Source organism: Nyctereutes procyonoides, unplaced genomic scaffold (genome assembly GCF_905146905.1).
Source record: "Nyctereutes procyonoides isolate TBG_1078 unplaced genomic scaffold, NYPRO_anot_genome, whole genome shotgun sequence".
NCBI lineage: Eukaryota > Metazoa > Chordata > Mammalia > Carnivora > Canidae > Nyctereutes > Nyctereutes procyonoides.
In genome coordinates this window covers 69,438,073-69,510,161 of record NW_026575135.1, presented here as the reverse complement: position 1 = coordinate 69,510,161, position 72,089 = coordinate 69,438,073, and the positions used below count along the sequence as shown (strand labels likewise).

General features: G+C 41.6%; 1 pseudogene; it reads right to left on the bottom strand.

The window, feature by feature from the left end:
- Window positions 1–50,139: 50,139 nt before the first annotated feature.
- LOC129494644 (probable ATP-dependent RNA helicase DDX43) lies at window positions 50,140–52,007 on the bottom strand (annotated as a pseudogene).
- Window positions 52,008–72,089: the final 20,082 nt, after the last annotated feature.

The window sequence follows — 72,089 nt, the reverse complement described above, 5'->3', positions numbered from 1 at the left end:
CCTTTCCATGACTGCACTTGGTGTACCTGCTCTCAAACTGATATGGGTTCTTTTCAGCACGATCTCTACTATCTCTTATTACATTTGGGCAGTTATAGAAATCAGCATAGCTAGGAGGCTTAAATAGAAGGACTGCTCAGAGCAGAGATAGCCTATAGATAAAAAATGTGTAAGACCTCAGCATTCCCTATCAACAGGAGGAGCCTAGAGAGAAATTGGGGGTAAATTCTAAGGCAGTTTGAACAAAGAGATGAAAGATAAGGCTCAAATGGGCCAAATACCCATTGTTATGGCTATACCCCTGAAGAGTCAGGATTTGATGTGCTGATCCAAGCAGTTTCCAACTGGGATATTTTTATCATCTGCTGGGTTGATAAATCTAAGCATATACTCAATGATGGCCTTGGTTTTCAAAAGTTAAGAAAGAGAAATTTTCCCCAGGATTCCATAGAGATGTGAGTCTGAAGCATATTTATAAATTTATTTTTTATTGGTGTTCAACTTGCCAACATATAGGATAATACCCAGTGCTCATCCCAACAAGTGCCCCCCTCAGTGCCCGTCACCCAGTCACCCCCACCCCCCGCCCACCTCCCCTTCCACCACCCCTAGCTCATTTCCCAGTTAGGAGTCTCTCATGTTCTGTGTCCCTTTCTGATATTTCCCACTCATTTTTCTGGGGAAATGGAAATGGAAATCTTGAAATGATCTATTATCTGCAACCTACTAAGCCACTCTGTAGCTGTACTCCCTGGGAGAGCCTAGGGCATGCTCTTTTCACCAAGAGATTAATATGTGCATTGGTCTTTGACAATGAAGGGAAGTTTTTAGTTTTTAAGTAATATTTTATAACTGTAAAACTTCCTTCCTGAGTCCTCTTGTAAAATTTTCAAATGGCTTTTGTTAGAACATTTGTCAAAACAAACTGTGGTAATAATAATTTTATAATGTATTTAGAATACCAGACACAACAGGATTTAAAATTTATGGTCATAAATTATGATATAAGCCAATGGCTTTATGTAAAAATGTCATTATTACAACGCTCTCCTCAAGAATAGATCCTCAGTAATGTTTTTTGATGGGTTGAACTTAAGCAATACACATTGCAAAAGCCACCTTTATTTAGATTTGACCACTATCAATCAAGATGCTATGAATGCTCTATTCTTTTCTTTTTATTCATTATAATAATGCTCAACAATTGCAAGTCAGTTTACTTTCCAAAATATTTTGATATAATCTTATGTTTTAATATATTAAAATTATTCATATGTTATATCACAACTTTGTTTTCAAATGCATAAGCTTGTGGTAATAATTTAAGGAATACTCATAAAGGAAATTTTACATAACCCTCATCCTGGCCAAAGAATAGTACACTGCCAACTTTCCAAGGCTCCCCGTTAGCACCTGATTCCAATTGTGAAATCACTCTCTCCCCAGAGTTAACTACCGTATCCTACATTTACTTGCTTTTCTTTGAAGCTTGGATACTTAGGTATGTAATTTTAGACAGTTTAATTGAATTTTGCCTGATTGTGCCTCTTTTCCCCCAACTTTTCATTTAAAAAAAGCGTCAAGCCAAGAGAAAAGTAGCACGTGTCATAAGTTCAATAAAAGGAACATTTCTTGCACCACTAAAGAAATTTAAATATGGACCAAGTATGAAATGATATTAAAGAATTCTAATTTGCTAAGTACAGTGAAGTTCATTTGGCTAAGTAGAAAACATTTTCAATTTTAGAGATGCAGGCTAAGATATTTGGGGTTGTGATATCAAGATGCATTGATTTACTTTAAAATATTTAAGAATAAACAAATAAAATGAGTTTTAAGAATATGTATTGTACAAACCACAGGAGGAGAATAGAAGGTTTTAGGGGAAGTTCTGTCATCTTTCACCAACCAACGACTTTATGTATTTAAAACAAAGCAAAACAAAACAGAAAAACCACAACAGCTCCTGGCTGGCTCCTGGATCCTGATGGAGACTGAACAAATGGCTCTGGGTCTCCAAGTTGAGTACGTGATCTCCACTGCCAGTCATGAATTGTGTTATCTAATTCACTGAGACATAAAATTGGACATGTCCAGCCACACTCTGTTATAAAATGGAAGTGCAATATGGGGAACTGGGTCTGAGCAGGTCCAAAAGGCAAGAGTTGGCTGCAGGGTCAGGTGGCTCAGATCCTGTGGTACCTGGTTCTAATGCTTCACTGCCTCTCCTCAATCCACACCTATGACTTCATAACTGGTTCCCTCTGATTGGTTAAAGGAAGAGGGCAAAGCGTGGTCCTGGTTACAGGTGTATTTGCCCCATGTGCTAAGGAGAAACCACTATTATACGGTGCTCTGACTGGAGTTGCTGGGGGTGGGGTGGACACTATAAAGGGAGATTCTCCCAATGGGCAGAACTTAAGGTGGTACATCTCTTGTCCACTTGGTGTCAAGTTAGACAGCCTAAGGTACAAATCTTCACTGACTTGGGGACAGGAGCTAGCATACTGACCTGCTGCTCAGGTATTAGGAACAAATCAGCAAATTATGGAGAAAGACTTCTAGAAGCAAGAGATGTGGATATTCCTCTTGTAATGGCACAGAGTATAAAGATATTCATGTCCCAGGTGTATGTGTTCCAACTACTGTGAAGGAGACCCTCAGAAATCAGGTGGGCTGGGTGTGACTCATTATGTAGATGTCAGCTTCTTTTCCCAGCTACCTTGGGACCAACCTAATGGATCCATGTACCACATGGCCATAGCAGCTGGGATAGAGGCTACTCATAGGCTTTCTTTACCTCAAGTGATCTGGCTACTGCTATGCTGAAAGTCCAACCTTCTAAAAATCCAAGACTGATGCTGAGCCTGGTAGGTACCATTTATCCAGCCAAGCTGGCTACCTTGTGGTAGATTAATTCTACTTCACCACTCCCATTATGCAGAGTACATCACTTTGCCCTAATAGGCATACTTCACAAGGGATTTGCCTTCTCTACTTGCAGGGTTTCCAATAGCACTACCATTTGTGGACTAGCAGAATGCCTGCTTTATTCATTGCCAACGTATTCCATGCAATATCACCTCTGGCCAGGTGACAGGTTTCATGGCAAAGAAAGTGAGGCTCATCCTCATGATGGTCTTACCCTGCCACCCTATAGTATTTGGCTTAAGAGAATAGCAGAATGCTAAGTAAAGACTCAGTCATGGGGCCAGCTGGAACACAGCATCCTGATGGATTGATATCTGCTGTCCTGAAGGATGAAATTCTTATCTTAAACTAATAGCCAGTATATGGTACTTTCCCCATAAAATGCATCAAAGCAAGGGAGAAAGTGGGAGTAGCTTCTCTTGCTATTATCCCTAAACATTCCCCTGTACTGTTTTTGTTCACTTGTTCTGTTTTGTTTTTGCTTCCATTCCTCATGGCTGATAAGTTTGGAAATCCCAGTGCCTAAGAGAGGGATGCTTCCACAAGGAAATATAGTCATAGTTCTGATGAATTGAAAAATGAGACCACCCCCTGGCCATTTTGGGCTTTTCATGCTGCCAAACAGACAAAGAAACCGGTCACTGTATGAACTGGGGTAGGTGGTCTTAATGTCCAAGAGGGATTGTGTTTCTGGGGCAAAGGAGATTGTATTTGGAACCCATGAGAATGATTGGAGTACACCTTTCTTGCCCAGCAGTATCGGTTAATGGAAAACTTTGGCAGTCAATAATATGACCAGTAAGTATACCGATTTTTACAGGAATGAAGTTTTTGGTTGCTTCTCTATATAGAGAACTGCATCCAGCCAAGGTGCTAATGGAATTTGAGGGAAACATGGAATGAATGATAGAAAAGGCAATAGTAGTACCCCTGTAGTTTTTGGCACCAACTGCTTGAGGAAGGGACTGTAATCACTTAATTATTTTTCCTTATTCCCATTCTCTTGCCTTCTACAAAAAACACTGCGAATACTAACATTTTAGATTTCAGATCGGAGTATGAGCACACTTACATCACTTTGTGCTAATATGGGAATTAAACGTGTGTCCCTTCTACTGGGGACAGATGCTTTCCACCCATTTGAAAAATAAGAATGGTCTTGGAAGGGTGAAGGGACAGAGTCTGCTCTCTATCTGCCATTTGCCACGGTAAAGGCATCTCTAGCCTTCTCCACTCTTTTCTATTGTAGTAGGAAGGAGGACAGAGTATATGAGTTGAAGAGCAGGTGGCTTGCTGGATTTGTTGTTACACAGGGTATAAAAGCTGGGTTGCTTCTGTTTTCTCAGTGAGAAATTCATAAATGTAAGCTTATTAGCAAAGACTTCTTAAACAGAACTTAAAAAGCATAATCATAACAGAAAAATGATCACTTGGACATTATTAAAATTAAGAATATCTGTTGATCAAAAACTACCAAATTAGAGAGTGAAAAGATACGGTTTAGCCTGGGAAGAGACATTTAAAAAATACACACATATCCAAGGCTACATATCTAGGATGTTCAAAGAACTGCAAATTGATAGAAAAAGGACAAATGACCTAATGAAAAAAAATGGATGGGATACTTGACATAAAATGATATCTCAGTGGCTGAACACATGTGGGTGGATGCCCAACATCATTATTTTTGAAGAGATGCAAATTAAAATCACAATGAAATACAGTGAGTTGAGTGTCACAGAGGCAAGGGGATTGAGCATATGGACCAAGAAGTGATTGCAGCAATGGCATAGAGCCTAAGCAAGGGAGGTGGGAAATAAGCATAAGAGAATTGTGATGGATGGTGAAAAGCTCTGTGGTGGGACCTCATGTGCCCAAATAATTTTGTTTTTATTTTTTTTAAGTAATCTCTACACCCAATATGGGGCTCCCAGATCCCAACCCCGAGATCAAGAGCCCCACCATCAACTGAGCCAGCCAGGCACACCCCCCTCCCCTCCCCAGGGTCTTAACTTATTGCTTATACTTATTAAGTCTCAGGATGTATAGGAGGAGAGATGCACATTCTTGCCCTTGTGGATATTTTTGATCCTGTTGAGTAGATGCTTGGCTTTACAATGTCTGTCATTCAGTATAAACACAGTTTTAATCTTATTGTGGGATCTTATGGTTATGTAAGTGAAGGTATTGGGTCCCCAGGAATACAGCCAGGCAGTAACTTTAGGGTGAAAGTGTGAGAGACTGATGAGAGGTGACTTTCTGAATGGCAGAACTATCTTCAGTACTCATTCCATATAAATGTAAACATTCACCTGGTGTTAAAAAATGATTAATTTACATAATAAAGAAAGAGCTACTTTAATTATTGTTCTGCAGAGAGTCTCATGGTTGTTAGACAAGCTGCCAGGCCAACATATTGGCTTTTAAATTATTTCAACCATTCAGCCAAGAAAATGGTTTCATGCAGGGTTTTTTCCTTCCCTGAATACAATAAAGGATGAAAGATAGCCGGCCTGGCTCATGAATACATAATGAACAGTGGCTAGAAGAGATGAGTCTGGTAGCACCTCAAAGAGTAAATCAACCATAAACTCGCCCCTCATTAATTTTCTGCTCAGTAAGGTGCCATTGTTGTGAATTTGAGGCAACATGTAAAGACTCTCACTCTCTGGGAAGGCTTGATGCCCCCGTGACCTCAGGGCAGATGCAAATGGCGTTCTCATCAGGTATTACCTGTGGAGGGTAGGCACCTTGGCTACAGCGTTTTTCTTCTTTTCTGTTTTCTTGGATTATTTTGCTCTATCTTTCTAAAAAAAGGTGTTTTTATTTCTTTAGCAGTGTAGCTGAAGTCCATTTTCTGTAAGGTCTGCTTAAACAAATTCCATACCATTAATGGAATAATTACTTAATAACTTATGCTTCTTAATATCTTATGCTTTATCATGCTTATTAATTTATTATAACTGTTAATCTGTTATACACTTGTTTTATTTCTAGGTTTCAAACTTATACCATTTGATTCCCTGATTACATTATGATTAATGAGAATCAGGGCTTTCTCTGGGTATAGTAGTCCCCACTTATCCGTGGTTTCAGTTACTCAAGATCAAATGCGGTCCAGAAGCAGATGACCCTCTTTCTGACATATTGTCAGAAGACCAGCAATAGCCTATCACTATGTCACAAAGTCTGTGTCATTCACCTCATTTCATCTCATCACATAAGCATTTTATCACCTCACATCAAGAAGGGTAGATACAGCACACAATATATTTTGAGAGAGAGAGAGCACATTCACATTAACTTTTTAAAAATAGTATATTATTATAATTAATTAGTAGTTATTTTGAATCTTTTACCGTGCCTAATTTAGAAATTAAACCTTATCATAGGTATGTGCATATAGCAAAAAACATGGTGTATATATATACTGATATATATATATATATATATATATATATATATATATATATATATCACGTTCAGTACTATCCATGGTTTCAGGCATCCATTGAGTATCTTGGAATGTATCTCCCACAAATAAGGGAGGACCATAGTACTTCCTTCACTGTGTATATCACAGTGCCTTGCCTTCAATATCTTTATTTAATAGCTGAGTGGAAAGATGGATGATGGGTGGATAGATGGATGGGTGGTGGATGGATGAGTGAATCTGCGATGTCTATATATCTGATTTGGTAAGAAAAGAGAACAAAATATTGGTGCATCATACTATATTGTTTGTTTGTTTTTGAAAAGATTTTGTTTATTTATTCTTGAGAGAGGCAGAGACACAGGCAGAGAGAGAAGCAGGCTCCATGCAGGGAGCCCGATGTGAGACTCGATCTCGGAACTCCAGGATCACACCCTGAGCTGAAGGCAGATGCTCAACCACTGAGCCACCCAGTCATCCCCTTTTTGTTTGTTTTTGATTTTATGTATTGTAGTAACCTAGCTAATTTTGCAGTGAATTAAGTATTTTGTTTAAAGTTTTTTTTTTTAAAGTAATCTCTACAACTAACATGGGCTCGAACTCACAACCCCTAGATCAAGAGTCATTTGTTCTATGGACTGAGCTGTTCTATGGAATTAAGTATCTTGAATCTAAGTAATAAGACCTGTGCATCAGGAAAGGCTGTATTTACCAAACACTAAATATATTTTTTAAAGATTTTATTTATTTATTTGAGAGAAAGAGAGAGAGAGAGAGAGAGCAAGAGAGAGCATGAGCAGGGGGGAGGGGCAGAGGGAGATGGAGAAGCAGACTCCCCACTGAGCATGGTACCCAATTACACAGGGCTGGATCACAAGACTCTAGGATCATGACTTAAGCTGAAGGTATATGCGTAACAGACTGAGCTATCCAGGCACCCCCAAACACTAATATTTTAATAATAAAAGCAAGGCAGTTACCTATATATTTTCAAATGCTTTGGTCATTGATGTTTCCAAATACTTTGATTTTTTTGATTTTGCAATCAGAACAACTAAGTCAGTGAAACTCTCATAATACCAAATAGCAATCCGATAAAAAATAAGGGCTCTTAGGGGGTCCCTGGGGGGCTCAGTTAGTTGAGCATCCCACTCTTCATCTTGGCTCAGGTTTTGATCTCATGGTTGTGAGTTTAAGTTCTACATTGGGCTCTGTAGTGGGTAGGGAGCCTATTTAAAAAAAAACAAAACCCAAACCCCCAGCAAAACAAGGGTTCTCAGGAGCCTCAAAGTATTCCTCTCCTACAGTTCAGGAAGAATTAGGGCAGTAACAGCCATAATACTTTATAAAAGATGGCTTTTTTATTGTTAAAAAATTATTCTCCTGAAATAAATTTTAGACAATATAAAAAAATTACAGGAAGTAGTTGTGATCTGTAACTACAACACTAAAACGTAATTGCCATAAATATACAGTTAACCCTTGAACAACACAACTTTGAGCTGTGTGGGTCCACTTATATGCAGATTTTTTTATAGTACAGCACTGTAAATGTATGTTCTCTTTCACATGATTTTCTTTTTTTTTAAAAAAAGATTTTATTTATTTATTCATGAGTCACACACAGAGAAAGACAGAGACAGGCAGAGGGAGAAGCAGGCTCCCTGAGGGACTGAATCCCAGGATCCTATGATCATGACCTGAGCCAAAGGCAGACGCTCAACTACTGAGCCGCTCAAGTGCTCCTCTTATGATTTTCTTAATAACAGTTTTCTCCCTGCTTAATTTATTGTAAGAAGACAGTATATAATACATGTAAGTGCAAAGTATGTACTAAACAACTGTTTATGTTGTTGGTAAGGTTTTTGGTCAATAGTAGCCCATTAGTAATTAAGTTTTTGGGGAGTCAAAGTTTTATTCAGATTTTTTAAAAGATTATTTATTTATTCATGAGAGACAGAGAGAGGCAGAGACACGGCAGAGGGAGTAGCAGGCTCCCTGCGGGGAGCCCAATGTGGGACTCGATCCCAGGACCGCAAGATCACCACCCAGCTAAAGGCAGACGCTCAAGCACTGAGCCACCCAGGTGCCCCTATATTCAGACTTTTGACTGCACTAGGGGGTTGGTGCCCCAATCTCCATTTTGTTCAAGGGTTAACTGTATTGCCCCATCTCTGAAAACATTTGCTCTGTGTGTGTGTGTGTGTGTGTGTGTGTATATACACGTGGGTGTGTGTGCATGCTAGTTTGAAAGAGAGATTGGATGTGGAGGGGCTGGGCTCTGTGTCACTCTGAGCAGAATAAGGCATCAGACACAAGGGAGGTTTGCTCTTTTTTTTTTTTTTTTTTTTTTTTTTGTGAGGTTTGCTCTTCTTGATGCCTGCAGCAAAGATTGTTCTCAGATAGTCATTTACTGTCATCCGCTTGCTTAAAGAGACGTCTTTTCCCTCAGGGAGTCTTAAAACTTGTGTTTGAACCTCAAAATTATGAGTGTAGCAAACTTTCCCCTCTACTGCTAATCTTTGCTTTTTCCCAGAGCCTGGAAGATTGCAGCTTCATCTTTCCTAAATGCATAGCTAGAGAGTCAAAAGTGGGAAGTTTTTAGGGTCAGGCCCCTGGGCTGCTATTTTTCCTAGAAACCTGGCTTGGGATCTTGCTAGAATGTTTTCTCTGTTTACTATCAGGTAGGCTAAAACAAAATATATCAGTAATGTATTTATTAATATATTTTTACCTGATTGTGCTAATTTAAGCTAAAACACCAAAGCTGTGCTAGATCCTAGTATGTTTTTTTCTAGAAACTCTTGGATTTGACTCAACTTGGGACAAAGACAATAAATTTGACAGTGCCCTGAAGGCCCACAGGCAGAGAAATGACATTGCTCCTCGTTGAGAGGAGCTCCCTTAGTGAGGTCTTAGAAGGGGCCTCCTGATCCTTCTTTGGGGCTAGGGGGCAGGCTGTGTAATGAGTAAAACTGCTTCCCTTTTCTGTGGTTCAGAGAGTACTGCTTCTGTGAGATATGAAGAATGGAAAGAGTCTCTTGGTACCTCAAAAAAAAAAAAAAAAAGGAAAGAAAAGAAAAAAGAAAAAGAAAGTAAAAAGAAAAAAAGGTAAGAGGTTTTCATTTTACATTCCTGTCTTTACAAGTGTGGAAAATGCTATGCCTGCAGATTTGCCACATTTGGGAGACCCCAACTGCGTGACCTGCGCAAGTGTGGATGCAAGACAGGACCATGAGCAGGTGAAGAAAATTTATGACCCATTCAAGGGGACTGTGCAACATGGAAGAGCAGGACCTGGCTGATCAGAACAGATGGCTCCAAATGAACTAGAGCTAATGGAAGGGAATGCAAATAAAAACCCTTGGGAACACTCAAAGAGATAAAACTGAAGCATTAAAAGTTCTTAGGGAACAAGATACCATCCTTTCTGCCTTTGAAAATTGGATAGATGAACTTAAAAGGAGGATGATTTCTCCAGAACACAGAATTAGTACTTTGAAAAAAATCTCACAAGAGACAGCTAAAATACAGAGACAGATAATCATGTAAGGAGTTTGGAGGGATAGCTCTAGGAGATTTCTGCCAAGTATCCTCAATTCAAAGGCTCCAGAGAAATTCTTAATAGATTCCAGCAGGGGGGAAAAAAGGTTTATATATGAAAAAAGCATCCCAGTAGCTTATCAGCAACACTAGAGAGTAGATAGTGGAATAAATTGTGTGGGTCATTGAGAGGGAAGAACTGTGACCCAATAACTCAACTTCTGGTTGATGTATCATTTATCATTCATCTGTGAGGAGAGTCTAATAGGCAGGACTATAAAGATAAGCCCCTAACAGTGCACTCTCCTCATTAGTCAAACACTCATCCAATTACTAATCTAGATACTGCTGGGAAGGGATTTTGCAGATGTAATCAAAGACCCAAGTCAGTTGACCTTAACTTGGAGATTATGAGTCTGACCTAATCAGGTGAGCTCTGTAGAAGCAGAGTGTTCTCTGACCAGTAGCAGAAGACTGAGTCAGAGATTCACACCCTGCTGGCTTTGAGGATGAGGGGGACCACATCCTGAGGAATGTGGCCAGCTTTTGGGAGCTCTGAGTGGCCCTGTCTGACAGTCAACAAGAAAGTGAGGACCCACGTTCCACAACTACAAGGAAACAAATTTAGTCACCACTTTAAATGAGATGAGAAGTGGATTCTTATCTAGAAGTTCCAGATAGGAACCCATCTTGATCTTGATTTCAGCCTCATGAAAGCTTAAGCAGAGACGCTAGCCTGTATTTGCCTGGATTTCTGACCATAATTGTATGAGATAATAAATGGGTGTTGTTTTATATTGTAATATTTTCCCCCAGTTTTATTGAGAAATAATGGACATACATCCCTGTATAAGTTTAGGGCATATCACATGATGTTTTGATTTACATATATTGTGAGATGATTATCACGGTAGGTTCAGCTAACATTTGTTATCTCGTATACTATAGATATGATAAAAAGAAAGAAAAATTTTTTCCTTGTAATGAGAGCTCTTAGGATTTATTCTCTTAAGTTTCCTGTATGTCATACATCAGTGTTAGCTATAGTCATCATGTACATTGCATTCCTAGTACTTGTTTATCTCGTAACCAGAAGTTTATACCTTTTAATGATCTTCCTCCAATCCTTCTACCCCATCCTCCGCCTTTGGTAATCACAAGTCTGATCTCTCTCTCTCTCTCTCTCAAAAAAAAAAAAAAAAATCCACATAGAATGTGAGATCACACAGTATTTGCCTTTTCCTGACTTATTTCACTTAGCATTACACCCTCAAAGGCCCATCAATATTGTCACAAATGGTAGGACATCCTCAAATTTTATGGCTTAAGAATATTCCATTGTGTATATATGCCACATTTTCTTTATCCATTCATCCACTGGTTAATAGTTAGGCTGTCTCCATTTCTCAGCTGTAGTAAATGCTACAGGGAACATGGGTACAGCATTTATGATAGCTAAGACACGGAGAAAGGTATCTTTTCAAATTAGTATTTTCATTTCCTTTGAATATATTCCCAGAATTGGAATTGCTGAATTATATGGTATTTCTATTTTTAACTTTTTGATGATCCTTCAAAGCGGCTGACCCAGTTTACATTCCCACTAACAGTGCAGGAGGGTCCTCTTTTCTCCATGTCCTCACCTGGCATTTATCTCTTGTCTTTTTGATGATGGCCATTCTAACAGATGTGAGGTTATATCACACTGTGGTTTTATGAATTGTGAGATTTGTGTTCATTTGATGTGTAGCAATAGAAAATGAAGACAAAGATATTTTGAAACATAAATGTGGTCAGAGAGCATTCTATCCATGCCTTATTTTTTTTTTAAGTTCTATTTATTTTTAAATAATCTCTACCCTCAATGTGGGACTCAAACTCATGATCCTGAAATCAATAGTTGCATGCTCTTCAGACAGAACCAGCAGGCTCAACCCCCCCTACCCCAACCCCTGTGCCTATTTTGAAGCAAATGCTCTCATTTTTTTTTTTTTTTTTGCAGATGCTCTCATTGATTCAAAACAGAAATCTGAAGATTGAGGAGAGGAAACAGAACAGCAAGGAGCCCTTCATTCTTAGTGATTAAATGTGCATGAAAAGAATTGAAGTTTGTGAGATGAAGGGTCAGGTAAATGTTAATGAGTTAGCCAGGTACTTACAATTCTAAAGGATCTGAGTAAAACCCAGGAGTGACAGGTAAAGCATAAGCACCTCTCTCTAAATATTTTATCTGGTCAGCTAGGACAGAGACCAGAAGGAAAAGGAAGACTTCCGTTGAGGAGGGGAGGTAGAATGGAGAGAGTGTTCATTCATTCAGTCAAAGTATGGAGAGGATGAAAAAAAAAAAAAGAGGAGACAAGAAGAAACTACAGAGTTTATTAAATAGCGAAAATAAAGATGGAAGAAATAAAGCCATGTATATTGTTTATGGCAATATAACGGAAGTGCTGAATTCCCATTTGAAATCTCCTATCAAAAGACAGAGACTGGCAGATTGAGTCACAAATCCTATACTTGGGGCACCTGGGTGACTCAGTGGCAGAGCCGGGGTCCTGGGATCAGTCCTGCACCGGGCTCCCTGCAGGGGAGTAGAGCAGGGAGCCTGCTTCTCTCTGCCTATGTCTCTCATGAATTAAAAAACAAAAATCCTGTACTCATATTATGTGTAAGAGATACATTTGAAACAAAAGGAGAAGGAAATGTCAAAAATAAAAGATGCAGCAAAGATACACAAGGCAAGCCAGAAAACCCGGAACATATCTGATGTGATAAAAAAAGGACGTTCAAAGCATTTGATGAGATGAGGAGGGATGTTAGGTGATATAAAAGTTACAATCCACCCAGAAGGTAAGTCGACCACAAACTTTGATCGCCAAGTAAGAATTGCTGAGTGTATGAAGCATAAAGCCCTCAGAAAACAAAGAGATCATTAAGGAGGGCACATGATGAGATGAACTATACTATATGTTGGGAAATTGTTTTAAATAAAATGTAAAAAGAAGAAAAAACAAAACAAAGAGATCAAATAAATCGATGCCTCTTAATGTATTTCTTTCTGAATTTAATGGATTAAATAATACAACCAACATAAATATATATCTAGAGTCTTACAGCTATTTGGAGAGATAGAAAGATGGTATAGATACAGAACTGTACAGCACCATAAAATACACTGTTTTTTTTCATGCTCGTGGAACTGTTTGTTTTTTGCTGTTTTTCTTAAACCAGTCATATACCTGAACAATAATAAATTATAAAATGTAGAAATTTTACAGGCTGAATTCTCTAATCCTAATCTAGTAAAACCAACAATCAGAATTTTAACTATGTGAAAAGTGAGAATTCACTGCTAAAAATGTGTGTATTTAAGAGGAAATAAAAATGGAAGTTGAGTATTATATTTCAAAAAATGAGAAAAAATGGGGGTGGGGCAAGATGACAGAGGAGTAGGGTCTTCACGTCACCTGTCCCCACTAACTTACTTAGATAACTTTCAAACCATGCTGAAAACCTATGAATTAGACTTGAGATTTAAAGAGAGAACAACCCAGATGCTATAGAGAGAAGAGTTTTCACTTCTTACAAAGTAGGAAGGCTGGGGGAAAAAAAAAAAAAAAGAATCCAGTCGGGGAGGGCCCCTGCGAGGAGCCAGGCTAAGGGCAGCAGCGAAAGCCCTCAGGACAGGGAAGCCCAGTCCCAGAGAAGAAGACCTTTAAAAACCCGCACCGGATTCTTCCTGGACAAAAAGATGCTCAGCAGGGAACTTGGGTAGAGCTGCAGGACCGGCAGTGGAACCTCTAGTTTCCCGGAGTCACTAATAGAGGTAGTGCGCCCCGGGGGAGAGCGCCCCAGACTGTGGGCTGATTTCGGTAAAGGGCTGGAGCCCCCGGGTGGGGGCCTCGGGGAGAAGCCGGGCGGTCAGGCGGGGTCTCTGGGTGGAGGGGGCTGCGCCCTGCTGCCTTCGGGAGTGGTGGCCCCGGGATCTCGATTCCAGCAGCACAGGCCCCAGATCCCAGGGCGCTGGGGGCACAGCCCAGGATCCTGCACTCCCCCCCACGCCCTGACAGGTGGAGGCAGGGAGGGCCCAGGACAGTGAGGACTCTCCTGCTGCCACCTGGCGCTCCCAGGCTGTGCAAATCAGCGCCCCCCCGCCCCGGGAGCATCCAGGCCAGCGCGAACTGGAAGACTGCGGTAGTTACTGCGGGAGCTGACTCCAGGGCTGGAGAGCTGGCCGCTGTCAGTGTGGTTGTTCCTCCGGTGTCACCCTGTGCCTGGGAGGGGCGGGCACCAGGGAACAGCGGCCTCCAGGGGTCAACTGCTCCTACTGGGCCCAACACCCACAGGGGGCGGGGCAGCTCCCCCAGGCACACACACCTGAGAATCAGCACAGCAGGCTCCTCCCCCAGAAGACCAGCTGGAAGGACAGGGGAAGAGCAAGTTCTTGACCAAGCAGCGCTGGAAAGCTCTAGGGGAAGTCGAGGGATTTACAATATATAAAACCAGAGGGTTGCCCTCCTATTTTTTTTTCTTCATTTTCCCATACAACTCCAGTTTTTATATCAGACTGTAAATTTCCAATTTTTTCTCTTTTCCCACCTTAACTACAATATTTTACCACCTCTTCATTTTTAAGTTTCTTCCTTTTTGACTTTCATATTTCTACAATTACAGGTCCTAGATATATTTTCCACTTCTAGATTACCTTCAACATACTCAGTCTTCAACATACTCAATATAGTTTTGGGAGATATACAAGATTTTTTTTTGTGTGTGTGTGTGTTGTTTTCTCTGCCTCATTTTGTTCTAGGAGATGGTGGAAGTTAATACCTTCTAAAACATGACCAGCATGCACCCAGAACCAAGTGGTATACCGTGCTGGTACATTCTGTGAGATTCCTCATTCCCATTCTGCCCCCCTGTTTTATCTCATTTATGTTTTGGTGGTCAATGTTGGGGCCTTCTACAAGTATTTCTGGTTTATATAAGTTTGGGACTGAGCATCTTCTAACATACAGAACCTAATATACTCAGAAACAAGAGGATCACCATCTAGAACTCCTCAGGTAGACTACATTCTCCTTCCACGACAACTTTGTCACCACCAGCATCTCCCAGTCCCCCCCCCCTTTTTTTTCTTTTTTCTTTTTCTTCTCTTCTTCTTTGGGATTCTTGGCCTTTTATTTTTTACTACTTTGTTTTAAAATTTGTTTTTCACTTTAGTGGTCCTTTTGTTTTATTTTGTTCTGATCTTTGTTTTCAATTTCTGATCTCTGACCTTGGCAGAATCATCTAGGATGAAATTTACTTAGGTCGTGGTTGATATTCTTGACTCACCCCACTCATACAGCTACTCTGCACTGAGCAAAATGACTAGAAGGAAGAACTCATCACAAAAGAAAGAATTAGAAACAGTACTCTTTGCCACAGAGTTCCAGAATTTGGATTACAATTCTGCGTCAGAAACCCAATTCAGAAGCACAATTATAAAGTTACTGGTGGCTCTGGAAAAAAAGCATAAAGGAATCAAGAGACTTCATGAATGCACAATTTAGATCTCATCAGGCCAAAATTAAAAATCAGCTAAATGAGCTGCAATCCAAACTGGAGGTCCTAACCACAATGGTTAATGAGGTGGAAGAATGAGTGAGTGACATAGAAGACAAGTGGATGACAAGGAAGGAAGCTGAAGAAAAAAAGAGAAAAACAAAAGACCATGAGGAAAGGTTAAGGGAAATAAGTGATAGCCTCAGAAGGAAAAATCTAAGTATAATTCAGCTTCCAGAGAGTGCTAAGGGGGCCAGAGGGCCAGAAACCATATTTGAAAAAATCATAGCTGAGAACTTCCCTAATTTGAGGAGGAAAACAGGCATTCGGATCCAGGAGATAAAGAGGTCCCTGCCCCAAAAATCAATAAAATCTGTTTAACACCTTCACATTTAATAGTGAAACTTGCAAATTCCAAAGATAAAGAGAAAATCCTTAAAGCATCAAGAGACAAGAGATTCCTAACTTATATGGAGAGAAATATTAGATTAACAGCAGACCTCTCCACAGAGACCTGGCAGGCCAGAAAGGGCTGGCAGGATATATTCAGGATCCTAAATGAGAAGAACCTGCACCCAAGAATACTTTGTCCAGCAAGGCTCTCATTCAGAATAGAAGGAGAGATAAAGAGCTTCCAAAATAGGCAGAAACTGAAAGAATACGTGACCACTAAACAAGCTCTGCAAGAAATATTAAGGGGGACCCTGTAAAAGAAAGAGGAAGCCCAAAGAAATAATCCACAAAAACAGGGACTGAATAGGTATTATGATGACACTAAATTCATATCTTTCAATAGTAACTCTGAATGTGACCCCATCAAAAGATGCAGGGTTTCAGAGTGGATAAAAAAGAGAGACCCATCTGTTTGCTGTCTACAAGAGACTCATTTTAGACCTAAGGACACTTACAGCCTGAGAATGAAAGGTTGGAGAACCATTTACCATTCAAATGGTCCTCAAAAGAAAGCTGGGGTAGCAATCCTCATATCAGATGAATTAAAGTTTATCCCAAAGACTGTAGTAAGAAATGAAGAGGAACACTATATCATATTTAAAGGATTTATCCAACAAGAGAACCTAACAATCATGAATATTTATACCCCTAATGTGGTAGCTACCAAGTATATCAATCAATTAATAACCAAAGTAAAGACATACTTAGACAATAATACACCAATAGTAGGATACTTCAACATTGCACTTTCAGCAAATGACAGACCTTCTAAGCAGAACATCACCAAAGAAACAAGGGCTTTAAATGATACACTGGACCGGATGGATTTCACAGATACACACAGAACTTTGCATCTGAACACAACTGAATACACATTCTTCTCAAGAACACATGGAACTTTCTCCAGAATGGACCACATACTGGGTCACAAATAAGGTCTCAACTGATACCAAAAGATAGGGATTGTCCCCTGCATATTTTCAGACCACAATGCTTTGAAACTAGAACTCAATCACGAAATGAATTTTGGAAGAAATCCAAACACATAGAAGTTAAAGAGCATCCTGTTAAAAGATGAATGGGTCAACCAAGAAATTAGAGAAGAATTAAAAAGATTCATAGCAACTAATGAAAATGAACATACAACCACTCAAAATCTTTGGGATACAGAAAAAGCAGTCCTAAGAGGGAATACATCGCAATACAAGCCTCCCTCAAAAAATTGGAAAAAAAATCAAATACACAAGCTAACCTCACACCTAAAGGAATTAGAGAAAGAACAACAAGTATAGCCTACACCAAGCAGACCAAGCAGAAAAAGAGAGATAATAAAGATTCAAGCAGAACTCAATGAAATAGAGACCAAAAGAACTGTGGAACAGAACAACAAAACCAGGAATTGGTTCTTTGAAACAATAAGATAGATAAACCATTAGCCAGCCTTATTAAAAAGAAAAAAGACTCAAATTAATAAAATCATGAATGAAAAAGGAGAGACCACCACCTATACCAAGGAAATACAAATGATTTTAAAAACTTATTATGAGCAGCTATATGCTAATAAATTAGGCAATCTAGAAGAAATGGACGCATTCTGGAAAACCACAAACCACCAAAAGTGGAACAGGAAGAAATAGAAAACCTAAACAGGCCAATAACCAGAGAGGAAATTGAATCAGTCATCAAAAACCTCCCAAGACAGAAAAGTCCAAGGCCAGATGGCTTCCCAGGGGAATTCTATCACACACTTAAAGAAGAAACCATACCTATTCTACTAAAGCTGTTCTGAAAGATAGAAAGGGACGGAATACTTTCAAACTGGTTTTATGAGGCCAGCATCACCTTATTTCCAAAACCAGACAAAGACCCCACCAAAAAGGAGAATTATAGACCAAGATCCCTGATGAATACAGATGCAAAAATTCTCAACAAGATACTAGCCAATAGGATCCAACAGTATATTAAGAAGATTATTCACCATGACCAAGTGGGATTTATCCTTGGGATGCAAGACTGGTTCAACACTGGTAAAGCAATCAGTATGATAGATCACATCTACAAGAGAAAAAACAAGAACCATATGATTCTCTCAATAGATGCAGAGAAAGCATTTGACAAAATACAGCATCCATTCTTGATCACAACTCTTCAAAGTGTAGGGATAGAAGGAACATTCCTCAGCATCTTAAAAGCCATCTATGAAAAACCCACAGCAAATATCATTCTCAATGAGGAAACACTGAGAGCCTTTCCCCTAAGATCAGGAATACGACAGGGATGTCCACTCTCAGCACTGGTATCCAACATAGTACTAGAAGTCCTAGCCTCAGCAATCAGTCAAAAAAAGAAATAATAGGCATTCAAATTGCAAAGAAGAAATCAAACTCTCCCTCTTCTCAGATGACATGATACTGTACGTAGAAAACTCAAAAGACTCCACCCCAAGATTGCTAGAACTCATACAGAAATTCAGCAATGTGGCAGGATACAAAATGAATGCCCAGAAGTCAGTGGCATTTCTATCCACTGACAATGAGACTGAAGAAAGAGAAATTAAGGAGTCAATCCCATTTACAATTACACCCAAAAGCATAAGATACCTAGGGATAAACCTAACCAAAAAGGTAAAGGATCTATAACCTAAAAACTATAGAACACTTCTGAAAGAAACTGAGGAAGATCATAGAGATGAAAAAATATTCCTTGCTCATGTACTGGCAGAATTAATATTGTGAAAATATCAATGTTACCCAGGGCAATTTACACATTTAATGCAATCACTATCAAAATACCATGAACTTTCTTCAGAGACTTGGAACAAATCATCTTAAGATTTGTGTGGAATCAGAAAAGCCCCCTAATAGCCAGGGGAATATTGAAAAAGAAAACCAGAGCTGGGGGCATCACAATGCTGGATTTCAGGTTGTACTACAAAGCTGTGGTCATCAAGACAGTGTGGTACTGGCACAAAAACAGACACAGAGATCAATGGAACAGAATAGAGAACCCAGAAATGGGCCCTCAACTCTATGGTCAACTAATATTCAACAAAGTAGGAAAGACTCTCCACTGGAAAAAGGACAGTCTCTTCAATAAATGGTGCTGGGAAAATTGTACAGCCACGTGCAGAAGAATGAAACTAGACCATTTTCTTACACCAGACACAAAGATAAACTGAAAATGGATGAAAGATCTAAACGTGAGACAAGAATCCATCAGAATTCTCCTAGAGGAGAACACAGGCAACACCCTTTTTGAACTTGGCCACAGCTACTTCTTGCAAGAGACATCTATGAAGGCAAAAGGAAACAAAAGCAAAAATGAACTATTGGGACTTCATCAGGATAAAAAGCTTCTGCACAGCAAAAGAAACAGTCAACAAAACTCAAAGAAAACCTACAGAATGGGAGAAGATATTTGCAAATGACCTATCAGATAGAGGGCTAGTATTCAAGATCTATAGAGAACTTATTAAACTCAACAGCAAAGAAACAAACAATCCAATCATGAAGTGGGCAGAAGACATGAACAGAAATTTCACCAAAGAAGACATAGACATGGCCAACAAGCACATGAGAAAATGCTCCGCATCACTGGCCATCAGGGAAATACAAATCAAAACCACAATGAGATAACACGTCACACCAGTGAGAATGGCGAAAATTAACAAGACAGGAAACAACAAATGTTGGAGAGGTTGTGGAGAAAGGGGAACCCTCTTGCACTGTTGGTGGGAATATGAACTGGTGCAGCCTCTCTGGAAAACAGTGGAGGTTCCTCAAGAAGTTAAAAATAGAGCTACCCTTTGACCCAGCAATTGCACTGCTGGGGATTTACCCCAAAGATACAGATGCAATGAAACGCCGGGACACCTGCACCCCGATGTTTATAGCAGCAATGTCCACAATAGCCAAACTGTGGAAGGAGCCTCGGTGTCCATCGAAAGATGAATGGATAAAGAAGATGTGGTTTATGTATACAATGGAATATTCCTCAGCCATTAAAAACGACAAATACCCACCATTTGCTTCGAGGTGGATGGACCTGGAGGGTATTATGCTGAGTGAAGTAAGTCAATCGGAAAAGGACAAACATTATATGGTCTCATTCGTTTGGGGAATATAAAAATTAGTGAAAGGGAATAAAGGGGAAAGGAGAAAAAAATAAGTGGGAAATATCAGAAAGGGAGACGACAGAACATGAGAGACTCCTAACTCTGGGAAATGAACTAGGGGTGGTGGAAGGTAAGGTGGGCGGGGGTGGGGGTGACTGGGTGACAGGCACTGAGGTGGGCGTTTGATGGGATGAGCACTAAGTGTTGTATGTTGGCAAATTGAACTCCAATAAAAAAACTAAAAAAAAAAGTGAAAAAAATGGGAAAAAATTTCAACGGAGAGCATAACTAAAGCTTCACAGAAAGGAAATTTTATGTCTTTTGGATATTTATATTAATGAAAAAGAAACAGAATTAGTTATGTTAATTATATAAATTAAGTATAAAGACATTTTGCGTTAGAGGCTGAGTCGACTTAAGTGACTAACTCTTGATCTAAGCACAGTTCTTGATCTCAGGGTCATGGGTTCAAGTCTCGGTTGAGCTCCATGCTGGGCATGGTGCCTACTTAAAAAAATTCTAATGTCTGGGGAGGGGCAAGATGGCGGAAGAGCAGGTCCCCAAATCACCTGTCCCACCAAATTACCTAGATAACCTTCAAACCATCCTAAAATTTACAATTCGCCTGAGATGTAAAGAGAGACCAGCTGGAAGCTACAGTGAGAAAAGTTCGCCGGCTCTATCAAGGTAGGAAGACGGGAAAAAGAAATAAAGAACAAAAGGCCTCCGAGGGGAGGGGCCCCGCGAGGAGCCGGGCTGAGGCCGGGCGAGTGTCCCAGACAGAGAGCCCCGTTCCGGAGAGCAGGAGCGCACCAACCTTTTCCCCGTCGGAACGCCCGGAATGGGCTCGCAGGGAGGTGAGGCAGGACCCAGGAGGCGGGATGCCCTCGGGCTCATCCCGGGGACACTGACAGAACCTGCGAGCGCAGTAGATGACCGAGCTCCCTAGGCTGCAAGACGCGCACGGAGGGAACCGACCGGACAGCTCGGAGGTGCTCGGAGCGGCTCCAGGAGGGGGCTGCGGGGCGGAGCGCGAATCCAACTACACAGCCCCGGAGCAACAGGGCCCGGACTACAGCCCAGGATCCGGCCCTCCCCCCGGACAGGCAGAGGCCGGAGGGCCCAGGACGAGCAAGGACGCTTCCTGCCCCGAGCCTGACAATCAGCGCCCCGCCCCGGAGCCATCCAGGCCCTGCGGACGAGAGCCGAAGAGCCCCGAGCCCCGTAGTTTCCTGCGGAGCTGAATCCAGCTTCCAGAGTTGCATACACAACTGCAACTGTTCCCTCCTAGACCTCACGGGGTAAACAACCCCCCACTGATCCTGCAGCAGGCAGGGCAGAGACAGCTCCCCCAAGTGCGAACTACCTGATAATCAGCACAGGCATCCCCTCCCACAAAGATCAGCTAAGGGAACAGTGATTCTCCCCGGTTCCTATACAACTTGTTTTAGGCCACTCTGCACTGTCAAAATGACTAGAAAAAACCCTCATCCTCAAAAGAAAGAAGCAAGAACACCTCTCTCCCACAGAGTTACAAAATCTGATTACACTTCAATGTCAGGAAAGCCAATTCAGAAGCACTATCTACAGCACTGTGGCTCCTAGAAAAAAGCATTAAGCCTTCACGAGACTTCATGAACTGCAGAATTTAGTTCCCATCAGCAGAAATTAAAATCAATGAATGAGATGCAAGCCAAACTAGAATTCCTAACGACGAGGGTTAACGAGGTGGAAGAACGAGTAGAGACATAGAAGACAAGTTAATGGCAAAGAGGGAAATTGAGAAAAAAAGAGATAAACAATTAAAGAACCATCGAAAGACAGATTAAGGCAAATAAATGACACGCTAAGGAAGAAAAACCTATACGTAAATTGGGGTACCCGAGGCGGCCAAAAGGACAGAGGCCAGAATATGTAATTTGACAAATCCTAGCCGAAAACTTGCCCAATCCTGGAAGGAAACACATTCAGAGTCCAGAAATAGAGAATCCCCCCTAAAATCAATAAAACCGTCAACCACCTCGACATTTAATAGTTGAAAACTTGCAAATTTCAAAGATAAAGGAAAATCCTTAAAGCAGCAAGAGACAAAAGTCCGACTTTCATGGGAAATATAGGTAACACAGACCTCTCCACAAGACTGGCAGGCCAAAAGGGCTGGAAGAATAATTCAGGTCTAAATGAAAGAACATCAACCAAGACTTTATCCACCAGGCTCTCATACTCAAGAATGGAAAGAGAGATAAAGAGCTTCCAAACAGGATAACTGAAAGAATATGTGACCTCCAAACCAGCTTCTGCAAGAATTTTAAAGGACTCCGTAAAACGCCCCCTTTAAGAAAATGTCAAGTATCTCTGAACGGAATGGGCTTAAGACCCCATCAAAGGCGCAGAGTTCAGACTGGATAAAAAACAGGACCATCTATTGCTTCTACAAGAGACTCATTTTTGACAGAAGGACACCACAACCTGAATAATAAAAGGTTGGAGAACCATTTACCATCAAATGGTTCTCAAAATATACCCTAAAAACACAGAACTCGTCTGAAAGAATGAGGAAGACACAAAGAGATGAAAAAATATTCCATGCTTCTGGCTGCAGAATTAATATTGTGAAAATGTCATGTTACCCAGGCAATTACACGTTTAATGGCAATCCCTATCAAAATACCCACATGACTTCTCAGAGACTGTAGAACAAATTATTTTAAGATTTGTGTGGAATCAGAAAAGACCCTCAAACAGCCTGGAATTTTTAAAAAAAGAATAACCATATCTGGGGCATCACAATCCAGATTTCAATTTCAGGTGGTACTACAAAGCTGTTTCATCAGACAGTGTGGACTGGCACAAAAACAGACATATAGATCAATGGAACAGAACAGAGAACCCAGAAGATGAGACCCTGAAACTTTTAGGCTCAACTAATATACGATACAAGAGAAAGACGATCCTAGAAGAAAACATCTCTTCATAAATGGTGCTGGAAAATTGGACAGCCCCACATGCAGAAAATGAAACTGACCACTCTTCTTGCCACCTACACAAAGATTAACTCAAAATAGATAAAGATCTAAAGTAGACAAGATTCCATCAAAATCCCAGAAAGAACTCAGCAATACCCTTTGAACTGGCCACAGGTAACCGGCGAAGGAACAAACATGTATGTTCTCATTCAATTGGGGAATTGAATAATAGCGAAAGGGAATATAAGAGGAAGGAAGAAGAAATGTGTGAGAAATATCATAAGAAGTGAGACAGAACATAGAGACTCCAACTCAGGGGAAATGAACTGGGGTTTGAGGGGTAAGAGGGTGGGGTGGGGGTGAATGGGTGACGCACTAGGGTACTACTGACGGGATGAGCACTGGGTGGTTAGTCTGTAAATGTTGGTAAATTGAACACCAATCAAATTAATTTATAAAAAAAAAAAAAAATTCTATTCTTGTTATACTTAACTAATAAACTAGGAGATTATCTAATGATTGATCACTTTTCCATTTCTGGAATGGTACAACTTCATCGCAATATCTGTTTTTTATATTGCTCCTTTAGTTTACTAATATTTTGTTTAGAATATTTGTGTATATATTATTATTAAAAACAGCCAATAATTTGTATTTTTAGAATATCTGTCACATTTCCGTGTTAGATTATCTTTGTCTCCTAAAATGAGTTGGGTTGTATTTCTTCTTTTTTCCCCTCAGTTTGTTTAATCTTGTAGTTAGTATTACTGTTATTATTATTATTATCACTACCTTTATAACCATTTGTATTAAATACAATATTTTGTAGCACTTGCCTAAAAATTGGTCTAGGCTTGATGCTGTCCTCATGAGTAAGAATATTCACCACTCATTTAGTTTCTCACTTTATTTTTTATTTCCTTTTAAATCGGTTTGGTCTTTTATGTTTTTCTAGAAATATGTGCAATCATCTAAGTTTTCATATATTATAAAATATGTATTACCATATAAAGTTCATAATATGCTCTTGTCTTTTTTAATCTATGCTCTGTCTATAGTTCTGTTTCCCTTTGTATTTCTAATATTATTTATTTATGCCTACATTCTTCTCCTGGATTCATTTTGGCCAACATTTTTTAAAGGGTTTTTCCAAAGTACCAGCTTGGATTTTGTTGATCATTTTTATTATATGTTTGTATTTTATTTTATTTATTTCTGATCTTAATATATCATTCCTTTTACTTCATTTACATTTTTTCTGTTTCTTTGTCTAACTTCTGTCATTTATTTTTCTTCAAATGTAAGTAATTATGGGTATAATTTTCTCTGTGAGCATCACAGTAGCTGTGGCTGCAGCTGTAAACCATAGTATTTTTTTTGAAACATTTGCTCTATTTGCCCTCTCTCATTCTCTCCTTCTCTCTCTCTCTCTCTCACTGTCACAGACACACCCCTACATACAACCAGCAGTTCCTTATGGTTCAACCATAAAATGTACAAATGTATTATATCATTACAGAAAAATTTCTTAAGTTTGTACTGATATTAATCAAACTATTGAGTGCATCCAAAAGCCTTTTTAAGTTGGGGGTTAGGGCATATATCCTTCATATAGGCCCATGTTCTTTTTTTTTTTTTTTAAAGCTTTACACATCTTAATGGGTTTATTTATTTATTTATTTATTTATTTATTTATTTATTTATGGTAATGTCTACCAAACATGGGGCTTGAACTCATGACCCTGAGATCAAGAATCGCATGATCTGGGATGCCTGGGTGGGTCAGCAGTTGAGCACCTGCCTTCAGCCCAGGGCGTGATCCCAAAGTCCCAGGATTGAGTCCCACACTGGGCTCCCTGCATGGAGCCTGCTTTTCTCTCTGCCTATGTCTCTGCCTCTCTCTGTGTTTCTCATGAATAAATAAAATCTTAAAAAAAAAATCACAAGCTCTAATGACTGAGCCACGTAGGCACCTGAAGCCCATGTCCTTTTACAATGATTTGATAGTGATAAAAATATTTCGTCTGCTTGATCTGGTTTTAATTTTACTCTTGAAATTAATATATTGTTGTACTAATTTGGATTTTAGGTCAGCTTCTGATTTTATGAAAGAATATTCCATCATAGCATTCAATATTTACATCTTCTCGCTTTGCATTTCCTCTATGGGTAGCCTAGAGTGAAGAGTCAAACCATAGAAAAACCAGCAACAATTACTGGGCAGTCTCAATAAAAAGTAACATTCTAATCTCCTAGCAAGACCACAGAACCTCACAGAATCACATATCAACATTGCCAATATAAGAACTTATTTGGCTACCAAAACTTGTTATTTTTTAAAATGCCACTCAAAGGATTTGCAGGGAGTGTACTACATGTATATATTTCTTAATGTTATTTGCAAGAGTGACTTGGTGGCAGCAGACAGGGCACACTTACAACAGGGTGGCAGCTTTCTGCCAGACTGATGAGATCATGATGATGACTTCTGTCCCCGCTCCAGGCACCTGCTAGCGTTTCCTGCTTGCTTGTTTTCTACCCGATGTTGGTAAATTTCTTTGCACCAGTAGCATCGCTGTATTGATTAAACTTTAAGCCTCACAGCAGAATTATGCTTTTCTCAATTTTCTCAGTGTCTCAACTGATTTTCTTGGGATTTGAGATTTGGAAGAACATGCACATCTCCCTGGAAACACGACAGAGTTATTCCCACAAGGACACACTACTCTTATGTTTACCCTTCTGTGCATTCTCTCTCTTCTATACCTTTGACCTTCCTTCTGGGATCATCAGCTTTTTGTCCTGGGACAATTTTTCCAGGTTTCTCTAGAGACAAGCTACAGGCCATGAAAATGGCTTTATTCATCCTCATTCTTGAAATATCACATTGGTTAGTATTCAATTCTAATTTGATAACTACTCTTTGTCAGCATTTTAAGGTGGATTACTGGGCCATCTTTGAACTTGCCCTGCTGTTGTTGGGAAATCAACTCCTCCTGTGTTGACGTCTCTGGCTGGAGAGTAACCTGCCCTGCCTTAGACAGAGTGAGGGGCTCGACACAGCTGTAGCCAAATTACTGTTAACCTTGGTTCAGGCCTCAGGAAAATGAGGAAAAATTCCTTGTATCCAGTAGCATTTCAGTGTAAGGAGCTAATTGTAGGAGTCCAAAAGTTTGAATTCACTATTACATGCAGAATTCAAAGACTGTCATTACTTCAAGAAATGGAAGTAGTAAGCTTTAGATTCAGATGCTTATAAGAAATTCTATTATTATATTACTGTTTTTTAAAAAAATTTTCTTAGAGAGAGCATGTGTGCTTGCAGCGCGGAGGAACAGAGGGAGAAGGAGAGAGAGAATCTTAAGCAGGCTCCACACTCATTCCAGACCCTGATGGTGGACTCTGTCTCATGACCCTGAGATTGTAACCTGAGCCAAAATTAAGAGTCCATTGCTTAATGGACTGAGCCACCCACTCCCACCTTTTTTTTAAGTGGAGCCTAACATGGGGCTTGTTCTCACAACCCTGAGATCAAGACTCCAGCTGAGACCAAGAGTCACTTGGGGCACCTGGGTGGCTCAGTCAGTTAAGTGTCTCTCTTTAGCTCAGGTCATGATCTCAGAGTCCTGGGATCAAGCCCCACACTGGGCTTTCTGCTCAGCAGGGAGTCAGCTTCTCCCTCTCCCTCTGATCCTCCTTCTGCTTATGCTGCCTAGCTCTCTCTCTCATGAATAAATAAAATCTCTTTTAAAAAAAAGTTGCATAACTGACTGAGCCACCCAGTTGCCCTCATATTACTGTTTTTAATGATTATAGACACACATTTACCTATGTTAAAGTTTTATTTGTCTTCATTGCAGACTCCTATGTTCTTTATTTCTTCAGTCAGAGCACATAAAAGAAAAACTAGAATAAGATTTCTTTCAAAATCAGAGACAATACATAGCAGATGTTCTTAAATTTTTTGGTAAGTTATCATATTGTGTAAAATGTTCATTCAAAGTGTATTTGGTCCACTATGATACTGTGGCATAATAGATCTCAAAAAAGCTCCAACACTTGAATTCAATTATTAAAATACAAGTTGACCAACAAGCTAATAAAACTTAACCTTTTCAAAGCAATTGCTCTAAGTATAAAGTAAATACCTACTATCTCACTACTTTAACCAATTAGCAAAGACTACATTTTAGATAAAGTATTCATTAAATCATAAGTTGGTAACATTTCCTCCATTGGTTCAGCACATGTTGATTTTACTGTAACCCCACTACATTTCAAAATAAATCACTGCTTTCCAGGGAGTACATTTTGTATGTGTTAACATTTGATATTCTGCAAAATGTCCACTTACTCAATACCGTGTTTTTCACAATCACTAGAAAACAGTATTTGTCCCTCTTGGTAAGGGTGAAAAAATTTGTTTTCTTTCATTGTCTATTCATTTTTGAGGAGGAAAATTAAATTTTGTGTCTGTGGCAAGTTTAGTATTTATTTGCAGGATTGGCCCAGTATTGAAAATACTGGTATAAGTCTTCTGTCTTTTGAAGATATGAATGATTTTGAGCTATATAAGTGGTAATAATCTTTATTGCTTATAGGACTATGGAAACAGAATCAAGTTATTGCTCTGAGATTATGAAATGGAATTTAATAGCATTAAATTGTTATTAACTAAAACCACATAGGGGGGCAGCCCTGCCCCGGTGGCGCAGCGGTTTAGCGCTGCCTGCAGCCCAGGGCGAGATCCTGGAGACCCTGGATCGAGTCCCATGTCGGGCTCTCTGCATGGAGCCTGCTTCTCCCTCTGCCTGTGTCTCTGCCTCTCATTCTCTCTCTGTGTCTCTATGAATAAAGAAAATCTTTTAAAAAAATAATAAAACCACATAGGGATCCCCACAGGGAGCCTACTTTACCTAGGTCTCTGCCTCTCTCTGTGTCTCTCATGAATAAATAGATAAAATCTTAAAAAAAAATAATGTTACCTTATCTTAGGTACTTCCCTAGGTCCTGGGGCATAGAGCAGTAGATAAAACAGACAATCCCTACCCTCATGAAATTTGTGGTCTGTCAAGGAAGGCAGGTAATGAACAAGTATTTTTTAATTAATTAATTTATTTATTTATTTGAGAGACTGTGAGTAGTGAGAGTGAGAGAGAGAGCACCAGTGGGGGGAGTGGCAGAGGGAGAGGAAGAAGCAGGCTCCCTGCTTAGCAGAGAGCTGGATGTGGGGCTCTATCCCAGGACCCCAGGATCATGACCTGAGCCAAAGACAGACACCTAACCAACTGAGCCATTTAGGTGCTCCTGAATTTGAATTTCTTGCTTAAGCTAGATATACAATTTGGTTGGCCAAGGGCATCTGTTCTACATTGTCTGATGGAGGCAACACTATCTTGTAATACTGCCCTTTCAACTGGGGTTATTTAAAATCCAACTTACTAGAGGAGGAAAGAGCTAGAAATCTTGAAATGGAATGAAATACTTCTGCCCCAAAGAGACATATGGCATTTTCACTCGTATTTCACATAGAGATCCTAATTTCAGTGGGCTGGAAAAGTGTAGTCATCCAGTTAGCCAGAAGTAAAAGAAGAGAATATTGGCAAGCACTGGGAATGCTTCCCACAGACCACAAATCTGATGACCAAATATTCAGTTCATTCTTACCACCATGTTATACACTCAACCTTTCCCAAGGGAGAGGATCTCCAATTCTCATTTAATCATGGCATGAGGATCAAAGTCCAGGATCTCTGAGTGGTGCAAAGTGTTCTTATCAAAGCATACTGTGTGGTGGTTATAGATTCAGATGTGGTCACTGTTTATCCAAAGAACTCTGAAATTAAAACATAATTTATCTCCTTCCATCCTATGGCCCTTACCCAATATACACGGGTAGGATGAAGATATGATAACAGCAATCAATAACCCCATTTATGGTGAGAAAAAATGGAAAGCACACAGGCATCACTGTACATTTCATCTCAGAAATGTTTATTTCAGAAATTTACAGTGACTCCTGGCAGATATAGTGAGGGCCATGTAATCTGGGAGTGAGGATTGCTTCTTAATTAGACCCAGAGAATACTTTTAGAAGGAAATCTTTTGCTCAGTGTACTCCATGGCCCTTAGCTCTGTGCTCTTGGAGGGTCTTCTTTTTCTATTTTACTGCTTGGCCAAATCTGAAATGAACATTGTGGAATGTTCTGTTATTTTGATCAGATCATTTTCTGTGTGGGGGCATCCAGGTGACCAAGGGTCATTTTAGGTCTGAAATAGTAATAGGTTTCTGGTTCTTTTATTAGGACAGCTCTCTCAAAATATAATAGGGATCTTGTCTTTTTGATTCTATCAATCTCTATCAGTTGGGAACTATACTCTTCCTTGTTTTTAGGACAAGGTTCCCCAAGCACATCCGTCTCTGTCTGCTTTGACTTAATGGAAGCCACTTCAAGTCTGTTGGCATTGGTACAAGAGCCAGATCTTGCACACTTAGTCTTGAGCCTTTTTCTCAAGTGAAAAAGTTGCAAATGAGGACTTTCACTTCTGGCCATGATGGAGAAACCCGGGCCAGATTTCACCTCCTGCTTTATACAACTAGAAAACTGGGGACTACTGTTTTTAGACATTGAGTATGAAGTACACAGGATCATGATCCCTGACAAAAAACAAATGAGCCTAGCTCTACGACGGCCTAGCTTTCTACCTGGAGGCACATTTGGAACTATGAAGTAGATAAGGATGCCAAAAAGAACTACAGTTGTCTCAATGAGTTGAGAAGGCAGATTTAAGAATTCAGGGTGTTCAAGTGGCTAGAAATTGTGGAAAAGAGATCCAGAGAGGAAAAATGCCACAGAAAGAAGCTCCAGAAATCTGACTATGAGTTCCCTGGGCTATTTAGCTGACCAACAATCTGCTTGTGCATGGGATGAAATTCTGGAAGTTCAACTGAGGACAATTGGGAAGCCATGAACAGAAAAGTTCCCAGAACCCACTGAGGGCCATGGTGAAGAGTTTCCATTAACCACTCAGTAGAGACCAAGGAGGGCCACATCTCAGTTGTAGGGCTACTGTTGACCCTAATAAAGCTTACAAACAAGAGTCAAAAGGATCAGACTAGACAGCAAGTAACTTAATTGTCCACTAGGACAAAGTTCAAACTCCTAAATGGATGACAACAAAATAAAGAATCTCAACAATATAAACTTCACGATATTCAGGATACAAAAAAAAAATTACTAGATACAAAACATTGGGAAGATAAGACCCATAATTCGAAGAAAAATCAGCCAACAGAAACAGACCCAGACCCATATATATATATATATATATATATATATATATATATATATATCAGACTCTGTGCCCAATGTAGGGCTTACACTCATGACCCCAAGATCAAGAGTTGCATGCTTTACCAACCAAGCCAGCCAAGCTGTGCTTACATTTTGCAATATGTATAGGGAGAAGAATTTTGACGTTTACTGCATGTCATATACAAAAATTAACTTGAAATAATGCATCATTCACATAATCATGAATGGTAAAGTTGTAAACTTTCTAGAAGAATGTATAGATACAAACATTTATGACTCTAGGGTAAGCAAAGTGTTTTTTTTTTATAAACACCAAAAATATTTTATCATTATTAAAACAGGAACTATTTGAAAGACATCATTAGGAGGCTGAAAATAAGAACCACAGATTGAAAGGAAATATCCAATACATAAATAAAATACATATAAGAGTCGTGTATATATTTAGAATATATATATAAAAATACATTTAGAATATATATAAAATAAATTTATATATTTAGAATATATATAAAATAAATTTATATATAAGTATAAATTTATATATAATTTATATATAAAAATAAAAATTTATATATTTTATATATAATGATATATTAAAATATTAAAATTAAAAATATTTAAAAGTAATATTTTATATATAATAATTTTTTTTTTTTTTTTTTTTTTAAATTTTTATTTATTTATTTGAGAGAGACTGTGAGTGGGAATAGGAGCGTGGGGAGAGGGAGAGAAGCTGAAGCAGACTCTTGGCTAAGTGTGGAGTCCAACACAGGCCAGATCCCATGACCCTGAGATTATGACCTGAGCCAAAATCAAGAGTCAGAGTCTCAAATGACTGAGCCACCCAGGCACCCCAACACATGGATTTATCGTACATACACACATACACACACACACACACACACCATAGACCTGTGTGCTGAGAGGGTCTTCCTAACAATAAACAATAATATGCTATTGTAAAGCAGCATAAATTTATATAAAGATAAAAACGAGTTTTCTGCCCTTTACTCTACTCTCCTCCACCCCAATAACTATGTGCAGAGAAAGAGAATTTTGTTAAATCATATCTGATTTATGTGACTAAATTGAAGACCCATTCTCTGAACTTAAAAGGTCTGAATCCAGGTTATTGTTTTGGCTTCAGCAACAGAGATATTTACTTTCTTTATTATTCATAACTAACAGGCACATTGGGCTGTTTTTTTTTCTGGAAAAGAAAGCCTAGCTGCAGCATCAAAATGGCAGATTCCTTAGCTTTTGCTCTTTGAGATCCAAAAACTTTGAAGTGCAGTCCAATGCAGGAAATATATATATATTTAGAATATATATAAAGAATCTTAGAACTCATAACAAGAAGACAAATAGCTCAATATAATATGAGCCAGAGATTTGAATGGACACTTCACAAAAGAGCATATACAAATGGTCAGTAACGGCTCGCTCGGCAGCATATACAAATGGTCAGTAAGTACATGAAACAACATTCAACATCATTAGGCATCAGAGAAATTCAAATTAAATTCATGATGAGATACCACTATACACAAATTTGAATGGCTGCAATGAAAAGACTAAGAACCCCAAATGTTTATGACGTATGAAGAGTACCTGGAGCTGTTATATATTGCTGGTGGGAAGATAAAATGATAATATGATATGATATGATAAAACCATATTGGAAAACTCTTTGGCATTTTCTTATCAAGATAAACACATACACATCCTAAGACCCAGCAATTCTAATCTAGATGAAATACCGAAGGAAAATAACAACATGTGTCTACACAGAGGCTTGTATCTGATTATTCAAAGTAGCTTTACTTTTCATAGACAAAAACTGCATACGATCCAAATTTTCATCAGTATGAGTGGATAAAAAAATTATAGTAGTTCCCACAATGGTATAGGACTTAGCAGAAAACATAATGACTTTCTGATATGTGTAACAACATGGATGAATTTTTAAAATATTATGCTGGGTAAAAGAAGCCAGACACAAAGGAAAACATACTGTGTGAGTTTATTACATGAGATTCTAAGGAAACCATATTTAATCTATAGTGATAGAAAGCAGATCAGTTGCTGACTGGGGCTAGGGTAGAGAGAGATTGGGAAAGGGAGGTGAAAATGCTCTATATTTCTATTGGCTACATATAGTTGCCCAAAGTTATCAAACTGTGCCCTTATACCATTTGTATATGCTCTTTGGTGAAGTTTCCTTTCAAATCTCTGGTTCATATTATACTGAGCTATTTGTCTTCTTGTTATGAGTTCTAAGATTCTTTATATATATTCCAAATATATATAATATGTATTATTATATATAAAATATTATTTTTAAATATTTTTAATTTTAATATTTTAATATATTATTATATATAAAATATATAAATTTTTATTTTTATATATAAATTATATATAAATTATATATATAAATTATTATATATATCTAAATATAAATTTATTTTATATATATTCTAAATGTATTTTTTATATATATTCTAAATATATACAGAACTCATATGTATTTTATGTATGTATTGGATATTTCCTTTCAATCTATGAATTTGATTGTTTGTAAATAAAGTTGATTTTTAAAAATACGATCATTTGCCTCTTAAAGACATTTTTAAAAAGATTTTATTTATTTATTTGAGAGAGAGATTGAGTGGGAGGGAGAGCAAGAGAGAATCTGAAGTAGACTATGCACTGAGTGCAGAGCCTAATGGGGAACTCCATGCAGGGCTTGATTCCAAGCCCTGCAAGATTAAGACTCTGAGATCATGACCTGAGCCAAAACTGAGAGTTGAATGTTTAACCAACTGAGCCACCCAGGTGCCCCACCCCGCCAAAGGCATTCTTAAGCTTAGCTTTTATTCTTCAAAGTCACATAACAGTGACCCTGAATATTTCACAAGACCCTGAATATTTTGTCTTCTCTCTACTCTGTTCCACTTGGAAGCCAGCCAATTCTTTTATGGGCTCAACTTTTAAAGTTTTTTAATTTTTAAAATTTTACGTTGTCACATATGGCCTATGCTCATCTTCCAGGGCTGTTGTCACAAAATACCACCCACCGGGTAGCTTAAACTCCAGAAATGTGTTTTCTCACAGTTTCTGGAGGCTAGAAATCCAAGGTCAAGGTGCTGGCAGGATTGATTTCTTCTGAGACCCCTGTCCTTGGCTTGCAGATGGCTGTGTCCCCATCTGGTCTTTTCTCTGTGTGTTGGCCCTTGGTGTCTGTCTCTTTCATTCTCTTTTCTTATAAGGGACATCAGTCATAATGGATCAGGGCCTCAACCTTATGATCTCATTTAGCCTTAATTACCTCCATAAAGGTCCTATTTCCAAATATAGTCACACTGGGCACAAGGGCTTTGACATTGGAATTTTGAAGTCCCTCATTTCAAGTCTGTGCAATTCTGCTCTCTGGCCCCCCCAAATTCATGTCCTTTTCATATGCAAAAACATTCACTTCCTCCTAGCAATCCCCCCAAATTCTGGTCATTCTAGCATCAGCTCCAGCTCCACAGTCTCAGCTTGATATCAAATTTAAACCAGGAGTGGGTGAGACTGGTGGCGAGATCCAGCCTGTGGCAGAATTTCCTTCCAGCTGTGAATCTGACAACAGACAAGTTAGGTGCATCCAAACCGTAATGGTGGGTCAGGCATGGGACAGACATTCCCATTCCAAAAGGCAGATAATGACAGGACAAAAGGGGTGACAGTTTCCAAGCAAGTCCCCTACTTAGCAAGATGAATTTCAATAGATAGACTCCCTGCCCCCCTCCCGCCATTAGATCTAAAGGCTCAAGAATCCTCATTTTTGGCTCCATCCTCTCTGCTCTCCAAGCCCACTGAGGCATGATTGGGTGGCAGCACTGTCCTCTGAGGCTCTGTGTCATGGCCTTGTCCCTGGCCCCATGAAAATGACGAGACAGCCTTACCTTCTGAAAACAAGGAGGAGATGGCCATGCCCCTAGGTCTGTGATGGCAGTGACAGCCCCGTGGTTTTTGAATCACCCTTGGGACCATTCTTTCTCTTTCATGAATGATCATGTAATGCATGTTGGCAGCCAGATAGCTCTATTGTTCCATCCTGTAGAATCCCAGAATTCCCATAGTCTTGCTTCGTTTCATCCTGCCTTTACCCCCTCTAGTCCATAGTGGTAGTGTCCCTGCTGGCATAATACTGTCTCTATGCCTCACTCCTGCCCAAATGGCTGCTTAAACTGATGAGTGCAACCTATGATCTCTTTATCAAATAATTTCCAACCACACCCTTGGTGTTCTCTCTAGGACATGCTTTCTCTCTTTCTTTCTCTTTCCTTCTTTTCTTCCTTCCTTCCTTCCTCCCCTCCTATCTCGTTCCTCTCCCTCCTTACCTCCCATCCTTCTTCCTTCCATCTTTCCTCCCCTCCTCTCCCCTCCCATCTCCTCCCCTTCACCCGTCCTCTTACCCTCCCTTCCTTCCTTCCTGCAATATGCATTGGCTGAACACTTTCTAAATCTTTGACTTCTGGTTCCTTTTTGCTTGGTAATGAATTTCTCCCTCTTCTCCCTCATTTTACTATAAACAATTTCTTCTAAGGAAATAGGTTTGCACCTTCAAGTCCCTGCAGCTAAATATCCAAGTTCATCATCTTTAATTTCTACTTTCCAGAAAACATAGAACAGAATTTGGTCAAGTTCTTTGCCACTTAGCTGGCACTCTGGCTAGGTCTTTAAAAGACGAGTCCACCATTCTCTCAAGACAGCTGCTTCAAGGTGGTGGAAAATATGGTCATACCAGTGAACTCTACGAGCATGGGCCCATTGCCTCACTTCATTTGCTGTAAAGTGAGTTCCTTGATCTGAAGCAGTGCCATGTGGAATATAACATGACAGTGGATAAGGCATTATGTATGTTCCCAGATGGTAGTTTTGGCAGAAGCACTGCATGCAGGGAAGACAAATCCATATCCAGAGTCTGTTTTCCAGTATGAAGGACATGTTGCTCTGTCATGATGGAAGTGGTCCAATGTAATCTGCCCGCCACTAGATAGTTGGCTGGTCATCCAGGACAGTGGTATCGTACTAGAGACTCAGTTTTTTCTCACTGCTGGCAGACTGAGCACTCAGCAAGGGCCATAGTTTGGTCAGTCTTGGTGAATGGAAATCCATGTTGCTGAATCTATGCATAACCATCTCTGCCATCATGTCCACTTTGTTCCTGAGACCACCAGATGATGAGGTGGTTAGTGGGAAGAGAGGCTAACTAGTATCCAAAGAACAGATCACCTTATCCAGTTAGTTGTTCAAACCTTCTCTGCTGAGGTAACTCTTTGTTGAACATTCCCATGGTATACAAATATCTTCACATTGTCTGCCCTTTCGGAGAGGTCTATTCATATAACTCTTTGCCAAACTTGTCACCAATTTTCCACCACTGCTTATTCATTGGTCCATAGTCTGTCCTCAAGTTATTGCAGGTAACAACGTTACCACATCTTTTTCCACTGTTTTTATAACTTTCATGATCGCTTTCCCCCATTACCCACAGAACAACTAGTTAAACCAGCCCCACCTATTTTAGGATTTTGTTATAACTTTATGCCATTCCCCGTGGGGAGGCTCCACATGTGGCTTCAGGATGAGAGAGTTGGAAAACGTCGTGGGGAAGTGTGATCCTCTGTGTACTCAAAATTAGAGAAACTTTGGATATTGGTATACTTGAGTATTATCTACCTTAAGAGCATAGGGTTAGACATTAAAATTTGTTGCTTCCTTTTGATCACTCAAAACTAATGCAACCCTGTAACTAGAGTGCCAGCAAAAGCAATGGCAAGCCTAATATACTTGATCTTGATTGTTGAACAATATGGGTTTGAAATGCTGTGGACATGAGTTAAACTCTTTATGTTCTGTGTTGGTGCCATGTATGATGCTGGGCCTGAAGATAGCAGGCAGGCCTTTTGGAAGGAAAGATGGGCATTTTCACGGTCAGTTTTCTGTGTTAACTTGGTTAGGCTCTTGTCCCTAGTCATCGAATCTGGGGTTTTGAAGATATTTTGTATATGTGACTGAAGTCTATAATCAGTTTCAGTAGGGAGGATTATCCTGGATCATCCGGGTGGGTCTGATCCAATCAATTAGAAGGTAGAACTCAGACTTCCTAGATAAAGAAATTGCACCTCTGGACTGTAGCTTTACGTCGTGCCTGAGAGGTCCAGCCTGCCCTGCCCTTCCTGATGGCCTGCCTTACAGATTTTGGACTTGTCTCACCAGCTTTCAGTATAAGCTACTTCTTTGTGATAATTCACTCACTCACTCTCTCTCTCTCCTTAATATATATCTCCTACCGGTTCTGTCTCCGTGGTGGAACCCTGACTGATACAGACACATCGTGAGAAAGAATAGGAACACACTGGAACCCACAAGGACAAAGGAGAGCCTGTCTTAATCTCTAACCACCTCCACCTCCACCTCCAAACCTCCACTCTGCTGCTGCTGCTGACCTCCACTCTGATGCTGGTGTGTAGGAAAAGCTGGCACCCTCTGTTGTGGAGCTAGCATGCACTTTGTTCAGGAGCTAGAGAAGCAGCAGGATCTAGCCGGAACTGCTACAGACCTAGTTGCTTTGTCATGCTGACAAGGTGAGCCAACAGATCCATGACACAGCACGTGAGCTCCAACATCACCTGACTTGGCATTGACCTTCCCAGTACAAACATGGCCGCTGCTTCCCTTCTACCTTCCAAACCCTGTGCACTTTTTTCCTGTGCCCCATCCTAGCCCAGAACCATACTGAGAAGCGGATTCCGGGAAGCACTGTTTCAGCTTAGCTAGGTTGACACAGTACAAAACCACTACTACCATCAGGTATCTTGGCGGGGGCAGGGGGACAGGGGTTTCTTGGAAGCCTCCATATGATTTTATATCTCACTGGCCAGAATCTGCAGGCCACATCTGACTGCTTGTCTAAAAATCAAGGATTCTCTTCTCAAGAAAGGGAGAAGGATACCAGGGTCAATGACTAATAGTCTCTGTTGCAGAACTACTCTTAACAGGACCTAGATCCTACCTCCTAGAGTTTAATTTTTAGAAAGGGAAAGACCCTGGACCAACCTGGACTGAACTTAGAATTTCCAGTTAAATTGAAATACTTCCCCTTCATAATCCCTAGGAAAACTTCACCGAGTGTTTTTATGTTTAAATGACTTTTCATAGGTCAAAGTATTATCCTCACAACATCAGTGAACCACTATAAGCAGGCAATCCTTTACCCTGGGTGTCAGAGTGTGCCATAGATCAGCAGCAGGAGTTTTTAAAGGCCTTTCGAGGGAATGTTTTCTTCCCCTGGAAGAAGAAAAGATGGGATCAGGGACCAGGGGCCTCCCATGTATATCTGCTTTTAGTATAATGAAAAAGACACCCATTTAGATAATGGATTTACAGAGATGGAATAGATTTTCCTTAAATACCTCTTAGTACAAATTCAACCAAATCAACTACAGCTCATATTTGTGCAGTGATAATAATATGTAGTATCTACTGTGCTTCATCAAAGGCCAGGTACTGGTCTAAGGAAGTTAGGTAGATTATCTCATTTATTCTCATGAGAGCCACGTGCTAGCACTATTTTCCATATTTTACAAAGAACCAAAGTGCAAATGGATAAAATCCATTCAGCGAGATTATATAAACAGCCAGGATCAACCCAGGGACATGGGGTTCCAGGTCCTCTCTCTTGCTTTTTGCCTGATGCACCTTTGCATCCTTACTTATCCCAGAAACAGGACGTCCAGGACCTCCTCTTTCCTAGGGCAGGAATGTGAATACAGGGGAAAAAGCATTTCAGTGACAAGGATCTACACCAGAAGGGAGTTTCTGCTGAGCCCATAGATAACTGGAGAGTTCAATGATGAGAAGCTCCTTTCTCGGATCATTCTCCTTAAATTCAGTTAAATAAATAATAACTTCTTACTATATTGGGATCAGTTCTCATAGAAAAATCTGGAAACTGAATAATGAAGGACGGGAAGGGCGGGGTAGAGGTGGGGGAGCTTAGCACTTCTACTGGGGACCTGCAGGAGTGCCCTTGGGTGGTCTGCAGGCTTCCTCCCACACCTACTGGACAGAGGCTTACCCCCTAAGTTCTAGAGGAAGCTGGGGGGGGGGGACCCTGGGACTTTGCACAGCACAGGGGCTCAATAGCTAGTTCAGAAAGGAGTACTTGAAGGAAGAGGGTTGGGAGCACATTATTAGCGTCAGGACCTTCTAGACTGCGGCAGGACGCTCCATTTTAGGTTGAAGGTACCCCTGGGACGACAGATGTTGTTTACTCCAGTTACCCGGATCCCCTGGGACCAGGAGCCCACACGCAGCACCAGCGCCGTAACTAGCGGGTTTCCTTTGCAGGGTTGGTGTGGGATCGGACACGGGGCCGGGGTGCGTGGATATGCTGGCAGACGCCCTGGCCACCCCCAGTTAAGGAGGAATTGGAGGGCAGAGGATGTGAGTTTTCGATGCTCTTGAAATGGCTTCATACCGCTTTTTTTTTTTTTTTTTTGGCAACGTGCCTGGCAGACAAAACGCCCACCAGGTCGAGTGTTGCAGAAGATGTGAAACGAGCCCGAAGCCCATAAACCTATGGGGAATTCTGTTTCCATTTCCAGGCATCTGGGAACAAAAGGTCCCAGCACGACAGCCTGCCCGGCGCGGTCCCTGCGTCTCGGAAGCCTCCCCGCACCGCCCCCACCTCTCTTTTTATTTGAAACGTGGCAGTGGCACGTGTGAAGGCCGGACCGCGCGGCAGCCCCGAGAGCCGCGGGCTAGCGACGCCGGTGCCGTCCGAGAAGGCGGGAGCCTCGGGGCCGGAGCTGCAGGGCGCTCCCGGCGCCTCCCCGCGGCAGCCCGAGCTGAGCTATAAATAGCGCGCGGGGGGGGGGGAGGGGGAGGCTCCGGGCTCTCCGCTCGGCGGGGAAGCCGGCGCCGCGGGCCGCGTTAACCCCCGCGCCGCCGGGCCGCCCCTGTCGGTGCCAACCCCCCCCCCCAGCTCCGGGGAACACCCGGACCTCGGCCGAGAGGCAGACGCGCGCGCACGCACACGCGCACACACAGGCGCGCACACGGGAATTTGGTCCGGGCATTCCCCTACCCACTCCCTTCCTTCCTTCGAACGGCCTCAATCCTGACCTTAAAATTAAAGCCATCCCCAAATTTGGTGTTGGGGGTCCTGCTGGCTGTCGGCTCTCGGTGCAGCGTTCCCTCCCCCGCGCTGCTGCCGCCGCTTAAGGACAGTCACTCGCCGGGAGGGAACGGTCGAGTGGAAGCTGCGTGTGGGTGTGCGCGTGTGTGCGCGTGTGTGCGCGTGTGTGCGCGTGTGGTTTATTTGGGGCACATGCACACCCCGCCGTAGTCTCCGGATCGGCCATCCCGCCGCTGGGGCTTGTCCCTGCCAGCCAAGGACTCCACAAGGAGGGAGTCCCCGGTCCCCGGCAGGGCAGCCTGCGAGCGGCTTGGGTGCTGGGCACGCTCGGGGCGGAGGAAGCCCGGCGAGGAGCGGGGTCCTCCCACGGACGGGCGGGAGCAGCACCCCCCCGGCCCCCGCCGCGCCCCCCGCCCGGCCCCCCCCCCCGGGCTCTGCGCACCCGACTCCGGGAGGCGGAGGGAGGGGCGCGGCGCCCTCCCGGGCCGCGAGCGGTCACGGAATCTGACACCCGGACAGGCAGCTGGTCCCCGGCCAGGACTCCCCGCGCCTTCTCAGATGGAAACAGTTTCTCCCAGGGAACCTGCCCGAATTCCCGGTGGAATCTCGCTTGGGCTTTGGCTCCTGGCGCATTTCACCCAGGCCGCATCTACCATCACCTCGAGGCAAGGAAGGCCCCCGATGGAGCGGGGCTCTTGGTGGCCGAACAAGGTAAGCTCTCGACTAAGGTGACATTGACTGGGGGGGGGGGGACTGCTCGGATTTAATGGGGACCACCCTCTCCCAGGCAGGATGGTGAAATTAAGTTTGTCTTGGGCTGCCACTCCTCCCCTTCCCCCCTTCCGGGCCTCTTTCTGCTTTACCTTCCCCCACCCCTACTCATGCCTTCAAAAGAGAATAATTCCCGCGGGGGTTGGTGGTGGTGGAGGGAATCCCTTAGGTTTTTATTTTCAGCATTTTTGTGTCCTACACTAGACGCCAGCGCCTCAGTGCCACCCGAAATCTCCCATCTCCCTTCCACCTCTTCCCTTTTCTCTGTCCTTTTACCCTTGCCTCTTACTTCTCCGCTCCCCACTTCCCTTATCCAACCTACTTTTATTTCTTTGCCATCCCCCTATTCTGACTTCTCTTTCTTCCCTCGGAAAATATGCACCAAAATAAAGGGAGAGAAGGAGAATGTTGTGATTCTGTGTGTAACGCAATGCTGGGGTTGTAGGGTGTATGGATTGATGGCTCATGAATCATTTATTCCTGAAGCATTGTTGAGCCTTTGCTGATATTCAGCTTCTTCATGTGCGGGATGACCAGGCCATTTTTTTTTGGGGGGGGGGAAATAAGCAGCATCCCCCTAAACTTTTCCCCAAGTACTTTCCACTTTCCTCCAGGCTGTGGGAAGGGGCATCTGTAGGACCAGGGAGATGTAGAACCCCTTGGAGAAGAGGAAGCTCATTAGGGCCAGACTGGTTTGGTGCCTTGTGCTGGGTGGTCATGAAGTAGTGATAATGACATTCACACATGAATCATAGTGATGGACATTTATGGAGCATTCGCTGTGTCTATGGCGTTTTCTAAGAACTTTGCAAGTATTAACTCATTGGAGCCTCACAAGGAGCTCATGGAGCAAGGATTACTATGATCTCTTTTGTACATGTGCAGCTCAGGAAGAGATGATTTCAGGGATGTGTTCATGATCACACAGCTGGTAGTAGGGAGCTGAGATTGCAACGTAGAGCGCCTGCGTCTGACTGTGGAACACAACTCTGAATGTGTTCACAGACTTACCTATCCACTCTGTGCTTAACGCTGTTCTAGGTGCTGGAGATGGAGGAGTGAACAAAGCAAGCAAAGTTCCTTGGAGTTTTTATTTTAGTTGAGGGAGACAGACAGACAATATATCAGGTAACAAAGTAGATAATTTTAGGAAATAACCATTTCCACAAAGGAAAGGGATACCACAAAGGAAAGGGAATAGAGTGATGTCCTGGAGACTGGTTGGTTGCACGTGGAGGGTGGCTAGGGAAATTCTCTGTGGGTGGCTTTTGGATATTCAGGCTGAGATCTCAAAGCATTGAGGAGAGGACATAAATGGCCAGGGAGCATAGGAAGTGACAAACATTACCTTTAGTAATCAGGCAAATGCCAGTCAAGGCCACGTTGAGATATCTTGTATGTGTTCTCCGTTAAACACTTGCAAGACTTTCTCACAGGTATAAGCCTGGAAGCAAATTGAACTGTTTGATCACAAGTATATGGATATTCAAATTAGGATATAATGCTAAACTGTTTTCTGAAGTCTTTGTACCAATTCATTCTCCCACCAGTGATTCTGGAAAGTCCCGTGAAGCCACATCCTGTTTGAGCACTTAATAATGTTAGACTTTTTAATTTGGGGCCAACCAAATGGATATAAAAGGATATCTCAGTGTGGCCTAATGATGAAAACCTGGCATGAACTCCAGCATCCATACTGAAGAGTGGATGAATGTTGTGATATTGTCACATGGTTGAATATTATACAGTAGTCAACAATGAATAAAGCAAATGACATTACAATATGATTAGATTTTAGCAACATATGATTAAATGAAAATTAAGTCTCAAAGATTACATATAGTATGATAATCTTTTGTGACATTAAATACTACTGAAATAAAAAACCCTAAATGTTTAAGACTATGTATTCACTTGACCCTTCAACAACATGGGGGGTTGGGGCATCGAAATCCATGAATAATTTTGAGTCCCCCAAAATGTATACTAATAGCCGACTGTTGACCTTCATCCTGCACATGAAGAAGCCTTACTGATAACATAAACTGTTGATTAACACACATTTTCTGTGTTATATGTAATATATACTGTATTTTTATAATACCTTTTTCTTAGTATTTTTGGAGTTCCTAGGCTCTATGGTTCATCTCTGAGTTTTTTCAAATTGTTGAACATCTCCAAAAGTTTTTCCAGCACATTTATTGAAAATAATGCACGTATAAGCAGACCTATGCAGTTCAAACTCATGTTGTTTAAAGGTCAAATATATGTATAGATGCAATAACATTATAGAAATAGGAAAGCAAGAGGTTGAGGAATGTAGGATCTGTGCTTATGCCTCCATCCAGTGGTGAGAAGCTGGGGGACCATATGGTTAGTTAGACCCAAGTCATTGGCAAGGTCCCAGCTGTGTTTTGGCTTAGGTTCAGGTATGCTTATTTCATTATTAAAAATAACTAGTAAGTAATGATGTGTGACAGGGAATGCATGGGCTAATGATGACAGTAGGTGCTAAACCAAATAGTAAGACTAATCCTGTTCTATGTACTGTGATCCAAAGTGGCAGGTAGGAAAGAACACAAGTAGATATCTCAAGTTAGAGGGCAGGGAGCTTGATGTTTTGAAGGACAAGAAAAGTGGTCAGAGGCAGGGTGGGCCAGCAAGTAGGTCATGCAGGACCTTGGAAGTCAAGGTAGAGAATGAAGGTTTTGAGCAGAAAGATGAAATTATTGGGTTTAAGATTTTTAAAGGCCACTCTGGGGGCACCTGGGTGGCTTAGTCGGTTAAACATCTGACTCTTGATCTCAGCTCAGGTCTTGATCTCAGTGTCATGGGTTCAAGCCCTTCACTGGGCTACAAAATTAAAGAAAAAAAGAGGCCACTCTGGATGCTATGTGTAGAACAGACTGGGATCATCAATTGGGAGGCCACTGCAGTAGTAGAGAGAGGATGGTGGTGGGCGTGTGACCGTGTTTCTGCAAGTTGTGTACTCCCTCATGCGCCAATCTGAGGGTCAAGTGGAGGTTGTTGTTTAGCCTGGGCTATGCTTGCCAGTGAATAGTTTAGTGCCAGGCCCATGAAGGCCTGGAGAAGGGCACCTTTTCAAATGTGTACATTGGGCTCTGTAGGCCAGAAACAGCCCAGTGATGGATCAGGGTGGTGAGAATGAACTTGAAGAGAAGTGAGTATCTTCAGGATCTATTTTGGAGGTGGAATGGATACAACTATTGATGGATTGGATGTAGGGGTTTGAAAGGGAAGAAGAGGAGTCAAAGGTAACAATTTTTATTTGATGGGGAGGATATTGATGCTGTTTACAGAGAAGAGGAAGAACAGAGAAGACAAGAAAATCATATTATAGAGTGGTTAATTTTGAAATGCTGTTAGAGGGCCCAGTAAAAATGTCTGATGGGGAAACTGGGTGTGGATCTGAAGCTTGAGAGGGAATTTTTGGGGAGATAGACGTAAAAATTGGAACTATAAGACTGCATGAGGTAGAGTGCAAGTTCCTCCACTCGATTGTCAATGTCACACTGTGAATTCCTTCAGGGTGGAGATATTTTGTCTTTCTTACCCCTGGCAGAGTGTAAAGTAAAATAGATTATCAATAAATATGGGTTGACCAGATGATAGAGCAGATTAGCAATTTAAGTGTGAAGAAATAGAGGGGACACATTCTAGGGACTGGGCCCTGCCAATATCTAACTGTGGAGGCTGTGTGGTTTTCACTCCTCTTGAGGGGGAAGCAATTCTGATGGTGCCAGTCCATCAGGAGGACGTGACCCAATGGTCTTGGGACCAGTGTCACATATGGGTGCCCAGAGTGACTCAGAGCAGCCAAAAATGATGAGGAGTGAAGACACAGAGCGGCCAGGAGAGCCCTGAGGGTCAGAGAAGGGCCATGAGGGGGCATGAGCTACACACAGCAACTCAGTCCAGCATGCGGCAGGCCTGTGGGCACCGGGATGGAGTGAAACCAGGAAGAGGAGAGAGGACCAGGGCTTGAATGAAAGGATCCAAAGCAGTTGGTACAAATGAAGGCCAGTGAGTTGCAGGCATATTTGATAATCACCAGGTTACTGCTTGGGCCTGGCCACCACATGCCTACCACCCCATTCCCACAGGACCACGGGTTCTGTTGTCCTTCATGGCATCCCGTGCCAGACATCCCTGCTAGGCTTCCCCTGCAGGACTTGCCTTCCCAGGACCCTCCCGGTGCCATGCCTGAGGAGCTGGCCCTGCCCTACTGCATTTGGGCCTGACAAGGTCCTCCCATGTCACCACATCTCGTCACTCTGCTGACACCGAGTTTCCCAGCCACCATGTCATTGCAGTTCACATCTTGCTTGTCTGTCCCCTCTCCTCAAGTGGCCACCCCTCATCCCTACTCACTGTCCCATCTGTAGCACCAGCACAGTGCCTAGCTTATAGTATGTGTGCAGATTGCAGAAGGAAGATACCAAGGAGGAGGAAAGACTCTTGCTTGGCTGATCAAGATGAGACCATCTCATTCTCACTGAAGATGAAATCACAGGGACCTCTCTTTGCTCAGGCAGCTAGGTTCAGTATTGCTGAAGATTGTAGGGCTTTGGAGAAAGAACAGAGCATATAGTGTGGGTAGGCCACTGAACCTCTCTGAGATGCTCCATTTCTTTATCTATAAAATGTGGATAGGAACAAAAATTCCTGTCTTTTGCTATTGTGAGTTAGGTTTTGTTTTTGTTTTTGTTTTTTTAAAGTGAGAGAGCGAGCGCGTGTGCAAGTGAGTGGGGGGAGCAGCAGGGAGTGAGGGAGAGAGAGAATCTTGAGCAGGCTCCATGCTTGGTGCAGAGCTGGACTTGCGGCTCCATCTCACAATCCTGAGATCATGCCCTGAGCCAAAATCAAGAGTCACATGCTCAACTGACTGAGCCAGGTGCCAGGTGCCAGGTGCCCCTGGCATTGTGAGTTTTACATTAGATAATGAGGTAAAGCTTCTTAGCATAATGCCTGCATGGGATTTGGGTCTAAAGTTTAACTATCATGATCTTCCAGGATGTTTCATTATCAATGCCTCTTTTGTTGCCTGACTTCAAGGAATGCTTCTAATTTTGAGCATTTAGACTCCTTATCCAGAGGAGCCAGGGCTCTGGCATCGAGGTAGTAGCCATGTGTGGCAGATAGGGAGTTGGGCATGTGGGCACCTGCAGCTTCTCTTTCACACATTATGCCACATGGTTTTCTACTACACATAATTCACGGCCAGCCAGGAGTCTGGATAACAGTGAGGATTCAGAATTTATTCATTGAGCATTCCATAAACTGTGATTGAATGTCTTCCTATGTAAATGGAAACACAATGATGACTAACACACTGTCTCTGCTTTCAAGGAAATCGAAGTCTAGTTAGGGAGGCAGATAAATAGACAGTGAGAATCTACACATTCATGGGATCACTTTTGATGCAGGCCCTCAACCCCCAAACCCCTCCTCTCCTACATCCCCCCCCAGTGCTGGGAAGCATGATGTGAACTTGGCACTAGCAAGGGTCCCTTTTGTCTGTCCGTGTATTTACAATGCACAAATCATGTTCTCTTTGAGTTATTTCATGTGATTTTGATACCAGTTTTATGAAATATGTAGAGCTTACTGTTCTCATTTTATGAATGAAATCTTGTACTCCAGTGAGTAGCTTCTTTTAAGTAAGACAGAGTGGCTTATGTGGGACACTGCCATAACCTGTCTTCCAGCCTCTTCCATCATCCTTCTGTTGTTCTTATTTAGGAGTCTGGCTCACCACCTTTGGGGGCTGGGGTTTAGTTTTGTTTCTGGGTTCACACCCTCAGATTGGATGGCCAAGTTTAGTTTCCCTATTGGGACCTTTGCTCTCTGGAGACTGAAGCTGACAACTCATCCCATGCTAGGGGCTTTGTGCAACTCTTCTGATCTCCAGGTCGCCATCTTAGTACTGGCCAGGAGGGTCATGATGGTGATGGTGATGGTCATGATGATTCCCTTGAGAGAAGGGATAAGTGATAGAAGCTAATGAGTTAGGCTTGAGCAGCTGGGAAATGGAGGAAGTGGAAGAAGAATCTTTTCATTTCTCAGTAACATTGCTGGACTATTCTCTTGGCTGATGAAAGAATGTACAAATCACTTTAGCCTCCTTACAAATGGAGAAGTATTTATACTTTAACAGAGAAGTTTTAGCGACAGGGGTTTGCTTATGAAATATGTAGAAGTCTTCCGTAGAGAATAGAGCAGTGAATAAAATCTCCTTATGGTTATTTACTTAAGGAATATGTCTTTTCAAAAAATGTAGTTAGGGCAAGTGAATATGGGTTCACATATGGGTGAACAGCAGAGTGACGGGATGTGGTGACATGGGAGGACCTTGTCAGGCCCAAATGCAGTAGGGCAGGGCCAGCTCCTCAGGCATGGCACTGGGAGGGTCCTGGGAAGGCAAGTCCTGCAGGGGAAGCCTAGCAGGGATATCTGGCACGGGATGCCATGAAGGACAACAGAACCCGTGGTCCTGTGGGAGTGGGGTGGTAGGCATGTGGTGGCCAGGCCCAAGCAGTAACCTGGTGATTATCAAATATGCCTGCAACTCACTGGCCTTCATTTGTACCACTGCTTCGGATCCTTTCATTCAAGCCCTGGTCCTCTCTCCTCTTCCTGGTTTCACTCCATCCCGGTGCCCACAGGCCTACTACATGCTGAACTGAGTTGCTGTGTGTAGCTCATGCCCCCTCATGGCCCTTCTCTGACCCTCAGGGCTCTCCTGGCCGCTCTGCGTCTTCACTCTTCACTCCTCATCATTTCTGGCTGCTCTGAGTCACTCTGGGTACCCATATGTGAACCCATATTCACAGATGTACCTGTCATGTGACCATAACATGGGGAAGTGAGTTTGTTGAGAGCACGTGTTTTTTCCAGTCTACATCTGTATGTTTTATCTTTGTGGGAGATAATATCTAGTATTTTTCTGCCCACAGATTGTGTGGGTGGGGCAACTCAGACTCTTCCTGCCAGACCTGCAGTGCAGCAAGACCAGGATTTTCACTGTAGCAGGTCAAGAAATCTGGAAGGAGTGACCTCTCTCCTCATATCTTTAACCTTACCACAATAGCTTTGGTTATGTTCTCTTATTCAGGAGGAAAACCAGTTAACTGGTCATTATCTTTGAATTTACCTAGGAAGTTTGGGAAAACCTGAGAAATAAAAGCCATCATGTATCAAAGATGAGTTCAGAAAAGGGCTTTTTAAATTCCATTTGCTTCATTGAGTTAGGGATCAAGTTATATGTTAATTGACTGGTAAAGAAATCCTACTGAAAATTTTATTCCATATGCAGGGAAAGTAGTCTGATTAGTGAAAAGCCTGAATTACAGTGTGTGTGTATTTTAAGAACTACCTTTGCTTTACTTTCAATTCATGCAATAATGGGACTAACAAAGTGTTTTGCATTCTAGTCTTCTCTTCATGTATTTACGTCAGGTGGATATAAACAGATGAGTCCTTAAAACATTTATTTTTGTTTTAAGGTGGTTAAAATTTTAGGGTATTGATTTGCTTGGGAGCACTCTCTATTGTACATAGGTGCATGTCAGCCCAAACTAGTTCAAAAGAGCATCATTTTGAAATTGTTGAAACCTTCATTATTCCTACTGTAAATTCAGATTGAAAACCAAACATCCAATCATGGATCAAACTTGATTTTTCTGCCTAACTTTGAGATTTTTTTTCATCTTCACGTTGGAGAAAATGTTGCCACCTGAATTGTCTTGATGGGTTTGATGTGCTTTGGAGGACACAGGCCTTGCCAACTGCAGACATCTGTGCTCAGCACACCCTTCACTCCAGACTCCAGCATCTGTTGTGGGTGTAAAAATGGTTTTATACAGCCCCTCCAATAAATGAAAAAAAAATAAGCCTCACATGATGATTATCACGTGTATGTCTGAAGATGCTGGCTGTATTGGTCAAGACATATCTGGCCAGTTAGCATTCATTGACTCCTCCTGCTATGCTTCTTCTACCTTTTACTGCAAACTCGAAATCTGATTTTGCTTTGTGGGGGATGGTAGAGATCAAAGAAGATGAAAGCATCTCACCACAGGCAGACCAGACCAGTGCTTCTTGAATTCATGCTTTCAAAACACAGGTTGCTGGGCTCTACTCCCAGATATCCTGACTCAGTGTCAGAAATTCCCCAAATGTCCATGTCTAACAAGTGCTCAGGTGGTGCTGATGTTGCTGGTCTGTGGAACATGCTTCAAGTAGCACGGGCCTAGGTCATTCATTTTGGAGAAACTTCACTGGTAACAGTGGAACTGCAGTTCCAAAGTCATCAGGATGTGATCTGCAGAGCAGAGGCAGGTAAAGCAATGCATAGGGTGACCAGCTGTCCAGATTGACCTGTACAGTCTTGGCTTTGGCACTAAGAGTCTTGTGTTCCAGAGAAACACTCATTCCCAGGCACACAGGAAATTTAGTCCCTCAGAAAACATAGTAGGCTGGCTTCTTGTGGTTGCTTTGTCATTGTGTTTCATTTAAATTTTAAACCCAAGATGAGCCACTGAGTATGCTGTGAAATGACAAGTTACCATGTACAACTGAGGACTCCCAGGTCGGATCCTAAGCTTTTCTTTTTTTAAGATTTTATTTGTTTATTTGTGAGAGACCGAGACACAGGCAGAGGGAGAAGGAGACTCCTTGTGGGGAGCCCGATGTGGAACTCAATCCAGGATCCCAGGATCACACCCTGAGCCAAAGGCATATGCTCAACCACTGAGCCACCCAGGCATCCCTCCTAAGCTTTTCTAAACCCCTTTTCTCACAAGTCATGGTAGATCAGAACATCCATACCTGCCTGCACTTTGGAATCACCTGGGGAGCTTAAGAGAAAAAAAAATGAAACAACTGCCTGTGTTTTACACCTACCCAATTGTGAGCTAATTGATTTACAGGGTGTGACCTAGGCTCTTACAGTTTTTGAAGGTCCCTGATCATTCTACTCTGCAGACAAGTCTTGGGATCCCCATATTGGATGGTTGTCAAAGATGGTGGCCCTCCCTCCCTCTTTCTGCACCTGTGCCATTTTCACATCAAGAGATGGGATCTGTTTCTTGAGTTGCACTGCTCTTGTGACTCTCTTTGGACAATAAGATTCAATGAAAGTGAATTCTGAAGCCTGAGAGCCCAGGCCATAAGAGAACTGGTAGCTTTTCTTTCCTCTTGGAAGGCAGCCTCCACGTGTGAGAGATCTGACTATCCTGAGCACACAGTGCTGTGTGAGGAGGCGCCTGGTCATGGGGGAGGGCAAGCCACCACAGGAAGGAGCAAGTGAGGCAGAGATAGTGAATGACACTTGCTTGGATCTCGTAGCCCACCCAGCCCAGACAACAACTGAATTTGGCTGCGTGAGTGACCCCAGCTGGTGCCACCAGGATCGGAAACAAGCATGTAGGACCCCTCATCGCTGCCTTAAGTCATTTCATTTTGAGTGGTTTGTTACAGAACAACATATAGCCCAAACACAAGTGTTTTCTTTGCACTTAATGGTAATAAAAATAGAAGGGGAGCATTTTGGAAGGCCCTATGTAAATGAATTGTCTGTTTACTGTCTCCAGGTTAATTAAAGTGCAAAGTCAATCAAACCCATATTGCTGAATATTCAAAGGAAAATTAATTTTTTAAACAGTTTTGATTTTATTAAAGAAAGTATAAAATGTCAAATTCTACACTTTTAAACACAATTCTTTTAAGAATCCATTGTCTCTTCATAGTGGGCCAGCATTTTCCCAGTATTTCTGGATATTCTAAATAGTGTAGCTCTAAAAAATTCTTGATATCTTTGAATAGACTGGCACCACCTTTCAACAAGGAGATTAATAAAACTTCTTGGGTTTTCCTTGGGGTTTCCCCAACTTTTTTTTTCCATTTCTTTTCTTAGTCTATTTGCCTCATACCTCTCAGCCATTGCCACAAGTTCCTCTGGGATGCTCTGATGTGCTCTTCCCAGAATATTAATTAACTTGCCAGCAACTTCCAGTCATTTCTAGTGAGGAGTGTAATAGATATTCCCATCTTCCCTGCTTTTCCAGTATGCCCCACTCTGTGTACATATTCTTCGATGTTCCGGGGGGAATCGTAATTATAGACATGTGCGATATCGTGGACATCGAGACCTCTCAATGCCAAGTCGGTGGCAATCAATATTCTTACTTTACCTGTTTTAAAGTTTTCTAATGCTCTCTCAGTCACACTGTTCTCGATTGCCGAAGAGGTTTTACTGATACATGTCGCAGAATCAGGTCACTTGATAAATGGTTAGCAATGGCTTGGCTTTTCGGCTGACAAACACTATGACTTTGTCCTGGGGAGACATGCTTTCTAGAAAACATTGGATATGAGAGCGTTTCTCCTCTTCTGTGGTGACAGTTATGTTCTGTTTTTACGGTACTTACAGCAACTAAATCCAAAGTGCCAACATACACAATCATTGGTGCTTTCAAATATGACTGCAAGTTGATGGACAGCATATGGCCAGGTTGCACTTGTCATAATGGTCTGCTTATCTGGGCGCACATCTAACAAAATTTTAATTATCTGGGGTTCAAATCCCATATCTAGCATCTTGTCGGCTTCATCTAATACCAAGTAGGTTACACTTTTGAGGTTGATGAAGTTATTCATTTGTAGATCATTCAGCCTCCCAGGAGTTGCAATAACAATATCTACTCCTTTTTTAAGGTCTTGGATTTGTCCATTTCTATCACCACCACCATATATACACACACTTTTAAGGCCTTTATATGAATATTTAGAACATTCAGCTTCTACCTGAAGTGCTAATTCCCTCTTGGGTGTGAGGACTAGCATGCTGGGTCCATTCCTTTTTTCTCTAATTACAGGCTGTACGTCCAAATGAATGAATCCGGGCATTAAGTAAGACAACGTCTTCCCCATTCCGGTTTGAGCTACTCCAATGAGATCTATTCCTTGTAGAACTATTGGCCATGCCTATGACTAGATCGGCGTTGGCTTTTGAAATCCTGCCCTTTTAAAGTTTTCCATAACTTCTGGATAATACCGAAAAGCATCCTAAAATTTACAAGTAGGATTGGGTATATGGAGCTCCTGGCCTTCTTTCAAGTCATCACACATTATATTATTATTTTCTTTCCTCTAAGAGTCTACTTGCTCTTGTGACATTGAACTTGTTGTTTCTGACTGCCTGTAAAAGTTTGTCTTAATCGGAGGTAAGTCAATTCTGGGTTTCAAATTGTAATTTTCTTGTTTTTCAACAAGATTATCTATCACTGTTTTGGCCTTTGCTTGCATCACCCTGTTCCCAAAAATTCTGACCTCTGCTTCTGGAAAAGCTTTTATTATCCGTATTTTCGTGTTTGTTGTACTTTGGATGTCTTTTATTTTGGACCCCCCACGACCGATCACAGCGCTGACCCACACGTTCTTCAATCCAAAGCAGAGCGGCGGTTCCCGGGGACCAGCGGCCACAGGCTGCTGGAGGCCGGAGGCCGCCCCTGCCGCCCCTACTGGCCTCCCTACTTCTTCGATTCGGGTCCTCAGCCGACCTCCTCTCTGGAGCCCGGGACACTGCCGAGCTTCGCCAAGAAGCAACGACCCATGACGAGGCGTTGGCACCTGCTTCTTGCCTTGCATGGTTCCGTAAGGAAGATCCGGCGTGTCCGACGTCGCTCCAGTCTGGGTCTGTACCACTCCACGGTGCCATCGTAGTTTTCTCGGAAAATTATTAATTATATCAACAGAATTATTGGTGATACTGTGCAAAGAGATTTCAGCCTTGTCAACACAATAGCTTCAACAATGCCTGCGCTTGCATCCTCTAGAAAGCAGAGCCCAAGCCAGGGTTCAGAGCACTGTCAGTTTGTCCAGGATGTGCAGTCCAGGAGTGTGGGGGTGAACAAGGCAAGAGAAAAGGTAAGGTGATGCTGTTCAATGCCACATATATTCTCACTAGCTGCGTTGACGAGTGAGCTGAGTGGGATAGGGCATGCTGTGTTACTGCATGCACGTTTACTTGGCATGTGGGACTTCTCCAGAAGGCTTGCAAGGAAGAACTATTCTGTGGGGTAGTTTATGGAAAGAAAAAGAAAGAAGAGCACAGCTTCTTTTATTTCTTGTTGAGCACCTCTTACTCCATGGAGGGGCTGATGCCAGGTACTACTGAGTGGCTACCTGGGGATCCAGGCACAGTGCCACACAAGTCCCCACAGTAGAAGGACACCTGTGTGTGGATCAGATGCTCACCAGGATAGACAGAGAAGAAGAAAAGTTTGAGGGTATCTGATAAATGTTCTTTGGTTGGTTGGTTTTTACCAAAACAAATACCGTGGGCTGTCTTTTTACTTTGTTTCTGTTCTTGCCAACTATATTCTGAAGCTGAAATGATCCACAAGTATAGATTCCCATTCTGCCATTAGCCATATGTGCAGTGGCCGTTCCAACACAAATGCAAGGTTCCTTGTCACTGGTCTTTTCCCTCCCAGTTATCCCACCAAACAGGACATTCTCCCTGGACATTTGCAAAATGGTCACAGCAGCTCTGTTTTCATCTTTGATCCTCAAGGTTCAAAAGTTCTTATTTTACGGTTTTGCAGAGCTAAGTCTTTGTGGTAGAGAAGGTAGGGTGTACATGCTTTATATAGTCTTGCAATAAGTGGACAACTTTGAGCTGTCACTTCTGAACTTCCTTCTTGATGAGGTGTTACCTCTTTTCCTCATCAGGTCTTTTTTTTTTTTTTTTTTTTTTTTCAACAGGGAAGAAAAAAAACAGAAGGAGATTTCGAATGTAAATCTCAAGGCATGTTCTCTTATTTTATGAGGCTGGGTGGTTACTACATATCAATAGCATTTTTTTTTTTAAGATTTTATTTGTTTATTCATGAGAGTCAGAGAGAGGGAGAGAGGCAGAGACACAGGCAGAGGGAGAAGCAGGCTGCATGCAGGGAGCCTGACATGGGACTTGATCCCGGGTTTCCAGGATCACGCCCTGGGCTGAAGGCGGCACTAAACTGCTGAGCCACCAGGGCTGCCCAAGAATGTGCATGGTCTTTGGAAAAGAAAAGCCCTACACCTGGGGTATCATTTTCTGGTGACAATTGCTGCATTCACCTTATTCTCAAGTGAAGGAGATTTGGCATGCATTTGATTACCAGGGAATAGTCTCTGCTTCCTAGGAGGATGGATTTTCTAAGTGTCCCCCTGAATGAGTGATAGCAACCCAATGGTTGCTGCTGAATGGAACATAAACTCTGTATGTGAACCTAACAGAGGCATTGCCTTATTTGACTCTTTGCTTTAGTAAATGAAAGAAAGCCAGTTCCAGCAGACACAAAAAAGAGAATAGGTTGGCTCAGAGAAGACAAAAAGCTGTGTGTAGGACCAGCTGTATCCAGGATTGAAGCAGTCATACAAAAAAAAAAAAAAATCCTCTTCCTTTTGCTTTTCTTTTTTTTAAATTTAAGTTTGATTTGCCAACATATAGTATAACACACAGTGCTCATCCAGTCAAGTGCCCTCCTCACTGCCCATCTCCGGATTACCCCAACTGCCTGTCCTGCTCCCTTCCACAACCCTTTGTTTGTTTCCCAGAGTTAGGAGTCTCTCATCATTTGTCTCCCTCTCTAATTTTTTCCACTCAGTTCCCCTCCTTTCCCTTATAATCCCTTTCACTATTTCTTATATTTTCCATGAGTGACATCATTTGATGATTATCCTCTGATTGAGTTATTTCACTCAGTATAATACCCTCCAGTTCCATCCACATCAAAGTAAATGGTGGGTATTCATCCTTTCTGATGGCTGAGTAATATTCCATAGTGTATATAGACCACATCTTCTTTATCCATTCATCTGTTGAAGGACATCGTGGCTCCTTCCAGCTTGACTACTGTGGACATTGCTGCTATAAACATTTCGGTGCAGGTGTCCTGACATTTCACTGCATCTGTATCTTTGGGGTAAATCCCCAGTAGTACAATTGCTGGGTCGAAGGGCAGTGATATTTTTAACTTTTTGAGGAACCTCCACACAGTTTTCCAGAGTGGCTGCGCCAGTTTGCATTCCCACCAACAGTGCAAGAGGGTTCCCCTTTCTCCACATCCCCTCTGACATTTGTTGTTTCCGGTCTTGTTAATTTTCACCATTGTCACTGGGGTGAGGTGGTATCTCATTGTAGTTTTGATTTGTATTTCCCTGATGGCAAGTGATGTGGAGCATTTTCTCATGTGCTTGTTGGCCTTGTGTATGTCTTCTTTGATGAAATTTCTGTTCATGTCTTCTGCCCATTTCATGATTGGATTGTTTATTTCTTTGCTGTTGAGTTTAATAAGTTCCCTATAGATCTTGAATACTAGCCCTTTATCTGATAGGTCATTTGCAAATATCTTCTCCCATTCTGTAGGTTTTCTTTGAGTTTTGTTGACTGTTTCTTTTGCTGTGCAGAAGCTTTTTATCCTGATGAAGTCCCAATAGTTCATTTTTGCTTTGTTTCCCTTGCCTTCATAGATGTCTCTTGCGAGAAGTAGCTGTGGCCAAGTTCAAAAAGGGTGTTGCCTGTGTTCTCCTCTAGGATTCTGATGGATTCTTGTCTCATGTTTAGATCTTTCATCTGTTTTGAGTTTATATTTGTGTCTGGTGAAGAGAATGGTGTAGTTTCATTCTTTTGCATGTTGCTGTCCAATTTTCCCAGCACCATTTATTGAAGAGACTGTCCTTTTTCCAAGGGATAGTCTTTCCTGCTTTGTTGAAAATTAGTTGACCATAGAGTTGAGGGGCCATTTCTGGGTTCTTTATTCTTTTCCATTGATCTATGTGTCTGTTTTTGTGCCAGTACCACACTCTCTTGATGATAACAGCTTTGTAGTACAACTTGAAATCCGGCATTGTGATGCCTCCAGCATTGGTTTTCTTTTTCACTATTCCTCTGGCTGTTCGGGGTCTTTTTTGATTCCATACAAATCTTATTTGTTCCAACTCTGTGAAGAAAGTCCATGGTATTTTGATAGGGATTGCATTGAACGTGTAAATTGCCTGCCCTAGGTAGCATAGACATTTTCACAATATTTATTCTTCCAATCCATGAGCTTGGAATATTTTTCCATCTCTTTGTGTCTTCCTCAGTTTCTTTCAGAAGTGTTCTGTAGTTTTTAGGGTATAGATCTTTTACGTCTTTGGTTACGTTTATCCCTAGGTATCCTATGCTTTTGGGTGCAATTGTAAATGGTATTGATTCCTTAATTTCTCTTTCTTCAGTCTCATTGTTAGTGCATAGAAATGCCACTGATTTCTGTGCATTGATTTTTGTATCCTGTCACTGCTGAATTGTTGTATGAGGGCTAGCAATCTTGGGGTGGAGTCTTTTAAGTTTTCTATGTACAGTATCATGTCATCTGAGAAGAGGGAGAGTTTGACTACTTCTTTGCCAATTTGAATGCCTTTTGTTTCTTCTTGTCTGATTGCTGAGGCTAAGACTTCTAGTAATATGTTGAATAGCAGTGATGAGAGTGGACATCCCTGCCGTGTTCCTGATCTTAGGGAAAAGGCTCTCAGTTTTTCGCCATTGAGAATGATATCGCTGTGGGTTCTTCATAAATGGCTTTTAAGATATCGAGGAATGTTCCCTCTATCCCTACACTCTGAATAGTTTTGATCAGGAATGGGTGCTGTATTTTGTCAAATGCTTTCTCTGCATCTATTGAGAGGATCATATGGTTTTTGTTTTTTCTCTTGTTGGTGTGATCTATCACACTGATTGTTTTACAAGTGCTGAACCATCCTTGCATCCCAGGGTTAAATCCCACTTGTTCATGGTGAATAATCCTCTTAATATACTGTTGGATCTCATTGGATGGTATCTTGATGATAATTTTTCCATCCATGTTCATCAGGGATACTAGTCTTTGATTTTGCAATCAAGGTGATGCTGGCTTCATAAAATGAGTTTGGAAGTGTTTCCTCCTTTTCTATCTATAGAAGCAGCTTTAGCAGAATAGGTATTTCTTCTTTAAATGTTTGATAAAATTCCTCTGGGAAGCCATCTGGCCCTGGACTTTTCTGTCTTGGGAGGTTTTTGATGACTGATTCAATTTCCTCCCTGATTATTAGCCTGTTTAGGTTTTCTATTTCTTCCTGTTCCACTTTTGGTGGTTTGTGGTTTTCCAGAAATGCATCCATTTCTTCTAGATTGCCTAATTTATTAGCATATAGCTGCTCATAATACGTTTTTAAAATCATTTTGTATTTTCTTGGTATTGGTGGTGATCTCTCCTTTTTCATTCGTGATTTTATTAATTTGAGTCTTTTTTCTTTTTAATAAGGCTGGCTAATGGATTATCTGTCTTATTAATTCTTTCAAAGAACCAACTCCTGGTTTTGCTGATCTGTTCCACAATTCTTCTGGTCTCTATTTCATTGAGTTCTGCTTGAATCTTTATTATCTCTCTTTTTCTACTTGGTCTGCTTGGTGTAGGCTTTACTTGCTGTTCTTTCTCTAATTCCTTTAGGTGTGAGGTTAGTTTGTGTATTTGAGTTTTTCTCTATTTTTTGAGGGAGTCTTGTATTGTGATGTATTTCCCTCTTAGGACTGCTTTTTCTGTATCCCAAAGATTTTGAATGGTTGTTTCTTCATTTTCATTAGTTTCCATGAATCTTTTTAATTCTTCTCTAATTTCCTGGTTTACCCATTCATCCTTTAGCAGGATGCTCTTTAACCTCTATGTGTTTGGGTTTCTTCCAAAATTCATCTTGTGATTGAGTTCTAGTTTCAAAGCATTGTGGTCTGAAAGTATGCAAGGGACAATCCCTATCTTTTGGTATCAGTTGAGACCTGATTTGTGACCCAGTATGTGGTCTACTCTGGAGAAAGTTCCATGTGTGCTTGAGAAGAATGTGTATTCAGTTGTGTTCAGATGCAAAGTTCTGTGTGTATCTGTGAAATCCATCTGGTCCAGTGTATCATTTAAAGCCCTTGTTTCTTTGGTGATGTTCTGCTTAGAAGCTCTGTCATTTGTAGAAAGTGCCACGTTGAAGTCTCTTACTAGTAGTGTATTATCTCAGTATGTCTTTGCTTTGGTTATTAATTGATTGATATACTTGGCAGCTCCCACATTAGGGGCATAAATATTCATGATTGTTAGGTCTTCTTGTTGGATAGATCCTTTAAGTATGATAGAGTGTCCCTCTTCATCTCTTACTACAGTCTTTGGGATAAACGTTAATTTGTCTGATATAAGGATTGCTACCCCAGCTTTCTTTTGAGGACCATTCGAATGGTAAATGGTTCTCCAACCTTTCATTCTCAGGCTGTAAGTGTCCTTAGGTCTAAAATGAGTCTCCTGTAGACAGCAAATAGATGGGTCTGGCTTTTTTATCCACTCTGAAACCCTGCATCTTTTGGTGGGATCATTTAGCCCATTCATGTTCAGAGTAACTATTGAAAGATACAAATGTAGTGTCATCGTAATACCTATTCAGTCCCTGTTTTTGTGGATTATTTCTTTGGGCTTCCTCTTTCTTTTACAGAGTCCCCCTTAATATTTCTTGCAGAGCTGGTTTGGTAGTCACATATTCTTTCAGTTTCTGCCTATCTTGGAAGTTCTTTCTCTCTCCTTCTATTCTGAATGAGAGCCTTGCTGAATAATGTATTCTTGGCTGCATGTTCTTCTCACTTAGGACCCTGAGTATATCCTGTCAGCCCTTTCTGGCCTACCAGGTCTCTGTGGAGAGATCTGCTATTAATCTGATATTTCTCCCCATATAAGTTAAGAATCTCCTGTCTCGAGCTGCTTTTAGGAATTTCTCTTTATCTTTGAAAATTGCAAGTTTCACTATTAAATGTTGACGTGTTGAAAGGTTTTTATTGATATTTTGGGGGTTCCTATCTATCTTTTGGCTCTGAATGCCTGTTTCCTTCCCCAGATTTGAGATGTTCTCAGCTATGATTTGTTCAAATATACTTTGTCATCTTTTGTCTCTCTGAGTATTCTGGAATCCCAATTAGACATATATTCTTCCTTCTCAAGCTATCATTTCCCCCCCCAAGCCTTTCCTCATGGTCTCTGAATTGTTTTTCTTTTTTTCCTCAGCTTCCTTCCTTACCATCAACCTGTCTTCTATGTCAGTCACTCTCTCTCCTAACTCATTAACACTAGCATTTAGGACATCCAGTTTGGATTGTATCTCATTTAATCTGTTTTTAATTTTGGCCTTTTTAGATCTCAATTCTGCACTAATGACATCTTTAGAGTCCTTTACACTTTTTTTCCAGAGCCACCAGTAGCTTTATAACTGTACTTCTGAATTTAATTTCTGACATCGTATTGAAATCCAAATTCTGTATCCCTGGGGCAGAGATTGTTTCCGGTTCTTTCTTTTGTGGTGAACTTTTCCTTCTGGTCATTTTGTCCAGTGCAGAGTGGCTGTATGAGAGGGCTGAGTGAAAAATATCAGCCACGATCTAAGTTAAATACACCCTAGATGATTCCAAAAAGGTCAGAGACCAGAAATAAGAGAAAAAGAGGAACAGAAAGAAATAAAGCAAAAGGACCACTAAAGTGAGAAACAAATTTTAAAACCAACTGATAAAAATAAAAAGCCAAAAACAAAGAAGAAAAGAAAGAAAAAGGTAAAGAAAGAGGAAAAAGAAAAAAATAAGGAAGGGGATGGTGGTGGTGAGGAAGTGGTAGCAGAGAGAGAATGTAGTCTACCTGAGGGGTCCTAGAGGGTGATCCTCTTGGCTTTGAATGTATTTTGTTCTGTATGTTAGAAGATACTCAATCCCAAATTTATATAAACTAGCAATGTTTATTGAAAGCCCCAACATTGACCACAAAAACAGACGCATTTTAAAATAAGGGGGCAGAATGGCAAGGAAGAGAGAATATAATCTCACAGAATGAACCAACACATTATTCCACTTGGTTCTGGGTGTATGCTGGTCATGTTTTAGAAGGTACGAACTTCAACCATTGTAAAACAAAATAAGGCAGTAAAAACAAAAAACAGAAAACAAATACCCATATCTCATATACCTACCAAAATTAAATTGAATACTTTGAAAGGAATCCAGAAGTGAAAAATATATCTAAGACATGTAATTGTAGAAATATGAAGGTCAAAAAGGAAAAAAATTTAAAAATGCAGAGCTGGTAAAATATTGGAAATTTTTAGCCTGATATAAAAACAAGTCGTAATGGAAAAAGAAAAAAAAAGGGGGATGGGGTACCCTCGAGTTCTATATACTATTTTCCCTCAGACCTGGAGCTTTCCAGTGCTGCTTGGTCAAGAACTTGCTCTTCCCCCCTTCTTCCAGATGGTCTCCAGGGGAGGGGTCTGCTGTGCTGACTCTCAGGTGTGTGCTTGGGCGGAGATGCCCCGCCCCACCCCCCACCACCAGATGCCAGGCTCCGTGGGAGCTGTTTATCCTGGGAGGCCTCTGCCAGGCACATGGTGAAACAAAGAGGAAAAACAAAAATGGTGGAGGCCAGATTTTCAGCTTTGGAGTCACACTCCCCCAAGAAACTAACCAAAGCTCCCAGTCCACTCTAGCCTAGGTGCTCCTGGGGCCAGTCCTGGGTGCACTGATGTGTACAGCTTGTGGGGTGCCCAGCAGCAGGAGTATTCTCACTTTCCTGTGCCCTCCCTGCCTCAGCCTGTCCCAGGGGGAATGGATGATAGCCGGCTTTGTCCTCTGGGTGCCCTGGGATCTGGGGCCCTGTGCCGCTGGACCCACACTCCTGGGGGCCACCTCTCCCGAGGGAATGGGGTATAGCCACCTCCGTCCAGAGCCAGCCTGCCTAACTGACTGACTTCTCCCAAATGCCCTGAGGGCTGTGGTGCTGCAGCCCTTTACCGAGATTGGACCACGGTTTGTGGTGCACTTTCCCCCCGGCTCCCCTCCACTTATAGTGACTCTGGGAATCTTGAGGCTTCACTGCCCCTTCTGGAATTCTGCCCAACTTCCCTGCTGATCACTTTTTCATCAGGGGAAACTCCAGTGCAGATTTTTAAAGTTCCCACTTGTCCAGGGCTGGGCTTTTGTGCCCCAGAGGCTTTCACCGCCCTACTTTAGCCCTGCTAGTCGTGGTTCCCCTCCCCAACTTTATTCTTTTTTATTTTTATTTTTCATCTTTCTACCTTGTTAGAAGCAAAAACTTTTCTCTCTAGCATTTGGACTGTTCTCTCTTTTAATCTCAGGTCAAATTCATAGGTGTTCAGGATGTTTTGAAAGTTATCTAGGTAAGTTTGTGAGACAGGGGAGTTGAGGACCCCTACTCTTCCACCATCTTGCTGTGAATTCCCCTCTCCCTTTTTCTTTCTCTTATATTATCTCTAATGCTTGGTTCATCTTTTGTCCATGATGGCTTCATTTTCTGGCATGATACTCTCTCATGGTTTGGTGACGTGCACTAGCAGAGCTATGGTTTACCTTGAATGCTTAGTTTTGCTTTAATGAAAATTCTAGGGTTGAGTTTAAATAGATAGGCCCTGTTCATATTTGGGGAGAATCAGTAGAAAAGGGATGATTTCCCCTGGGAAAACTCAAGATGCTATACAGAAAAAATGGAAAAGGATGTCAGGCTGGCAAAAGAACAAATACCCGCTGCTCTAGGAAAGGGGCTCACTATCTCCTGGTTAAAAAGACTTCATCTTTGAGGACTCACATACCCAGTTTTGCCAGCTACCTGACAATTAACCCAAGTTTCAGGGGTAGACTCATATTAAGTGAGCCCAGAAAGACTGATGTATAAACCCAGTGCTGATGTATTAACTCAGTATGTGAGGGACATTCAAATAATCTAAAATGCCCATGTTGACAGAACAGTCCACTTTCTCCTCTTAGGCAAGCAATAAGAAAAAGCAATCATACGAAACTCTGCTAAAGGAGGATGAGTTGGAACAACGAGAGATAGTGTAATGGTCCACGGTAGAATCTGCCTTGGGAATCAGAGGACAGAGCAGCAGTGTTCCTGGGTGGTACACTGAGAGTCTCTGTGGCATTGTGGGCTTCTTTTCTGGCCAGTCCTTATCAAAGTTTGGCCGTAACCTACTGCATTAGGATCACCAGGAACTTGACAAAAAGCAGATTTCTGGTTTTACCCAGACTTGGTGAATTTGAACCAATAAGAAGAACCTACATTTTCAACAAACTCTCCTGGTTTTGCCTCTGTTGTATGTGAGTTACTTCTCTAAACTGAATCAAACCGTCTGTTCACACAATCTTTATGCTAGAAGGATGTAAATGATTAGCTTTCTATTTAGTGAATTATTAAACATCTCTGTTTTGACTACCTTTCCTCACTCTCCATGTAAGGTATTTCTATATTCACTTTAATTCTGAAAACCTGATGAGAATGTAATGTAGAAATTTGGGAAAGAATTGAAGTATATAAGGGCTTTAGCAAAATCCTCTGTCAGCTCACTGCTGTTGTTTTTTTCTCTTCTGTGTATGTGTGTACATCCTCCATTCCTCCCACACAGGGGTCTGGGAATATTGTATATAGCATTCAATTCCTGCTTTATCTACTCTAATTTGAGAGTATTTCCCCATGCTATTCACTTCCACGGTATTCATGACTTTTTCAAAATTTCCATTCATGTATTTACGGTTATAGTTTTGTTCCCACAGATCATTAATTCTATATATTGCGTATGGTTTTTACAAGGGTGGAGGAATGAGATTTTATGTTTTACTTTAAAACAACACAGATAGAAACACATTTATTTTATAAACAACAGTGAGCTTTTTCCAGGAGGGAGATTTTTTCTTGTTGTTGCTTAAATATTTATTTATTTGAGAGGGAGAGAGAGAGAGAGGGAGAGAAAGAACACGAGCAGGGGAAGGGCAGAGGTGGAGAGGGAGAAGCAGACTCCCCACTGAGCAAGGAGCCCTACGAGGGCTCCATCTGGGACCCTGAGATCACGACCTAAGCTGAAGGCAGCTGCTTAACACACTGAGCCACCCATGTACCCCTCTAGGAGGGAGATTTTTTAGATAAGTTCTTGATGACAGAATATCATAACAAAGTCACAGAGGTCATGGTTGACAGTTAATTGTCACAAAGTTATTAAGTACATTTAACCTCCTGTTACAGAAGTTGTTTACAAGCAAAAAACTGTTTTTGCCATCACATACTCTAAAAAATATCTTTTCCAATAAATGGCCTTAGCCTTGAGATCAGTTGTCTTTAAAGATAACAATTAAATGAATTTCTGAATATTACATGGAAGATTTGCCCTTTCTAGAAGATAGGCTTGGGCAGAAACTCAACTTTGAGCTTATAAGATATAGAAGGAATAGGGATTTAACAGAAAATTTATGGCCACATAAAAATGTTATGGCTACATATGGTCTGCAGTCCTATTGATTGACTATTCCAGGTCAGCTTTGGATGAAACCATTACCAGCTCAGCTGTGTACACCGTCCTATCCGCTGTCCTTTGGTTTCTGCCTCACTCTTGCTTCCTTGTGATTCCATCTTGCCACCGCCCTTTCCCCCACCAAAAGAATTAGTGTGCAGCCTCTTCACCTGTTTATGGTAGTGGATAAACTACTGATTGACCTCCCAGAAGCTCTTGTGTCAACATCGCTCCAATTTTTAAACATTGGATTAAAATCCTTTAACTCTAGATTTCCAGGACTTTGGAACCACTTATGGCTCATGATAATTTTCTTGAATTTCTTTGCTAGTAAGATTCTGGGGCCAGTCTTATTTTTTGGTTCCCTCAATTCCTGTGGTCTCCACACTGGCCATGTAGGTCATCAGCAGTATAATTTTCTGGGTATAGGGTGAAAATCTCAACAGTAGTGCAGATTGTTTTGGAATGCCAGTTGCCTACCTCCCATTCATCAATCCTAACTTGAGAGGCGCTTTTTGTTTTTGAGCCACTGTAGGAGTGGTGTGTCGCTTGCTTCTCCCACTACCCACCGTGGTTCGTGCCAGCTGCTCCCATTTGTTGTTCCCTCATCAGCTCATCTCAGCTGAAGGTCAGCAGTGTAGCAAAGGGAGGGTGAGTGGTCATGCCTGTCCCCAGGTGCATCTCCTGTGTGCATCTCTTTTGTGATACAAAGATAGCAGTAAGAGAAAGCTGTATTACAATTTTATGTAATAAATATGTAATGTGTAATTTTATGTAACTGCCTTTAGGTTATTATAAGTTTGATTTATTGAAAGAAGGCATCAGCCTTTTCCTACCTCTTCATTTCTGAGTGAATTTGGGGGAGATAACTCAAACATTTACATTGTACCAAGATGCCGTTTATTTTCACTATGTCCCTGCTAAATTGAGTACAATGGCAATCTCCCACTTCCTTAATCACATGTATACCTGCTCCGTTTTTTTTCCATTTCCCTCCTGCCTTGATAGTTTAGGCTGTCAGGATCTCAGCCTCAGACTGTGATGATTTTCTCCTAACTGGGCTTCCTGCCGATCTCACCAGGTTCCCAGCTCCCAGGCATCACGACATCTTTTGAAATGGAAATCTGGTCATGCACAGGGTTGAAACCTTTCAAATAATCCTAGTGGTTTCTGTGCCAGTGTGGAATCTGAGGCCCTCGTGGGTTCACCTCTATTACTCGCCAGGAGCTGGTTCTAGTTTCTGCAGGTTCAGAAGCTCATATTTTGCCAGTATTCTCAGTGATTATCAGCATCCTCAGAAAACTAATCAAACTCATGGTGATGAAGCGGTAAGCCCTACCGACAAGTGATCCGTTGTATCTGGCGACTGTAGCTATAGAGGAGCATGATCCTACAGATACATGTCATTAAGGGAGACAGACCTGGGTTCGTGTTCCCTAGTGGGTGACATTGGGCAGATGACCAAACCTCTCTGTCAGATGTCAGTGTATTTAGGCAGAGAATTGTGGAAATGATACTTTTTATTACTGAGAAGTGTGAGGAATGAACGCCTTTCCTCCATTCCATTCCAGGCATTCATATGGAAGTCAATTAAAATTTTCCAAGTTCAAGTTGCCAGTTGATGGTAGATCCAGGGTGGAAACCCAAGCAGATTGCCCCCAGAATTCATGTGCTTCACCCCGGTCCTAAAATATTTTCTTAAAATTAATTACTTTTTCTGTTTTATTAACACCAGCTTGATGCAAAATAATGCTTTTTGTGAGATCTTGGGATTTGATGTGCTAGGCATTACACACACATATGTGTGTGTATTAGATTATATAAGTAAAGCTAATTAGTTGCAAACAGGAGAATCCACCATAGATAATTTAAGCAGGAAGAATTTTTATTTAAGGATGTTAGAAAGCTCCCAGAATTTCTGGAAGGCCCAGAGAATCTACCTTGGGAGCAATAGTTCAGGAATCCTGGCAGTTCAGAAGCACACAGCCAGGGTGAAAGAGCCCACCCCACTGACACTGCTTCTATTAAGAACATTCTCGCTCCATTCCAGCTGCCTCAGAAGGACCTTCACCACCTCCAGCCTTGTCAGGAAATCTGAAGCCCCACTCTGGGGTGCCAGATCACATTCATTCCCTCACTCACATTTTGTGAAGGTGTGTCTGTTTGAAAAAAACTTCAGTCACAAGCTTGTACTGTAGCTGAAAGGATTCAGGGAACACTGTCTGAGTTTCCTACCCTCTGTAACTGAGGAAGGCAACTTCCAGAGGCCTGACACAAGGGTGAGGTCGAAATATGGTATCTGCTGCCACAGGCAGCAAAAATGCATTGGTGTTTCACTTGCAATCTTCATATGTACAGAGCCTGTGTATTGGGTTTGGGGAAAAAAAGAGAATGAATGTTTATCTTGGTGCCGATATGGAAAGCTCTCAGTAGGTGGTGGCCTTTGCTTTGAATTAGAGCATCTTCCCTGGGCTGCTGCTAGGAGGACACTATCAGATTCTCCTCCTAGTCACACTCAGGGTGGAATGGTGTAATTGTGAAGCATGTGAGCTTTGGAGCCAAACTGCTTGGGTTCTCATCCAGGATCTACCTTTGGCTGGCTCCTGGAACTTGGAAAATTTAATTAACCTTTCTCTGCCTCAGTTTACTCATCTGTATCATGGAGGTAATAGTACCTACCTCATGTGGTAGCCACAAAGATCAATAAGCTAAGGGTACAAGGGTGGCTCCGTCGGTTAAGCATCCAACTCTCGATCTCAGCTCAAGTCTTGATTTCAGAGTTGTGAGTTCAAACCCTGCATTGGGCTCCACGTTGGGTGTGGCACCTACTTAAAAAAAGATCAATAAATTAGTATTTTTAAAGTTTTTAAAACAATGCTTGAAAAGTAAGTGCTATAGGGGCACCTGGGGTAGCTCAGTAGGTTAAGCATTTGCCTTTGGCTCAGATCATGATCCTGGGGTCCTGGGATCCAGTCCCACATTGGGTTCCCTGCTCAAGGGGAGTCTGCTTCTCCCTCTCCCTCTGCCACTCCTCCTGCTTGGGCATGAGTGCTCGCTCTCTCTCTCTCTCTTGTGTGCTATTTCCATATCTCAAATAAATAAATAAATAAATAAATAAATAAATAAATAAATAAATAAAATCTTTAAAAATATATTTTTAAAAAGTAAGTGCTATATAAATGTTTATTACATAAACTCTGTGGTGCTAAGAATATCTATTTTCAGATAACATTTACAGCAGTTTTTGTCTTCTGCCTACAGTCTTATAGGGTATAAGACCATGCATGGCGACCACTGCTTATACAGTGACTTTTCTATGGTCACTTATGAATAGGAGGCAGCTTTTTATTATAGTTTATGTGGATTGGCCATCTGATAGACCATACACACACACACACACATACACACACACACATATATAAAATGAAATCCAAGGCAGTTGTAATAACTTCTGTGCTCCCTTAGCCAGCGTCTTCTTTGCCTTCAGTGGCACTTACCTTACCGGAATATTCCCACCAGTTAAGTGCCAGAGGCTTAGTTTGAGGAGTACAGCATTCCTTCTGCTAAAGAACGAAGGATAAGCATGTGGGTTGTTAATTGGCTTGACTGTATTTTCCCTAATTCATTTGCACAATTTCTTTGCCTTGGAGTAGCTTCTCATATGCCTGACCTATTATATTCACTCTTTTCCTATGAATCTGCATTCTAGACTTCATTCTGATCATTCGATTACTATGGACTTCACTGATGACTCTTGAGAGTATTTCTGTGGTTATAACTTACTGTTATAATAATCTTCTTAGAATCTGGTTCAGTGTGGAAAAAAGAGCCTTACCTTTTACAGTCCCACACACCTAAGTAATAGTAAAACAACTGTTTCCTGCCTATGCTTACTTCCCTCTCTGTCTGTGACCACCATCTCCTCCCTACAAAATAAATCACATTTAATTCACTACTTACGTTTGTCTTTGAGACCCCTTGAAAGCAGGTCTACGATCTGTTATACAAGATGTTCAATAACTATGAATAACTAGTAAATTGAATGGTAAATACAAATAAAGCTATTTCAGGAAAAAAAGAAAGCAATATGGTGTATCCACCTCCATGCTAAAAAAATAAGCTGTGCCTAACACTTGCTTAAACAAACAACTAGAAATTCAGTAGACAAAATATGATTTCCTTACTTGGTCCAATGTAACAAGGGGTTCCATTTGAATATGTTCTGGTGGTTAAATAAATGGAAATTAATTTTCCTTTGAGCTTCTCAAAATGGGCTTCTAGGGTTAATATCTACAACTTCCAGAATTCTGCTTGAGATTTATTGGAGCTTCTGTTTTTTCTTTTAAAGATTTTATTTATTTATTCATGACAGACACAGAGAGAGAGGCAGAGACAGAGGCAGAGGGAGAAGCAGGCTCCATGCAGGGAGCCCGATGTGGGACTTGATCCTGGGACTTCAGGATCACACCCTGAGCTGAAGGGAGATGCTCAACCGCTGAGCCACCCAGGTGTCCCATGAATCTTATATTTTTTCGAAGAGAAATTCCCTTTCTTTTTTAAATTGCCTAGTTGATTTTTTATTTTCTGTGAGGGTCTAAGAAGGGAATTTGCATTGAGATATAATTGACATAGAACATTAGTTTCAGGTATACAACATAGGGATTTGCTATTTGTGCATATTATAAAATGATCACCCCAGTAAGTCTAGTTAACAATTGTTACTACACATTATACATCTTTTTCTCATGATGAGAACTTTTAGGATCTACTCTCTCAGCAACTTTGAACTATACAATACCGTATTATTAATTATGGTTCCCATGTTGTACATGACCTCCCCATGACTTATTTTATAACTGAAATTTTGTACCTTTGACCTTTTCCACTCATTTTTCCCATGCTGTACCCCCTGCCTCTGGGAATTAGCAATCTTGTCTCTGTATCAGAGTTCAGAGTTTGTGTGTGTGTGTGTGCATGTGTATGTGTGTGTGTGTGTGTCTGGGTGTGTGTTATTGTTTTCTCTTTTTTTAATTCTACTTGTAAGTGAGATCATATAGTATTTGTCTTATTCACTCTGACTTATTTCATTTAGCATCACAACATAATGCTCTCAGGGTCCGTCTGTGTTGTCACAAATGGTAAGATCTTTCCTTTTTATGGTGAAATAATATTCGTGTGTGTGTGTGTGTGTGTGTGTGTGTGTGTGTGTATTCAATGATGGACACTTCAGTTGTTTCCATGTCTTATCTATTGTAAATCGGCTGCAATGACCTTGGGATGCAGGTGTCTTTTCATTCTGTTAATGTTTTAGCTTCTATTGGATAAATACTCAGGTAGCATTGCTGAATCATGGGTAGCTCTATTTTTAACTTTCTGAGGAAACTCCATACTGTTTTCCACAGTGGCTGCACCAGTTTGCCTTCCCAAGGACAGTGCAGAGGATTCCCTCTTCTCCACATCCTCACCAACACCTATTGTTTCTCATGTTGATTTTAGCCATTCTGGTAGCTGCAAGGTGATATATCATTGTGGTTTTGATTTGTATTTGCCTGATGATTAATAATGAGCATATTTTCATGTACCCATGGGCCATCTGCATGTCTCAAGAAAAATGTAGGGATTTTAAACTAATGAACAAAACTAGATAAAACTCATTTGTTTTAAGCTTCTGAGTTGATGGCATCTGCCTTGAGAAGAGGCACGCTCCACCAAAATCTGTCTCTTAATGTGTTATGTAAAATTTTACCAATAGATTTAATCTCGCATGAGTTTTAAAGGCTGGGGGGTATGGTGGGTAGAATCTAAAGGGAGCCTACTAAGATAAAAAACATCCACAAGGAGACAAGTACTGTGAATTGTCAATTAAAAAAAAGTGACAAAAAATTCCTCATGACACATGCAGTGGAATAAAGCAGAAAATACCAAGCATTTGAAAGGACAGATGGGCCAGAGGCTAAAAGTGGACTTGACTTGTTTCAAATATGTGGAGGACAGGCCTTTGCGGATTTTAAAAGGAAAATGTTCAGGGCAATGACCCTGGGCCCTGTGTTCAGGCTGCCTTTGCGATGCCCCAGCTCCACGTGGTGAAGCAAGCTTCCTTTGAAGTGTGAGCCAAGTGAGACGCAGGTTCCATGTACGAGAAAATTGACTCAGAGTTTTTTCTTCAACTGCCAAAGAAATTAATGTCCTCAGAAGGAGTTCCAGGACACTGTCAGAATTAAAAATAGCTTGGTGACAATTTAACAGGGAAAAGAGGAAAGCTCATCCCTCTTAAACCCTCTGGGGGAGGAGACCAGGCTCTGGAAATGAAAAGCGATTCAGTGGCCCTGGTTTAAAAGTGCAAAGTTCACCTTGATTTTGAGAATGAATGGAAGTTCTTGATTTCTAGCAGAAGTGACTGGGCTTTGTGCCCCTGAACTTCAAGATACAAGAAGGCAGGTGCATTTCTGGCCTCTCCTGTCCTGCCTCCGTCCAATCTTTGTTGTGTCTACACTCTTAGCTCAGTCCCGAGAGCGCCGTTAATTAGTAAGAAACATGAATTAAATGAGTGTCAGTTGAAGCTGCTATCCTGCTCAGTTGAACTGCCAGACACAGACTGGAGATCAGAAGAGATGTATAGTTCACAGCCGTGCATTTCAGAGATTTGAAAATTGCAACTGGTGGTGATGACTCATGGCTTTCTTAAAGGTGTCATTGGGGGATTTGCCTGAAGGCATGAGCTCACATGGTTGGATTTCAGAAGGACAGGAATAATAGGAGACAAAGAAGCAGACTGTCTATGAGGAATTTCCTTGCATTTCCACGGATAACTTGGACAGAGTCCCAATGCTTTGGGGAGGGCGACAATTTGCAAAAAAGAATTTCCAATTCCTCTCTGATCTGCAGGCTCACAGATCTCATTTCTCATGGAAATTTTACTATAAAACCTGCTACTGAGTAAAAGGCCGGGATCATTTCACCCATTTACTTGGCAGCGTGAACTTGGGAATACAAATAAAGTCACCTTGAGAGGCACAAGTGCGTATTTCCCTGCATGATGGGTTGTGTAGATGGCCACACATTCTCTCCCTTCCTTCCACTCCTGTATCTAGAATGTGACTCATAAATCCTCTTGTCGAGGGGTCATGTTTGTGTTCTTACCCCTTAAATCTGGGTTGGCCATGTGAATTATTTTAGCCGGTGGGGAGTGGAGTAAACATGCTTCAAGCAGAGTCTTGAAAAATGCTTGCACACTGGGCTCATGTTTTGTGGCTCTAGGGACCCATATTGCTGGTTCTGCATGAACAAGCCTAGACTAGCTCACTGGATAAAGAGAGGTCACAGAGCCCAGCTTTGAGCCAGAAGCAGAGCCTCTGAGCTCACTACAGGTGGTGTGTCTGGAGCCCATGGGGGTCAAACAGGAGAGATGCCCTGCTGTGCCCAGCCTGAATCTGATGAGCCAGATAAATAGTTCTTTCTTTTTTTTTTTTTTTTAAGCTATTAAGCTTGGCATGGTCTGTGATTCAACAATAGGTAGCTACTCTACCCTGTTAGGCTTTGTAGGGATTCCACCCTTCCTTAAATTCTTCTCCAGTTGTCCTGGGGTGACAGGTCCTCCCCAGTATATTATGGATATTCTGTGAGGTATATTATTCTTGGCTACCCTGCCTCACTCACATTCCTGTTTGGTTCAAGTTTCTGGTATCTTCGATAGATGTCAGTGCCCAAAGGGGCAGCTCTGCTGCTGATCGCACAAGGAGAGGACATCCCTCCTGGAGTCTCCCAGAGAAGCCCATGTCATAATGATTAGGACAAAGTGAGAGGAATACTTAGGACAAAACCAAAATACATGTGACTTGAAAGCTGGAGGGACCTTTAGAGTTCATATATTCCAATTTCTTCTTTGGTGAAGGAGGATCCTTGGATAGAAAGCTTTGTCACTGGTCTGAGGTCCCCTGATACAGGAGTGCCACATCTCCTTGTTCCATAACTAGGGATTGTTTCCAGCTCTCTCTGTCTCTCTCTCTCTCTTCTTTTTTTAAAGATTTTATTTTTTTTCATGAGAGACACACAGAGAGGCAGAAACATAGGCAGAGGGAGAAGCAGGCTCCTCCTAGGGAGCCCAATGTGGGACTCGATCCCAGGACCTTGGGATCATGACCTGAGTCGAAGGCAGATGCTCAACCACTGAGCCACCCTCGTACCCTTTCCATATCTTTTTTTAATCCATTTTGATTTTTTAATATCACTTAACATTTTCCAAAAGACAAGTGTAGGTTTTTGGAAAAATGTGTTCATAGTGCTGAATGAAAAGTCTGATATGTATAGTGAATTACCCCTGGGAAGGCATTTGATGGTGATGGTAGAAGAATGTCCATTTTCCCTTTTAAATCTCTTATCACTCTACTGAGATGGCTGTTTCATCTGAGGAACACTGTGAAGATGGCACTATAGTGTAAGCAGGCCCTACAGTGTCTGGAGCCCCAAGCAGCTTCTCCCAGCCAAGCAGGGTCTTATGCAGTTGGCATGGTGCATTATGGAACCTTTCACCGCTATCACTTGGAGGGTGGGGTGAGGCCTGCCCTAGCCCAGATGCTGATTCTACACCAGAGGATGCTTATTCTGTATGGGGGACCCCAAAACCCCTCGGACCTCATGTGGCAGTGAGGCTCAGTGTGGTAGCAAGTGTGGACAGTTACAGTTGCCACACCAGATCCTGAATCATGGGGTTGTTTACTGTAGGGACCACGGGGTATATAGGATGCAGGGCATTAAAGCTGCTGGGGTATTCGTGTCCTAGAATCAAAAGGCAGAGGGCTCTGTCGGGGGTCCGCAGGGCCTGCTGCTCTGCCCTCCTGTTCTGTACATTGCTGTCAGGTGACAGGGGGCCCTTTTGAAACCTTCCTTTTTCTTTTTACCTTCAGGATAATCATTGGAACTGGCTTTCATTCGCAATGCTTGGGAAACAGGAGAAGCGAGGTCTGAAGCCACTGAGGGAGGAGCATGGATCTGTGTTCTGTGGGAGGCCCAGGCCCACCCTGCCCTGGAGCAGGGGGGCCCTTTGTGCTATCATCAAAAGAGCGCTGCCAGACACAAAGCAGGTGTGGGGAGAGGTGACCTATCTCTCAGCTCCAAATAGCAGGAGACCTCCCTGTGGCAGAGGATGAGAAAGGGCTCGGGGAAGACCAGCTCTTGTTTTCAGTGGTCACTTTGTGTCCTTGGAAATAGAGTTTGGAAGAGACTTCATTCATTCATACACCTGACTTTATCTTTGGTGTATTTTAAGAACATTCCCAAGCTTTTCTTTCTGGGTATATATACAGATATATTTTAAATTTTATTAAAAATTTTAAATTATATTTTAGTTAACATACTGTTATATCAGTTGCAGGTGTACAATATAATGATTCAACAGTGCTGTGCCTTACTCAGTGCTCATCATGGCAACTGTACT